This window comes from Macrobrachium nipponense, chromosome 30 (genome assembly GCF_015104395.2).
Source record: "Macrobrachium nipponense isolate FS-2020 chromosome 30, ASM1510439v2, whole genome shotgun sequence".
NCBI classification, from domain to species: domain Eukaryota; kingdom Metazoa; phylum Arthropoda; class Malacostraca; order Decapoda; family Palaemonidae; genus Macrobrachium; species Macrobrachium nipponense.
Window position 1 is genome coordinate 55,228,944 of NC_087218.1, and position 72,089 is coordinate 55,301,032.

The 72,089-nt window shown below is 38.9% G+C and overlaps 2 protein-coding genes across 5 annotated transcripts in view; both read right to left on the minus strand.

Annotated features, from left to right (window-relative positions):
- Positions 1-23,663: 23,663 nt before the first annotated feature.
- Positions 23,664-35,410, minus strand: LOC135202540 (mucin-2-like). The gene is made up of 5 exons (XM_064232012.1): positions 35,145-35,410; positions 27,241-27,982; positions 26,829-26,942; positions 24,899-26,286; positions 23,664-24,420 (listed from the first exon to the last, which is right to left on the minus strand). The coding sequence occupies exons 1-5, from the start codon at positions 35,157-35,159 to the stop codon at positions 24,211-24,213; spliced, it is 2,469 nt and encodes an 822-aa protein (XP_064088082.1). The 5' UTR covers positions 35,160-35,410; the 3' UTR covers positions 23,664-24,210.
- Positions 35,411-59,931: 24,521 nt separating this feature from the next.
- The window catches only part of LOC135202542 (protein enabled homolog), a 269,259-nt gene continuing 257,101 nt past the window's right edge, over positions 59,932-72,089 (minus strand). For all 4 annotated transcript variants that reach the window (XM_064232013.1, XM_064232014.1, XM_064232015.1 and 1 more), the window contains one exon: positions 59,932-71,349. In XM_064232013.1, the coding sequence (XP_064088083.1) occupies positions 69,920-71,341 (1,422 nt within the window). In that variant the 5' untranslated portion in view covers positions 71,342-71,349 and the 3' untranslated portion in view covers positions 59,932-69,919. The remainder of the gene's footprint in view (positions 71,350-72,089) is intronic.

Here is a 72,089-nt window from a genome sequence, read left to right on the forward strand (position 1 = left end):
AAATCCCGCGAATAGGTGAATTCACCGCAAATAATGGGTAGATATGGTCCAGATAAAAATCCGTGAATCCGGAGAACGCGAATACGGGGGGCCCACTGTATATATATATATATATATATATATATATATATATATATATATATATATATATATATATATATATATATATCATTTGACGTCCAAACCTGATATTAGTAACATTTTAAAGTATACGTAATTAAGGGACAAATATTACATCACCATATTATTAAGGATGCAATAGATTGAAAAATAACCATTTATTATAAAATATGTATCAGTATTTAGTCCATCCACCATCATTGGCGATGACATCTTGTAGTTTACTGGGGACGGAGGCTACATGATTGTAGACGATTTGTTGATTTTTTCTGAATATCTCCCATTCGGACATGGTGTGCTGGAGGACCTGCATTGATGATCGCTCTTGGCCTGGGATCCGAGAGTTGACGATGGTCCCCCAGCAATTTTCCAAGGGATTTATATCACAGCCCTTACTTGGCCATCCTGCAGGTCAATGTCTCGTTGCTCCTCAAAGCATCGCCTAACTATCCTGGCTGTGTGAATGGGACAGTTGTCCTGCAAAACAAACGTCACATATATAGTATAGTATTATTAATTATTTTTTACAAGAGGCGTCAAATTGTGAAGGGTGAGCTGGGTATAATCTTTAATTTAAGGTTCTGCCTGTTTCTCCCTGTTTAGATCTCTCCTGGTTTGAAAAGCTGAGAGATATTCCACCTTCGACCCCTCCCAAAGAGCTCGAAGCCGTAAGCCACGTGAAGTTGAAGTCTATCGTGGAGGAAGAAGGTGGAATTTCGCTTAGCTTTTCAAACAAGGGGGAAGTAGAGATTTGAACTGGGAGACGGAACCTTACGTTAAAGATTATGTCCAGCTCACCCTTCCGACAAATGACACCTCATATGATACTTGAATCGTTGGATTCAACACCGTGATAAAAAATCTTCTGGAGGGGAGGTATATTATATATTGCTACTGTCAAAATGCATATTTCCCCTCTTTGAAACATTGTGTATAAGATTGTGCAACATTTTTTCAGATTCCTAGATAGCTTAGAGATAGGATGTTTTAAAATGTGTGTTCAGATTTCGCATTACATATTGTAAAAGAATATATACATAACGCAGAATGTAGAAAGAGAGAAATTTTCTTTGTCCGTTTGAAACTACGATTGTTTCCCTATTATGTCAGCATTGTGAGATTAGAGGAACTCCGAGATCCGTTTGCTTTCCTAATCTGTCAACACATTTGATAGGCGAGCTCGAGTCTTCGCGTTGTTATCAGAACATGTCAGTCTTGATTATCGCTCGACTTCGTCTCGATCGGGTACGAACATTATTGTATACTGGTCTCATACGCGTATGTCTTTGCCGAGTGCCATGTGCAGATTACACATTTTGTATGTAAAATTGCGTAAGATTTCGAAACTTCTAGAAAGAATTGTGGCAAAAACGTTTTGTGTCTCCCCTGTCCAGCTTCCGTAAAGTGAGAAGTTATTTCATTCGGGCATAGATTCTCAAACCGTTCACAGCTCTCCTCTCTCTCTCTCTCTCTCTCTCTCTCTCTCTCTCTCTCTTTCTCTCTCTCTCTCTCTCTCATAGCACTTTTGATTTTTAAAGTAACATAACGATTGCGTACTCATTGAATGGTCACTGTATATAAAAGTAATTAATAGAATTAATTCATGAAAGGGTAAAAGGGAAAGGAATACAATTACATAAATAACTAATAGAGTTTATATATTAGACCATATAATTCATATATTATTTCATGTGTTTATTTGGAATTTTTCAGGGTAAACCTGAAAGTAATCAAAGAAATCTGCTTTGTAATGTTACCACCAGTTGGTTTTTTTTTTCTAGTTACAGTATGTTTAGGGAAATAAATAAGGTTAAAGTTTTATGCTTATATGATTTTAGGTTTATGAAAGCTGACATGAGGATGAGGCTGGTAAATCATACAAAAATTTTTTCCAGTTTACTCATTCAAGAAACAACAACAGAAAATATTCAGGAAAGGTGTTAATAATGGTCTGGTAATTTTTCAGGTACTCTAATCCTGGTGGTATGCCAGGTCAACAGCAGCCTAATCAAGGAGGTATCAGACCAGGAATGATGAGTCAGCCTAACCCCTTAGGTAACCCAGGACCCGGGCCTGGTCCAGGGTCAGCTCTGATGGGTCCTCCTGGTAACCAAATCAACCTGGTCAGCCTGTTCAACCAGGTCAGCCTGTAGGTCAGCCACAAAGTAAGGCTGTGCAAGCCTTGCAGCGGCTCCCTCAAACTTTGAAGAATCCCTCAGACCCCCACCAGCAGCAGTCAGAAGTGCTACAAACACTCAAAGCACATCCTCCGTTAATGGCAGCTTTCATCAGACATCGTCAGATTCAACAGCAAAGTCAGCAGGCACAGCAACAGCAGCAGCAACAACAGCAGCAGCAACAGCAACAACAGCAGCAGCAACAACAACAACAGCAGCAGCAGCAGCAGTAACAGCAGCAGCAGCAGCAACAGCAGGAGTAACAGCAGCAACAACAGCAGCAGTAACAGCAGCAGCAACAGCAGCAGCAGGCCCAACCTGGGCCTGGAGGTCAACCTGGGATGATAACTCAAGGTGGAGCAGGAATGCTGAGCAATGTACAGGGTTCTTTACAACCAAACTTGCAATCAGGTGGGATGCACCCAAATATTCAACCTGGGGGAATGCCAACACAAATGCAGGGTGCATTAGTAAGTTAGCAACCGCCATTAGGTGTCCCTCCGACTCAAGCAACTATGAACCAGCAGCAATGGTATCAACAGTAGATTTTGATACGGCAACAACAGCAGCAACAACAACTTCAACAAGGAAATTTCCAACCACCTCAGGCACCTATGTATGCGCAGAGACGGCCAGTAAATTTCCAGCAGCATAATTTCCAGGGTGGTGGTGGCCAATTTGGTCAAAGTTTCCCACAACAGCAGCAATGATAATGCAGCCTCAGCAGATAAAACCTGTTCCGCCATTAATGTCACCGCAGTCTGTTGCCCCTGGCATGATGCCTCCAGGCTCTGCAATGACCAACCCGTCCCCACAGCAATTAATACAGTCAGTCACTTCTCCTCCTCCCAGTAATTTACCACAGACTGTCCGATCACCACAGCCCAATCCTTCACCACATAACCATGGTCCAACCCCATCACCAAGAGCGGGACGAGTGCAATCGCCACATCACCCTGCACCTGTACATTCTCCGCACCATGGTAGCCAGCAGGGGCCAGGAATGGCTACTAGTGGTGGTCCAGGGGATTCAATGATGCTTTCCCAACTAAAGTCAAACTCATCCTTTTTGGCCAGTGGAGCGTTGGTCACTATAGGCCTGGAATTTCCGCGCAGTTGCCACAATTCTATAAATACACCACGACAGTGACGAAGAAATGTGTCTGGTATTTTTTATACTAACTAAATATATTATTATATATTGCTACTGTCAAAATGCATATATCCCCTCTTTGACTGTATAAAATGTTATATGTATAAAGTTGGCAACATTTTTTCAGATTCCTAGATAGCTTAGAGATAGGATGTTTAAAATTTGTGTTCAGATTTCTGCATTACATATTTAAAAAGAATATATAACATAGAATGTAGAAAGAGAGAGATTTTCTTTGTCCGTTCGAAGCTAGAGTTGTTTTTCGAAACTTGTCAACACGTTTGATTAGAGACCTCGAGTCTTCGCTGTGTTTTGGAAATTCCGTCATCACGTATGATAAGGGACTTTTGCTTTGATCGATCGAGCGAGTCGTGTCTTTGTTGAGCAGACTGATTTCATAAGTGTTCATCTTTGCCTGAAACTACGTGCAGATTTCACATTTTATCTGTCAAGTTGCTTCAGATTTCGAAGCTTCTAGAAAGAATTGTGTCCCAAAACGTTTTGTGCCAGATCCATTGCCCAGCTCTTGTGCGAAATGAAAGATTTCTTTCGGGCTTAAAACCTCAAACCGTTCACATCTCTCTCTCTCTCTCTCTCTCTCTCTCTCTCTCTCTCTCTCTCTTCCTTGACATCCTTGAGATTATATTAACGTAACGTAAATTGGACAACCAACCCATTTTCCTGCAGCCGTTTCAGAACCGCTCGGACATGGTGTAGGTGCTCCTCCGGCTCGTAACTTGTAGATTTCAGATTTGATATTTCTGAGTTCATTTAGTGTTATTTAGTGCTTTTTGTGGAATCTGAACAAACATTTTACAAGTGTGTGTAACGGTGCCTATTTCTGTGAATTGGTGAATTTTTGAAGAAAGAAGTTGGTATACCAAGGTAAAGTGAGTTATATTTTTATTAGTTGCAACTAATAACTGATGGTTACGAAGGTTTGGTAAAAACTAATAACTAATATCTAATGGTTATGAAGGTTTGGTAAAAACTAATAACTATTGGTTACTATGGTTTAGAGAACTAATAACTAATAGTTACAATGGTTTGAGAGAAACTATTTACGTTTTTACACATTGCAAATTTTTGTGTTTTGTGTTTATTCATTTGAAGTGATTTTTATGTTTTGTGCATTTATCCATTTTCTGTGTGATTCTGTGTGATTAGTACTTTTTGTGATTAGTACTTTTTGCAATTTTGGTATTTTCCACATTTTTCTGTTTTCATTTGCATTCACAATTTAATTAACTTAGTTATTTTAATTAATTAATCGATGCCCATTTAATTAAATTTAACACTTGTGAATTAATTTGCACTTAGAATTCTTTTCAAGTTTTATTGTTGTTTAACACTTGTGAATTAATTTCCAAATTTTAAATATTGCCTAACACTTTTGAATTTTAATTGAATTAATTTTCTTGAATTTTGTGATAAATTAATTTTGATTGAATTTTACTTAATTTGATTCAAGAATTAATTAAACTTTACTTTGTTTTCAAGTAACAGTAATTTTCCCTGACATTGTGAATTTCACTTATAAATTTTGAGTTTAATAATAAATTTTTGTATTTAGAATTTTTATAAGTTTTCATTTCTAACCAGTATATTTGCATATGATTACATTGATGTTAGGTAGAAACATAGAGTGGAAATTGATCTGTTTTCCTTCAATTAACTTGAAGTGACTTCTGAAATCAGGGAAAAACTTAGACTTTTAAAGTTATTGAAGGAGTGATGCCCTTTGATTAATTTAATTACTTACAAGATTACCTCACACCTGTTTTGATGAACTTAGTATGATTTTCTGCAATACTGGTAAGTTGTTAAGGGATCACTGTTGCCTTCAGAGTATTCAGTCGTTTAGTACCTGTGATGAGGGTTCAGGTGTCTGGCTTTTGTGAGGTAACAATTAATTGGCACTTCGTCGCAATATGGTAATTACTCTGTCTTATAATAAAACTTCATTTGTTTAAGAATGACTAAGTTTTTGATGGGAGAATTGATATTATTAATAATGTTTTCCTGAGATTTGACAACACTGCTGTACTGTTATTTTGCTCTGCGGCCACCTCTCTCAGTCTCCGGACACCGAAGGTCATTCTGTGTCACTGAGTCACTGACCCAACAAGGATACATCTCCCACTCCTCGCTGCCCCCGCCTGCATAGTCAAGCAAAGGAAATAATTTACAATGTAAATCGGTACTTTTTAAATGAAAAGGCCAGCGGTGCATCTTTGTTACCATTCACTCGATCCCTTGCTCGGACAGCCAAAGCCACCAAAGCAAGTGAAAGGACTGTTAGAAGGATTTGCAGCTAAGCAAAGCAAGAATGGTGGTTAGAAGCTGAACACAAAAACCTGTCTTCCATTCACCAACAAAAACTCAGCCTGCAACGTTACTAATTTTGATGACTTTGATAAGTGCATCCTAAGAAGAACTGTATTGGCATTTTACGAGAGAAGTGAAATCCCTACTCTCAACAAAGTCACGGAAGAGCTGAAGGAGAAAATATCTTACAAAGGTAGCATTGAATCACCTCGAAGAGTCCTGTTGCAGATTGGCTTCCGATTTTCTCAAGTTGATGGCCGTCAGTTCCTTATGGAACAAAATGATGTTGCTCTTGCTCGCACGAGATTTTTGAGAGAGATGCGGCAAGTCAGACAGTCCTTTGAAAACTTCGTTTTTCTTGACTTCGTTTTTCCTTGACGAAACCTAGGTCAATCAAAATTACACTGTTGGAAAGTTGGACTGACATGGCATCCAAACAAGCAACAGGAGTAAACCGCCTACGGGAAAAGGAAATCGCCTCATCATTCTTCCTGCAGGAACGAAAGAAGTCTTTGTCGAGAATGCTGCATTATTTTTCCAAACAAAAAATGATGGTGATTATCACAAGCAGATGAATGCTGCAGTTTTCTAGCAATGGTTTAAAACCCAGTTGTTACCCAACATCCCTCCGAAGTCTGTAATTGTGGTGGACAACGCATCATACCACTCGATGGTGCTTGAATAAACCAACAAAATCTTAGAGAAAGGAAGCAATAAAGGACTGACTTATTAAGAAGGGTGCACATTTATGTGATGACATGCTGAAAGTGGAGCTGTCTGAACTCACAAAAAAATGAATAATGGGAAGAAAACTTACGTGATTGACACGCTTGCTTCAGAAGCAGGACATAAAGTTGTACCCCCATACCACTGTCAATACAACCCGATAGAGCTTATATGGGCGCAAGTAAAAACTTACATATCGAAGAGAAATACATTCAAAATTGCTGAACTTATGCATTTAGTCAAAGATGCTTCAAACACTGTGACAGAGGAAAACTGGAAGCAGGCAATAAAACACGCTGAGGAACTTCAAGAACAAGATGCAAAGCAAGATATATCAGTTGAGTGATTTATAGTCAATCGTCATTAACATCGAGGACAGCTCAGACGGCGAATCTCCTGATTAAACAGCATGGAGAGGATTAGGCCTACTGGGGAGATCTCTATAAAAAAAAACGCGCCTTGACTTTTACCTCCATGTTGGTGTGGAAACAAAGTCAAAATAAGAAAGATCAGTCTGAGAGACAGAGAGAAAGAGAAAAAGAAAGGGGTGGGGTGGAAGTACCTGGGTAGATGTGGTAACGGTGGGGAAAATCCCCGGTATTCTCGACCAACGCCTCACTGGCCAAAAAGGATGAGTTTGACTATATAGGAGCAGGAAGTGGACATCAGACTCACCAAGGCTTGCCTCCTATGCAGCCTGCCAATAATCAACAAATGGGAGGCAGATGTAACTCCACAAGACAAATTATCAAAGTTTGTGGAGACTTTATAGTACCAGTGTGCTACTTAGCCCTTGTAGATAGTATCTTGTACATGATTTGTAATTAAGTCTCGGATTCTCATACAGACGACAAATGTGATTGTTATTTTTGCAGTGCTTTGTATCTGCAAAATGGAAAATTATAATGCTTCTTTGAAGCGATCAATGAAAATTACTGTAAACTTGAGCTAAAAACTCATGCCAATTCCTTAAAAGACAATGTACTTGCCCATTATGGGTCTTTAGGCTTATGAAGAAGAGTTAGAAAATGAATTACAAGAAAGATAGAAAATTTTATTACAGTAACTTTGTACAACTTTGCATTAGTAATTATTTTTGGGCATTTGCTGTCTTAATTTTGAAGAGTGCAAATAGGTCTTTTGCCAAGATATTAGCTAGATATGTTTTGTGCATTCTAGCTTGCTGAAATACTAAAGCAGGATGTACTGGGTTGGGGGGGCGTGGGGATTGTGCCTGTACATTTCTGCATCATTCAACAAAGAACTCAAGTGGAGAATACAAATATTGCAATACACCCCCTGAACACCTGAATTAGCCCTATCTCAATTAGCCCGAACAACTCTCAATTACCCATCCCACTAGTGGGAATTTTGTTTTTAACAGCCATCATTGCCAACGCTGCAGGTAAAAACTTCCTTGAGCAGGCAATAAAACATGCTGAGAAACTTCAAGAACAAGATGCAAAGCAAGATTGGCAACGCTGGTGCAAGTGTATGTCATTACTCTTATCTTCCTCAATTGCTTTTTGTTCGCGCTACGGGAAGGTTGTTGACCTTCCGCAGTGCAAGTTTGATCCTTGCCCGACTCTCTCGGATGGTTATTATTATTGACGAAGAATGCAAGAATTACGGGACTTGTTTCGTTTGGATTTGGATTGGTATTGATATACAGATATTATGGAAAAGACATCTCTTCCACCCTCCACCTCAGCGCCGGCAGCTTCGACTCCGTCTTTGATCGCTCCGACGTCGGCAGAGGCCACTGCACATTGCTCCTGCTCTTCCTGCAAGAGACGTATGAGTACTCTAAGACACGATAGACACTCCATATGCCAGGTATGTAGGAAAATTAAATGCGATGTGCAAACACGGTGTGACGAATGCTCAAACTGGACAGTTGAAGAGATGGAAGACTACATCCGACATCGCAAGTCGCTGGCCAGTAAAGGAAGCAAACGCAAAGTAGATTCAGCGTCACTTTTAGGATTCAAGCGCCTACAGAACAACCGAAAGAGTTAGCTAGTGCTGAGGTAGTAAAACAGATAGAAGACAGGATAGCAAATAGCATGACAAACTTAATTACGAGTCTTTTCCAACAATTTGCTGATAAAAGTACTAGTAGTGTTAGGATGTCTAATCTTGATTCTCTTTCAGCTCCCCTGCCTGTTCCAGAACCACCCCTAACGGTTGCTGAGGGTAATAAAGAACCACAAGCCTCCAAGTGGGTAGGTTCTGTCGGCCCCCTCGGTGCGGAGCAGGCAGTGAAGAACCCCCCCTACAACCCCCTGGTAGTTTTGATAATCTTAATTTGGAAAATTTTAGCCAGGATCAAGGAATAGGTGTGACTAAGACGATAGGGTCTGAGTTAGGTATTGAGGACAAGCTTGCGAGCGTGCAGAGTCGTTCTCCTGGATGGACATCGAGTTTGGGTTTGTTGGGATCCAGCCTTAAGGCAGACGTTTCGCCGTCTTCTCTTCTGTTTAGGTCCGGTTCAAGGACACAAGTAAAGTTTACGGTTCCGAAAGTGCGGGATCCTGTTCCTCAAACTGTCAACTATCTTCCCTCTGTCTCAGAAGATTCTACTTCATTTTCCCCCGTATCTGTCTTCCCTACCCCTTCTTCTAGTAATGCGTATCAAGGAGCACCCCTTTCGGGTGTTCTAAAAGGTTCATGTAGTAGTCTGATCAACTTGGCGGAGAAAAACACAGATCTTTTGGGTCTCTCTAAAGGCTATAGGCTTTTGGTTAAATGTTGCATTATCAATGGTATCATGAACATTAGAGATTATGTGACACAAGAATGTCCAGAATTTTTGGAGGACATGCTACAAGACTTTCAAGGAGGGTCAGACTCAGTATATTATATGTCCCTTAAGAGAGAGTCTCATGCCGCCTCCGGGTTGTCCACAGTTCCTTCTTCCGCTCCCACACCCTCTGCTTCGCCACTGTTAGTTTCCTCTATGACTCCTTCTCCTACCTTTCCTGCAGTTACGCACCTTCCACACATCTTCGTTCCTAAGCCTTCCTTCGTCTCGGGTAAATTTACCAGTTCCAACTATTTCGTTGTCTTCCTCTATCTCCCTTACTCCCGCAGTACAGTTGGCTTTGGTAAGAGGTCTCTCCGGTCAGGGAGGAACACAGACTTACGTAACGGGAGTTCTGGTTCCTAATCCATGGCTTATGCACGATTCCACTCTCCCGCAGCATATGGTAGCTCAGAAGGCAGCGGGGATATCTCAGGCGCTTCAGGTTACACAAAGTTCCGACATACGCGGTTCCGCCCCGCCTAGTCGGGATGCAGTACGTTTGACGATGTACAGCTGTCAGCTACGACGATCACTGCTGCGGACCCTCCCGGAGTAGCCTCTACCCCTTTCATTCTTCCCTCCTCTTCCTCGATCCAGTCACATTCGGTTCCGCTCGCTCTTCCTTCAGCAAGGCATAACAAAGTAGGTTCGGTCCCAGACAGGATTCTTTCGTACCGAAACAGGGGGTTTTCTCCCCATGACTTTACGGCCCCTCCACCTCCTTCCGGGGGTACTATTGCTCCGGAGGCGGTGAGGGGTACTCTGTTTAATGCGGGAAGGCAGCAACCAGGATTCAGTGGTAATCTGGCAGACCTTTCATCATTGGATGGACTGCACTCTGTTCCTCCTCCGCCTTCTTTGGCCCCAGACTGTTCGGCGTCTGCGGAAGAGGAATCTATTCCAGAACTTCAGGATATTCCGGTTGACTTGGGCTGTCCTCTGGCTAATAGCAACGATTATAGGCGTATGCAGGAGTATGTGACTGCGCTTTACCCGCAAGCGAGAGCTCCGGACGATCAACATGCATCGAACCAGTCATTATTTGAGGCATTCTATGCTACCAAACCAACTCCGGCACCTTTTTCGTGCCATTTGGTCTGGTTTGACCGCATCAAACAAGCGATGCAAGAGGCAGACGGCAGGTTAGCTGTGGCAGTAGCTGCCAATAGACAGGACATTTCGCTTCTCTCGCCGCGTAAGGCGATCTATGCAGTCCGGGGAACCCTTCGGCAGGGGCCAGGTTGCCGCTCAACGAATTGGTTGAGGCAATTCTGTGTAGGTCTCCAGCAGCGTCTAGACTTGTAGGAATCTCGCTAAGAGAAGCGGGAGTGTTAGAGGACATCTTGCGTAACCAGACGGAGGCCCTCTCTCACACACACTGGATATTATCAAGCCTGATGGGGTTTCTGAAAAATGATGGCTACGTTCCTTCAGATCCGGGACTGTTCGACACCTTGATAACGTCCATCTCGATGGGCTTAGCGCATCAGGCGAATGTGCTAGCTTCCTCTACGACGTTTGTAGGTAAGAAGAGGAGAAACTTCTATCTGAGTCACCTTCCCCCTCATTATCCGGACGTACACAAGAGGGTTTTACTTAGAGCTCCCATAGCTTTAGTAAATTCTCTATTTAAGGAGGAAGACGTATCCAATATGACTAACTTCGTGGCTTCCAATTCAGCAGTCGAATCGCAACAGGCCATGATTAGAGTAGCAGCGCAGGGCTCCCGGTCACCTAGAGGAGCACATAGGGCTTCCCTTTTGAGAAGAACGTCTTCTAGGTCTCCCCCTGGATCACCTAAGAGGGTGCACTTTGCGAACAGGGCGGGGTCAGGCTCTTCCTCATCTTTCGCTATACCTTTGTCGGCTCAGAATTTTACCAAATAGGAGACATGTCCCTTGTCTGCACAGGTAGGAGGCTGTCTAGCCCCTTTCTGCCAGGTATGGAAGTTGTGGGGAGTAGAGAATTGGGTGGTGGAAGTTCTGAGGGCGGGGTATCGGATCCCCTTTCAATCCCTTCCTCCTCTGTCACCCTCTCCTGTATACCTTCCAAGTTATTCCCAGAATTCCATCAGGGGAATAGCTCTAGCAAAGGAGATTCAGGAACTTTCGGAGAAGGGGGCACTAGAAACAGCCCCTCCATCTCCGTGGTTTTACAGCAGGATCTTCGTTGCATCAAAAGCTGGGGTCGAGTGGAGGCCGATAATAGATCTCTCGAACCTCAACAGTTGGGTAGTAACTGTGGGTTTTCACATGGAGACTGCGCAGTTGGTACTACGGTTAGTCAGAGGGGGGATCGGATGGTTTCGGTGGACCTAAAGGACGTGTATCTCCAGATTCCGATTCATCCGAAATCTCGGAGATACCTCAGGTTCGTATCTTCCGTTGGCACCTTCCAGTTCAAAGTTTTCCCTTCGGACTGACTACAGCGCCACAAGTATTTACGAGGATCATGTCTCCGGTGTCGGCAATTATGCATCGTCGGGGTTACAGAATGCTAAGATACCTAGACAACTGGCTGATTCTAGCTTCCTCCCTGGAGGAGATATTAAGGGCGAGGGACTTCCTTCTGAACGTATGCGAGACGTTAGGAATTCGGCTGAACTTTGCAAAGAGTTATCTAGTACCAACCCAATCTATGACTTATTTGGAGATGAGGATTCTCTCTCTTCCTTTGAAGTCTTTCCCATCACCGGAGAGAATACAGTCAATACTACAGCAAGTGAACCTGTTTTTGTCAGGGAGCAAACAGCGTCATCATGGAGAAGTCTCTTAGGGAGAATGTCGTCTCTATCCCTTCTGATCCCAGAGTCTCATCTCCGGATGCGTTCGCTACAGAGTCGTCTCAGGAATCTCTGGGACTTCTGCAACGAGAACGCAGTTATAAGCTGGAGCGATTCTTGCCGGTCAGATCTTCTGTGGTGGTCAGAAGAAAAGCACCTGACACTCGGAAGGTCCCTAGTCTCCCTCATTCCCAACGTCCATCTATATACAGATGCCTCGAATCAAGGTTGGGGAGCAACCTTGAAGGAAACTCAGGCGTCAGGCCTTTGGAGGGAACGGGAACGAGAGGAGTCAATAAATCTTCGGGAACTCAGTATCTGCAGAATTCCGGAGGAACAAGATCAACAGAACTAAATTTAGTAGCCCAAAGAATCCTGAGATGGTGTGAAAACCAAAGAGTGTCTCTCCTTCCCCAGTTTGTATCGGAAATCCTCAATGTACTGGCTGACTCATTAAGTCGCTCACGACAGGTACTGGGAGGAGAATGGACCTTGACGCAGGATGTCGTACGTCAGGTACTCCGAAAGTGGCCGGCGATGGTAGATCTATTTGCGACGAGACTAAACCATCATCTGCCGATATATTTCTCACCAGTAGTGGATCCGATGCCGATAGGAACTGATGCAATGCTATAAAGCTGGAACCGCATGCAGGCTTATGCCTTCCCACCTTTCGGCCTCATCCATTGAGTAATCAGGAAACTGAGGGAGAGCGTCAAGGTGAGTTTGACACTGATAGCTCCCTTCTGGACACAACGCCCATGGTTCCCGGAACTTCTGGAACTCATCACGGATATTCCCATGCTCCTTCCTATTTGGAAAGATCTGCTCAAACAACCACACTTCCACCACTACCATCAGAGCCCTCGCATGCTAAACCTAGCTGTATGGAGACTGTCGAGCGAGCAGCTAGAAAAACCGGACTATCTAAAATGGTGGCTAGGCAGCTTTCTTTCAACTTAAGGAAGTCAACGCCGAAACTGTACCAAGTCAGATGGACTGTATACAGGGGATGGTGTCAGAAAGAGGGTCATTCTATTTCTAGACCTTCAATTTCTAAAATAGCAGACTTCCTCTTATTCCTCAGGAAAGTCAAAAGACTTTCACACTCGGCTACCGCTCGATGCTCAGTAATACTTTTAGATTTCACCTCCCAGAGATCTCGACAAGCAGGTGTATTCATGATCTAATACGATCCTTTAAGATCGAAAGACCGGTATTACCGAATCTAGCACTGCCGTGGGATTTGTCGGTAGTGCTTCGTTTTCTAAGTTCCCCAGAGTTCGAACCAATCGAGAATCTGACGTTAAGACAGTTAACTCAGGAGGTCCTCTTCCTTACGGCAATAGCAACAGCAAAGAGGGTGAGTGAGCTACAAGCAGTATCCAGGTTCGTCTCGTACAAAGGAGACGATATTTTCTTGTCTTTTCTACCAGACTTCGTGGCGAAGACAGAGTCGGAGGCAAACACACTTCCAAGGTCGTTCAGGGTCTTGGCCTTGAGAGAGTTCGTCAATGGAGATCCGGAAGAGATGCGGTTATGCCCGGTGTGAGCTCGAAGAGTATTTTTATCCCGGGTAGAGAAACTTCGTCCTCGCCCGCGGACACTTTTCATATCTCCTCGGAATCCTTCGCGGCCGATCTCGAAGATTGCGATTAGCTTCTTCCTAAGGGAGGTAATCTCACAGGCTCATGCGGGTTTGCATTCGGTAAATGCAAATCCAGTACTACCGCAAGCACACAGTATTCAGGGGATGGCCACATCATCTTCCTTTCTCAGAAACTACTCGGTGTCTTCCATTCTAGAGGCGGCCTCTTGGAAATCCGTCTCAGTATTTACTTCTTTCTATTTAAAAGATGTTCAGTTTGCTTCATCGGAAGGCTACTCTTTAAGCCCATTCGTAGCGGCGAATTCTATTATCTAGGTTAAGCTGGTGAAGGTATAGGTTAGGCCGGTGAAGGTAGAATAAAATTAGGTTTAAGGTCTTTCTGATACTAAGATAGGGAACCACTTTGGTCTCCAGATGCCTGGACAAAAGCGTTACTAGAATAGGTTGAACGTAGTCAGGTACGATAGTAGTCAGTCTTCTTACGAGAGTCCGAGGGGGTGCTCTCGTAGGTTAGGCCATCGTGTCGGCGTGGAGATTACATCGTAATCTGGTCATAAGCGCTCGGCAAACCAGAGGATTACCGAGAGGGTCTTTGGTTCTGCACGCCGCTTCTTGCCCCTCCATACATGAGAGGCTATGAATAGCCACATGGGAGACTCATCATATTCTTACATATCCCAGTGCTTCGAAGGATCCATCTGGGAAGAAGTAGAAGACATGGATAGTACTGACCCGACAGACGATCGAAGTACTCTCCAATATGTCTCTGCACCGAAAGGAATAACAGATAAAGTGAGTCTAAGTTGCATAATGGTATTAGATAGATTAGTGAATGAGTTACCATCTATACGGTAGTAAGAGGCGGGCAAGAGGATTGATCCCTCCCCCTCTAAGTGTTGTTAATCGGGCTAATTCAGGTGTTCAGGTGGTGTATTGCAATATGAAGTTTTCATAATAAAACTAATATTGTAATACTCACCTGAATGACTCCCACCCTCCTTCCCCACATCAATCTGAACCAGATAAGCAATTGAGGAAGATAAGAGTAACGACACACACCTGCGCCAGCATTGCCAACCGTCAGTGATGGTAACTCAAGGAAGTTTTTACCTGCAGCGTTGGCAACGCTGGCTGTTAAAAACAAAATTCCCACTAGTGGGATGGGTAATTGAGAGTTGTTCGGGCTAATTGGGATTAGGGCTAATTCAGGTGTTCAGATGAGTATTACAATATTAGTTTTATTATGAAAACTTCATGTTAATAACTATTATGATTCCCCTCTGTCCCAACATCCCTCATGTGCAGAAGACCAGAGTGCGGGCACGACCTCTGCAGTAACCTGACAGGGCAGCAGGGGAAAGTATTCATGTGCAGCAGACCTGAGCGATAGCTGCTGCTACTATCACCCCGCAACAAACTCGTACACATTGCCTCTGTTATCCCAGTCAACCATTTACCTATTGAAGGGGAGACAAAGGGATTGACTGTATGGCCTAATGGTAGGTATATAGGCAGGGGGAGTGGCAGCCAGTTTTCCTCTCGTCTTGACGCGTCACCCACCTGTCCTCAAAACTAATTTATTTCTTTAAAGATTTGATAAGTTGGTTTTTCCATCGCTCAACGTGATGTATGTATGTAAATTGTTGATTGTATTGTCTACCAACACCTGCTCATTGGAAGTTCCCTGTTCTTGTCCTATGTAATTTTACTTTAAATGGGCATATAATAAATGGACATATAACATTTTTTAACTGTCAGGTCCCCCACTTTGTTATGTTGAATGTTGACCAATGAGGATGTGTTGAACAGAGGATTTGATTATTTTGTAATAAATATATGATGAAAATGGATTTTCATTTAGATCTCCTGTTTATACTTAAGTCCAAAGTAATAATAATTTCATCTATCTTGAACTAGAAATACATAGTAATTGTCATATATACCATTGTTGTAGGTGAGCTTGTTATCCTGCACATTGAAACCACATTATAAGCATTCTTTGCTGTGCATTTTAATTGAGAGCACCTTAATTGAATCACCAGATTGTAGTTTAATGCAGCATAATCAGTGAAGGTTCCATGCAACGTAAAAACACCATACAAACAAACATAATCAGTGAAATCCATGCTCTTTTTAAGCATTTCTATAAAATTTAGTAAAAGTAGTTAAGTGAAGTTTAAAAGCAGTTATATGTACATGAAAGTTGTGTGAAACAAAATTCTTAAGAGTGGTCAACTGAACACGTGCATTAACAAGTTTTTAACGAATTTGGCTTCATTAGGTACTCGTTAGCTGGAAGCAAATGTGAAATAAAATCTTTTTAGTTTTTAGTAGATTTTACACTTAACAAATGTAGTTTGAGTCTTTCCATTGGTAGAAGAGATATGGTGAAGGTTTTTAGAGAGAGATAAGATAGAGGGTTAACCTGTCAAGGAGGTAGTAGTAGTACTCCAATACAGAGGTAGTGCCTTGTGTCGTGGGCGTGCCACCTCGGCCGCGAGTTCGATTCTCTGCCATTCCACTGAGAGGTGCAAGATGTGTATTTCTGGTGATAGCCATTCACTCGCAACGTGGTTCTGAATAACCACTGGTTCCATGCAACTCAGAAACACCATACAAACTTTAGAGAGGCATAAGTCAGAAAGGAAACTAAGGGATCCCTTAATAGAAGGTATTACATGAAAGCAGTTAAACAGAGTTGCAAAGCTTTTATGAGCTATAAAGAATTTTCCTTAGACAAATTTATGAAGTATTGTGTAAGTGTTCATCACTAATTCATTGCTCTGATTAGCTTTCCTCTTTCAATTCCTTTTCACCTATAGTAGTAATGATAAATGTGATATACAAAACTTGTGTATCATAATTAACTTTATTCTATGTAAAACGGAGCCAGTTATTACCAATTTTAAGAAGTTCCATGCTTTAATGTCTAGCTCAGCATCCATTGTCACAGCACATGCAACAATCGTTTATCTGCACAGGTTCCTGATTGCTATTACTAGATGTTTATCAGGAGGTCTTACCCCAGCTCTAGAGCAATGTCCTCAGAGTTCAAGTGCGCTATGCTTTTCAACTTTATCAGGAAGCATGTTTTCTAGAAAAAACTGCTTTACAGCTCAGTTGTTAGGCATGTGTATTAACTTTGATCTTCCATTGCACCCACTACCCTCGGCAGCTATCCGGATCTACGGTCGTCATTGGCTCCTAAATTCTGCCTCCTAAATCCAGTTCAGGTTAATGGGTTCTGTTCAGCAAATTCTAAACAAATGTTTATACAAATTCATAATATGGATGGTGGTGGGCCTGGCATGACTGATGGAATCTGTCTTCTTTTAGCTCAAAGAAAGGGAAGCTAAGTTTGTTTTACATGGGTTAATGATTAATTATTATGAGTAATGGGTTTGTATAAAAAATTGTTCTTAAATTATTTACACCTTAAGGAGCACTTACCCATAATTAACCTTTGTCTTCTGTGTCATTAGCGTCATGGTTAGTAGTTGATAAGGACACACCTTTATTTCTCTGAGCAGAATGCTTCTTAGCAACTGTCAGTTGTTGCAGCACAGACGTTTTATTGTGCATTTTGACATGTATTGTTTTGCTCTGAGCTAATTGGGAATACTGCCTACACTCATTAACCTGTGGATTGTTAATAGGTGCTGAATAACCTTAATACTTTCCAGCACTCGGCCTTAAAGGCGCAAACCTCAGACTCTCTTAATCCCTGTCCACACGGTCGAACTTTGCCCAACAAACTTTGTTCGATGTGACGTCAGAAGGTGGAAAGTCTGAACCTTATCCGCAGTTTCTCCGCTTCTGACGTCACATTGAGCAGAGTTCGTCGAGCAAAGCTCGACCCTGTGGACGGGTCCTGAATCAATCATTTATTGATGGGTGGCTAATTAATGATCTAAATTTGGTTTATGCTTTAGCTTCTACAATATATTTGTTTCATAACAACCCACGTTAACCACATTCAGTATACGTATGCCTTTTTTGTGCCAAATGTTGTCAGATTCATAAATCATTTTTGTCAGTCTAACAGAAGGGAGTCTCTCCCATCTCGAGCCCAAACTATTGTTTACATTTAAAACCCTTACAAGTATTCCTTAGACAATTTTTGAAACTTGGTAACAACACTTGTTCTTCAGTTATTGTCGACTGATGACTTGTTGCGGAGTTTTCACCAACTACAAGTTGAGACTTTGTCACATCGAGGATATGAATAGAAAAGTAAAGCTTACTGGTGTGCAGGATATTGGCAAAGTTGAGGCCACTGTATGTCCTCTATATTGGTGGTTTAGTTCATTTTGTAGGGATAGGTCCTGTTGCTGATCATTTGGAAGTTTGGGAGGGAAGACGGAATAAGACCTGACAGAAGTGGGAGGACTACTGGAGTTGAAAGACGTTTGATATCCAAGAAGCATAAGTCTTATATCTGTCAGAACTGAATGGCTCAGTGTCTGTGGGGCTTTTGATGCATCACTGATAACACACACACACACACACACACACACAACACAACACACACACACACACACACACACACACACACACACACATTACTATATTATATATATATATATATATATATATATATAGATATAAGATAGATTATATATATATATATACATATATTATATATATATATATATATATATATATATATCATAATTATTAATGACAATCAAAAGCCACAGTAATGTTAAAATATATTATTGTACTGGGACTGAAGAGGGATACGGAGCAGTATCCGAAAGTCTCTCCTTGTATTTTTACCATTGTACAATAATATATTTTAACACTACTGTGGCTTTTGATTGTCATTATTATAGCCTCGTTATGGAGGTTCCTTAGTTAGTAATAATAATACTAATAATAGTGCCAGTTATTTTTCGGACAGGGCAGAAGACAAAGGAAATATTCAGTATCACAGGTCTACACGAACAAGCTTATACTACAACACATCTATATCTCGATAGGCACTCTGATCTTAGTAACCCTGAGACATTTACCTGTTGTGTCAAAGATTTAACATTAATTATCTATTTTATGCAGTTCCTTGTAACCAAGTATAAGTATGCAGTAATGAGTTTTTACAGTTTTATATCTCTTTCACCATATTTTAACTGTTAGTTTAAAATATAAGAAGCAGATTATGTAAGATACTCTAGACCTTTTAACAATATTACATTTTCCTCTATGGTCATATATTGAGCAGTTTAACACGTTTCTCCTCTCTCTCTCTCTCTCTCTCTCTCTCTCTCTTATACCAGAATTATTACACGATACACTCCAGTAACACGGTTTACCAATTTTTGGGAAAAAAAATTCTTTTTTTTGGTTACATTCGTTTTATAGTGCAATAGCGAGGATATCAAAAAGTAGGCAAAATAGTTAACATTAATCCCTTAAACATCAGTAGTAGCCTGCGGTCTCTCTCTCTCTCTCTCTCTCGCTCTCTCTCTCTCTCTCTCTCTCTCTCTCTCTCTCTCTCTCTCTCTCTCTCTCTCACCTCATTTTTCTTATTTTATGAAAATTTGTGTTTACCATTATTGGTGATTGATTGTAGTCAACTCTGAAAAAAGGCGATTCATAAGCTGGGCCACAACACATTTTGATAGAAGCTTCCATTTTACATTTCTGTCAACTGTATAGTGAAGTTAATATTGTCGTTTCCGGTAATTTTAATTAGTAAATGAAAATTAACGAGACCAAACGTGAGAAATGTTACTATAATCTAAAGTCTATTGAACAATCAATTGGAATTGCTGGCTGTAATTTTGGTATATTACATTACTACCAGTTTTTTTTATCTCATGTAACGATAGTAACATGCTCATATAAAGGCGTAAACTTCAAGAATTATACCTTGGGTTAGGAAGCTTTGTTGAACTTTTCCAAGGAAGCAAATCTATTGAGACGAGAAACATAATTGTATCCAAGAGCCACAAACCTCACATTATCTGGATGATTTTCCCCCATTCTGATTTTGTTAGTAAATGACAGAATGGCAACTATTGATTTTTCACTATTTGCCATCTCATTCATTCATTGTTTAGTTTTTGTTTTTATCCAAGAACACATGATCCATGTGAAAGTGGGCAGACAATTGATAGTAACAGTTTCTTCAATATGTGACGTTGATCGTGAAATTTGTCAGTACGCAATTTTTCAACGAGTAGTGTCCTTAAAAGTTATGAATTTTGGTTTAAGATATATAGTAAATATATAATAATGTTTTATAAATTAATATTATAAATTTATGTAGGATACTCCAAGTTAACGAGAATTACTTTTCCATATATAAATTTATTTGCACCAACCGCATCCACGAAAGGAAAGTGACGTAGTGGGAAAATTTCTATTTTCAGGTAACAACGAAATAAGAAAAGAAACCATATACTTGATGTGGAAAAAGAGAGAGAAAAAAAGGAAAGAGGTAAAAAAAAAAAAAAAAACCCAAGATTAAGAGGCGCCGTTGCAAAGGCATTGCCTCGACCCATAACTACTACTACTAGTACTGCAGTGTTGCCAAAGCGCGGAGAAACGACCAAAAGTGTGGAGAAGATTCGAGGGGGAGTCATTGGATGCAGAGCTGAGATCTCCTCATGTATGCGGCGCTGTAGGTCCGCATATATATTATATATATATATATATATATATCTATATATATATATATATATATATATATATATATATATGCTTTTAAAACTTTTTTCCATTAATAAAAATGATTGAAATTATATGTTTTTGAAAATGCTAATATTTTAAAAATGAACCATTTTCACTAGTCTCGAGTGTTCACGCGCCAATATCAGATACGATCATACGATTGTCAATTAAGAACCGATTTAGACAACACCAGATGACGTAACGCAAACGTGATGTCTTACAATTATTCATTCATTCTTTAGGTCCAGCAATCTTCAATTTGCCTTTATATATATAAGTTAGTAAAATTTGGTTAATTTGTGAATTAATCTTAGGGTGAAGACTGACTTACATTATTGTAAACTTAGCCATGTTTAATGAGTTTTATTTATTTATTTATTTTAATTTATTTTTTTGAGAAAACAACTGGAAATATGTACTAGACAATTGCATTATTTGAAGTGATTCAGCTGATTATAACCGAATAAGTTTCGATATCAGTATGCTAGGAAGTGATGTATTTTCTTTATATTAATGTAGCTTATTCATAAAAAAAAGGACCAATTATGATGTGCTCTTTTCCAATTTTTTGAAACTCATAGCCCTATATAGGGCATTCGTTTGGCTTAGGATTGCCACATGCATACCATAAATCATGCATAATATGCTGTCCATTCTCTTGGGGAAATATCTAATTTCAAAATATCCGGATGATAAAAGGTGGCATATCGTTTTTGTCAGTTACAATTCTTATGACATTGATTTTAAGCCTAGACCTATGTTATATATTAGGTTGTTTATTATCATTATTACTTCAGCAAACGTTTTGATTTAACATACAGCATATTACCTAAAGTGACAAATGTGGCTTAAAAAAGAAAAGAGAGAATAAACTACTTATGAATGTCGAAGGATTTATGGAGCTTGTCAACTTATTCTGTGAGGAACGCAAAGAAATGAATGAAAAGCGACCGTTTTTAGTAAAGAAATACATTTCAGTGCAATTTTTTTAACCTCTCACATTTGATGATTTTGCTGAAAACTTTATGAATAAATTTACTTGCCCGTGTTCACTTTGTAGCCTAATTTACGCATCAAATCGTATATAATAATCATAACTATAAAACATATATATATATATATATATATATATATATATATATATATATATATCGAATGTAATAAATCAGCTTAAAGACTGAACACTGTCCGCGTATCTCGTTCGATTCTAAATTTTACTATCATTAACGTTACGTAATGTTTCCAAAGATATGAAGCAACTGAATTTCGGAAAGGGGAAAATATAACTCCAAGAAGGTTTAATTAGTAAACCCAACTCATATACTGGTAAAGATAGGGTTAATATAATATAACCAGGGTGACTATTTCGTCTAGTTAGTGTAGCAAAATAACATTGCTTGGCAATTAACACTAAGCTTGATTTTTTTAACACTACACCCGGTGCGGAGCTAGTTTCTCGGTGATGTGCGGACTTCGCGGCAACCCTGGCCGATTGTCAGTTTGTAAGCTGTGTTTTTGATGTCCATGTGTGTTCTTTATTATAACTGAAGTAAGGTATATACCTAAATGTTTAATGACTAATGTCACTTTAGCCAATTATAAAGCTTGATAGTCCTGTAGTAGTGCATAAAAGTTTTGTTTTATGGCAAAATACCTTAACATTACCAGTGCTTGATTAAGTATGATCCTAGAGCTTGGGGGAATACCCTAGTACTACTACCTAGGCCAGACTCATCCTTCTGTTGGACGTATGCAATGGTAAATAAGTAATTAAGAGTTTTTCTGGTCAATATTACTCGTATTATCGCCATTACGAATGTAAAATAGGTTTTCTGATTGGGACGTGACCTAGGTTGGCAATAGTAGGCTACCTATTGCCATGAATCTGGTAGTGAGTGAGATGCCAGAATGCAGCCTCCATAGCTACAACCTAACTCACGTCGTCTGGCCCTACCAAACGGGCAGGAGTAAACCCGACCCCATAAACCTGCCAATGCTCCTGTTGTGGTCTCACTAATACTGCAGAATAATTGTGCACGTTGTCCTGGTATGCATGATGCCCTGGTGGGGATCGAGTCACTTCTGGCTTGGTCAGGGCATGGTGCCAAAGGATAAGTTAGGTTAGGGGATGGTTGGGCTAGGGTAAACGACCAAATGGCCACCATTTCACTCGAAATGACCACTTTTTTTCACTTGATATTTAATTGGTGAAACAACAATACAATTACCTCTTTAAGTATACCATTCAAAAGATTAAATTTCAATCTTTTGAATGGTATGCTTAAAGAGGTAATTGTATTGTTGTTTCAACAATTAAATATCCAGTGAAAAAAGTATAATTTCGAGTGAAATGGTAGCTTATGGTTCACATTAAAGTGTTCTAGCCTCCTTTGATATCCAGTGTAATTAATTTATAGTCTTAAGTTTGGTTTCTCATGCCTGTACTGGGTTTAATCTTTAAATACCAATGCTGAGGGATAGCCCCCCTTAAAATTTGGAATAGATTGCCAGGTGCAATTTTAGAACCTTTGACCTCCAAGTGCTTAAGTGAGGAGTAAATTCAGCCCTGCTTACTGCTGGCATCTATGAATTCAGGTGCATTGGTCCTATGGTCCTATTTTCTATTTACTCATATTTATTTATTTTATCATCTTTTTCTGTAAATTGATCTCTCTGCTGGCTGATTTGCCTTGGGAACCCTCTTGGGTTTTTAGTTTGCTGATTCATTCCATAAGGTTTTCAGTTTAGATAGTTAAAGAAAGAAAGAAAAAAACCATACTCATACATTTAGATATTATGGAGGGGCCCAAATGGGAAACCCAAGTTTCTTGATGTGTGAATAAGAAAATTAGCATAATACAGGGGTACATGCAGTCTTAATCTTATGTAAGGTTCTAGTGAGTCACCCCCATGAACACTCCTTTGTTAGAGTGGTAGGTATTTATCTCAAAGTAAAATATAACAAGGCCCCGTAGGAAGGTTAGTGCTGCCAGTTCACCTCATGCGGTGCACTGCAGGCATTACTTGAGGTTCTTTGCAGCATGCCTTGGGCCCGTAGCTGCAATCCCTTTTGTTTCTTTTACTGTACCTCTTTCCATATTCTCTTTCTTCCATCTTTCCACCCTCTCATAACAGTTGACCTCCTGTTACACCTTTCAAACCTTTTACAGTCAATTTCCATTTCAGTGCTGAATGCCCTCGTTGGCCCCAGTGCTTGGCCTTTGGCCAAAATTTATATTTCAGTTCCAAAAGATAATAAGGAATAATGTTAGGGTATTAAAGCAAAATTGCACTGAAAATATTTTTATTATTTTTGGCAACTTTTCATTCAGAAGCTTCTGGAAAGATAAATAGCACAACCAAACATACTTACCAAGTCAACCCAATTGGTCTGTTCACTTTTGCCTGCCAGCTACTTCATATGGATTTGCAAATTAAACTTATTAGTACTGGGTTTCCTAGATTATGAGGAAATTCTTTATAATACCAAATATTCTGCGATAGAATCTAGTAAAATTTAAGTTAACGCCAAATGGAAAGTAATGTCTGTTAACATGATTGTGAGGTATCTGCCGTACATTAGCATAGCTTTTATTGTACAGTGTACGAGCACCATTTGTATGTACGTAGCAGGTAATTTGGTTTACGTAAACCATAGTGAATACTTTAAACATACTAAGATTCTAAGCGAAACAGCATCAAGTTTAATCAAGCATTCCTTCAATATATTTACAAAGTCCATCATAAATTTACAAGGTCAGAAAAGTGAGTGAACCTTTAGTTGTCAAAAGGGAACATAGATCCAGATAATTGACTAACAAATGTTTGTTCAAATTAGCTGTAGGCTGGCGGTAGATAGTTCACATCGGCTTGGAATCCATTGTAATCATCAGCTAAATAGTTGACTACTCGGGTTTTTCCATCAGGCTGAAGTAAGTGGTAAGAGCCTCTGACGACACCATCAGCTCCTTTTTCCTCTTCTGCGCCCTGGAAATTGCCACTTGCTGGGTCCTTGACGTCATAGCCATAGGAATATGCTGGGCCCTGGAAGTAGATAGTTGGTTGAAGTTTAAGAAAGAAATGAAGAGAAAATATATTAATGAATGTTTGTAAACTTAGGTTCTCATAGCAAGGGGAAGTGGTTATGGCTTCCATAACTCCTAATTCAAAGACCAAGAGGGTACTAAGAACATTCCTTTTTTTATGAGCTGCCATGAAGAAAAGTAGTTCCCAGGTTTTGAGGTGTTTTGAGTTGAGAAAGTGAGCTAGGTTTTCCTGAAAAAATTATTCACTGTGAAGACTCATGAGACATGTTGGCAACTATAATGAAACAAAAGCAATTTGCAAATAACCTCGAGTTAAATCTGGCAGATGGCATTACTGTATTGCTATTGAATGAAAATATGTGATTTATCTGGAAGGGGAAGGACTGACATATCACTGAAGATTAACAGAACAGGCAAGCAAGTGAGATCTTATAGGAATATATCTTATAAACTCGAAGAATTTCCTGTCATCTTACCTCACCATAATTATATTTGGGTGGTTGCAGTGCAATTCCTGACCCTATACTTTCGTGTGGGAAGTTGTCTCGTTGATTTCCAAAGCTGAACGCTGGCCTTAGTGGCCTGTTGGACCCTGGGTTAATGGGCACAGGAGTGACCAGTGCTGGTCTGTTGTTTACATCAGACACAATGATAGTCGGGCCAAGAGTTGGTGATTCAGGACGGAATGAGTTTTGAGGGAAGACTGGACGTCCTCCAGGGGCTGGGGTTGAACTTGGGAAGAAGGGAGATGGGTTCAGAGTTGACTGCGGGAAAAATGGTGTAGGTGTAAATGGACTGCCATTTGAGTTAATGGATATCCCTGGACGAGAGGGAAATGATCCTGGTATTGGTCTTGGTGAAATGGGTGATGGCGTTGTTGGTCTAGGTGAGAAGAATGTTGGCGTTGTTGGTTGAGGAAAAAGAGGGGATGGTGTTGTTGGTCCAGGTGAGAATGATGTTGGTGTGATTGGTCGAGGTAAAGGTGTTGGGGTGGTTGGTCGTGGGAAAATGGGAGGTGATGGCGTTGTAGGTCTTAGAGGGAATTGTGAGGGTGTTGTTGATCCTAGAGGAAATCCTGAGGGTATTGTAGGTCCTAGAGGAAATCCTGGGGGTGAGGTTGCTCCTAGAGGAAATCCTAAGGGTGTTGTTGCTCCGAGGGGAAATCCTGAGGGTAGTCTTGGTCTTGAACTAGTGAATATTGGTGGTGAATCCTCAGGATTCAAGAAAATGGATGGTGGTCCTCTTGGTGGTGGTACATCTCTGTCAGGATTAAGGAAAAGTACCGAAGGCCTGTCAGGGAATAAGTTGTTTGAGCCTCTGTCACCAAGAGAATTGAAGAAAGGTGAAGGATCATCGAGGTCGTTTGGACTTGACGAAAAAGGAATGCGATCTTCTGGTATAAACAGGTTACCAGGTTGTGGGGTTAAGAAAATCGAAGGTCTTGATGCTGGGTTTGGAGTAACCGGGTTCAGAAACAACGGTGGAGGATTAGAGGGTCTTGGAGGGAATGGCTGAGGAGTTGTTGGTCTTGCAAAGGTATTGTCAGTATTTGGATTTAAAAATAAAGGTGGAGAGCTGGATGGGTTTGGTGCGAAGAGTCCAGGATTACCTCCTGGTCTTGAGTTGAAAAATAGAGGTGGTTGTGGTGTGGTACCCTGTGGAAATCCGGAAGAACCTGGAGCAAATGGCCGTTGCACTGTAGGATTGCCGAATGGCTGTCCAAAGTCAAAAGGTCCTCTTGGAGGGACTCCGAATAAGCCAGTGTTCTGAGGCACATTGTTTGGAGGGTTTACTACCAAACCTGTGTTCACTGGAATTTCGAATCCTTGGCCCTGGGAACCAACACTGAATGCACCTGGAAAGACTGGATAAAATTCATGGTTAAACTATCAAGTTTTTTCTTGCAGATAGAACAGATGAATTTAATACAATAGTATACATATTTGAAGATCAATTGGATAGCCAGTCAACACAGTTCAAGTTATCTGTATACCTCGATGGATTTCTGTACTTATCAGCAACATTATTGTGAATATATTTTGGCACTGCTACCATTACAGAAGTGACATTTTTGAATAAATCTCTTAAACTAAATGTGAAGTGTAATGTAAAAGTTAATTGTGGTTAGGAACTTTGTGGAAATGCTGTTAGCTGTAAGATATCTAGAAAATATTCAAGTCTAGGTTATAATGTAGGGTCTTAGTTGCTTAACAAATTTTGTTCTTATCTGGTAGTCAGAACCTCAAGGCATCTGGTAAGTTTGAAATGCTACTGAGTTGGTTGGTACCTGTACCTCATAACTAGTTTTGCTAGCAAATTATGTGGCTTTTGATGGTTCAGTGAAAAGTCTTATAATCAGCATTATTTTCATCTTTGCTGCCAAAGCACTAACAGTCAAAACCATACCTTCTCCAGTAGGTGATACGGGACGTGGCTGCAAACTGCTAGGGTTACCCCTTGATAGCTGACGATTATTGAAGCTCTCTTGAAAAGGAAGTTCAACGAAGGTGGGGTCGCCTCCTATGGCCGGTGTTAAATGACATTAACTGATTATGTGACTGGATAAGAATGCAGCTAAATATCTTCATAATGGTTGAGTGTCTATTACTTTTTAAGTTTCAGTGTTACAGTGCTGTAAGCTTTGTTTCTCTCCAGATTCAAGGTAGATCTTTTTCAATATAAACATCATTAGTAAATGTGCACCTAGTAATACATGCATACTTTAACAGTGTTTACACTCATTCATATTAAGAATCTGAGCAAGTGATTATTGTAATGCATACTATAGTTATTTTGATATTGAGTAATATTGCCTTACCAAAGAATGGGAAGTTATTGAGGCCAGTTTCCCCTGCGCCTGTCAAAATTGGCCTTGGATTTATTGGGAAAGCAGACCCTGGTAACCCAAAACCATTCCCAAATCCAAGTTGAGACTTTGATTCAGGGTTTGGCCCACCTTGCTTCTGTTTGTTGACAAGCGGCTGCAGTAAGGGTCGCTTAGAATCAGGTCCTGCCGGTGACTTGGTTTTGGATTCATCCTTGGTTTTTGTTGAAGATGTTTCTCTTGGTTTTGAACTGAGGTCTGGTTTAGGGCCTGAATCAGGTGAAAGTTGTTTGCCGTCTGACTGAACATCAGTAACAGGTTCTGAAGAAGTAGTTGGAGCGTGGTCAGTATTACGATGTCTTTCAGTTCCATTACCTCCAACGGTTTTTGGCTGTGGACCCGTTGGAGACTTGGGGCCTTTTGTAGTGCCAGCACTTGGTCTTGGTGATGAACTAGGGGTGGTGACCTCAGACTGATCTGTCCCTGGATCAGTGGAAGACTCTGCATCTGATGTTGCATCAGGGATAGTTGTGGTTGATTGGTCAGTAGTGGTGTGAGTCAGAATTTCTGCATCTGACTCAGTGGTAACAGATTTTGCATCAGGGCTAGTTTTTGGCAATGGACTAGGACTTGATGTTGACGCAGCCTTGGGGCTTGTGGCCCCCTTAGCTTCTGGGCTAGGTTCTGTCACAGGAGTACCTCTTACTGTCAGAGCTACCAGTAAGAGGCACAGTACCTGCATAAAAAATGATAATTATGATTTTCTAGAGCATAAATATATACACCTAAAACAATTCATTGGTCTTAAAATCCAAAGTTCTACTTGTAACAAAAGTACACAACAGACTTAACTGGTAACTGGGGAAATATATATAAATTGTCACACGGGGTTATAAATAATTTAACCTGCAGGGAATTATATATGGTTAGGAGACCTATCCTGATATGGGTTGGAGCACTGGTGATAGTGACATGTGCTATCTCTGTGATGGCTGATTGCATTAGTCCTTGTCAACAACCATGTTACAATCCTCCCCTCTCAACCCCCCTCTCCCCCGGAAAACATAAAGGCGTAGGCATCCTGGTCAGGGTAGGTGCCCCTGTTGTAAGTTATTAAGTCGTATGGCTATTTATTTATTTATTTCATCTCCATTGAAGAGCAGCCATAGCCTCAAGGTTTGAGTTTGTGTGTGTGTGGTGTGTGTGTGTGTGTGTGAGAGAGAGAGAGAGAGAGAGAGAGAGAGAGGTATTCACAAATACAGTTCCCGCCATTGATAATTGTGTCGTACGCCTCTAAAACTGAACTGACAACTATAGTAACAATGCAGTATAAAAAAAAAAGTATTTTAACCTTACTTGAGATTAAAGCAGCAACTCGCTGCATCGTATTTTTTATCGATCTCCAAGCGACATTTTCAAACTTTAAAAATGGAAACTAGGACACATAGGAGCGTAATGACTTCCTTTTGAAACTTCCCAGGGACGCGCCGTTATAAAGATTAGTCTAATCATAAAGATTACCCTCCCTTTTCCTTTCCTGCAAAAGAATATGAAGTCAGAGTCAGGCCACCCTACGTATGCGTATAATCGAGTCGAAAGTGGAAGTACGAGGTAGGGTTAGCATCGAAGTAGAAAATCATTATTTTCTTGGTTAAATTGACTGAAAAGACTAAAGAGGAATGTCCAGAGATGCGAGGAGAAGAGTCTATTCAAGGACGAACACAAAAATCACTGGAAGTAGAATTAGAATTGTCGCTATGGTACTGGATTCGATTCAGGGAAAAACAGAGGAGCATGGAAAATAGATTTGGGAGAGGCCCTCTGGTCTTGCCACATGAATCCTCCAAAGGGGGACGCTATATAGCTTCTCTGAAGGCGAAAGCCAGGGCCGTGAAAGTCCTCCCAAGGCCACAGAGTTTTGATACTGGCGAGGAGCCGAGGACAGTCCTAGAACTGATGTTTTACATTTCGTAGACCACACATGAATATTTTATGAGAAGACTAATGATCGGGTTTCTGACAAACGTGGCCTCTTCATGAACCAGACAGTACCAATTTTTCAGTTATTTTTACCCCCACGCTGTTATTGTTTTCATACAATATAGATAGTCCATGGTAGTTCTTGACTCTTCCAGGGAATATTTAGGTTATTTGATGTCATATCGTTGTTTAGAATAGCAGATATTATTATTATTATTATTATTATTTTTTTTTTTTTGCTTTATCACAGTCCTCCAATTCGACTGGGTGGTATTTATAGTGTGGGGTTCCGGGTTGCATCCTGCCTCCTTAGGAGTCCATCACTTTTCTTACTATGTGTGCCGTTTCTAGGATGACACTCTTCTGCATGAGTCCTGGAGCTACTTCAGCCTCTAGTTTTTCTAGATTCCTTTTCAGGGATCTTGGGATCGTGCCTAGTGCTCCTATGATTATGGGTACGATTTCCACTGGCATATCCCATATCCTTCTTATTTCTATTTTCAGATCTTGATACTTATCCATTTTTTCCCTCTCTTTCTCTTCAACTCTGGTGTCCCATGGTATTGCGACATCAATGAGTGATACTTTCTTCTTGACTTTGTCAATCAACGTCACGTCTGGTCTGTTTGCACGTATCACCCTATCCGTTCTGATACCATAGTCCCAGAGGATCTTTGCCTGATCGTTTTCTATCACTCCTTCAGGTTGGTGCTCGTACCACTTATTACTGCAAGGTAGCTGATGTTTCTTGCACAGGCTCCAGTGGAGGGCTTTTGCTACTGAATCATGCCTCTTTTTGTACTGGTTCTGTGCAAGTGCCGGGCATTCACTTGCTATGTGGTTTATGGTTTCATTTTTCGTATTGCACTTCCTACATATGGGAGAGATGTTATTTCCGTCTATCGTTCTTTGAACATACCTGGTTCTTAGGGCCTGATCTTGTGCCGCTGTTATCATTCCTTCAGTTTCCTTCTTTAGCTCTCCCCTCTGTAGCCATTGCCAATTGTCATCGCTGGCTAGTTCTTTAGTCTGTCTCATGTATTGTCCGTGCATTGGTTTGTTGTGCCAGTCCTCTGTTCTGTCTGTCTTTCTCCTGTCTCTGTATATTTCTGGGTCTTCGTCTACTTTTATCAGTCCTTCTTCCCATGCACTCTTTAGCCACTCGTCTTCACTGGTTTTCAGATATTGCCCCAGTGCTCTGTTCTCGATGTTTACGCAGTCCTCTATACTTAGTAGTCCTCTCCCTCCTTCCTTTCGTGTTATGTATAGTCTGTCCGTATTTGCTCTTGGGTGTAGTGCTTTGTGTATTGTCATATGTTTCCTGGTTTTCTGATCAATGCTGCGGAGTTCTGCCTTCGTCCATTCCACTATTCCTGCGCTGTATCTGATATTATTATTATTATTATTATTATTATTATTATTATTATTATTATTATTATTATTATTATTATTATTATTATTATTATTATTATTATTATTTGGTCTGGAGACATAGACCAACAACCAAGTACAAATGGTCATCAGATCATGTATTGCATTTCTTTGTAAAAAAAAAATTGCTACACATTTTTGATGAATACAAATCAGAGAGGCCACTCTCACAATCCCATCTAGGCACAGAAGGGGATAATCAACATCTGCTTCTACTGGGCAAGTTCCAAATCGTTGATTTAAGCACCTGTGTCTTAATCAGCTTCAGAAAATGACTTCTGAACCTTGCAACATCATTTGTGGAAGCTGGGTCACTTGGGGGTCAAATTTGTGTTACCGAGAGCAGTGGCCAGTACCTATGTTCCCAGATATTGGGTTGTGCCATAGCCTCTTGTGACGTGGCTTTCCTGTAGTAGGGACGAAATAGTTCCTCTCTCTGAGGGTAAACTCGGACAAGGTCCTATCTTAATTTGTTAGCTGTTATATACACGTGCTCTGTAGAAGTTTGCCCAATAAGCAAAGACCTTTTGATGTTTCGTAAGCTGGAGAATACGTAGGGGATACAGGCGAATGGTGTGTGATGTGTAAGGGGATCTACGCGCTGCCGATGAGCCTTTTCCTTGCTCTTCTATGAAGCATCGAAAATATAATGAGGATTTTCGTTAACGTTCAAACGCAGCTGATATGAAATTTTGTGTAAACTTTCGAATTGCGACCAATCAGCAGTCACTTTCAAAGGATAGCTCTCTCAGATGAGGATATTTATGATTATGATCTAAAGAATGTAATATTCTTTAGAATGTGCCGTTCTTTAGACTCTGTCTCGCGTAAGAAGAAGGGGAAAACCCGGAAACACTTCATACGCTTTCAAGTTCATCGTGAGGGTTACAAGTGTTTAAAGCACGCAATTTGCTCTCTCGTGTACAGCAGTAAACAACGCCCGTGGGGCGCCCCCTGTAGCCAAAAAAAGGTATCTGGTCACTAATCGTTCCTCACGGACAAAGAGATTACAAACACCGAACTAATAAGGCGAGAAACATTACCGCCAATTACGTCATTCAATACGTCTCCAGAGACGGGAACGAGTTTATTTCCGGCGCAAGGCTTTTGTTTCGGTAGCGCACCTGAAATGGAAAGTTCCTCGTATGAGTAATATCCCAGAGGGCGTGGACTGGTCCAAGGTCTCGGCAATCCTAAGCATTACCATATTTATATCACTGGTAATTCTTCGATCAAAGCGATTTGCTGCCGTGACCTTCACTACATTTATTCCAAAATTCAGTTGAAGTGTTTAGGGATGGATGTTGGAGACCTCACGAAAGCGATGGAGTGCCGATGGTGGCAGCCTTCACACCTGCAGACTTTCGTGTCTTCTGGAGCGTCGTAGGTATCAGGAACTGTGAAGGACTTGAGGTGGATAGGTTCTTAGATCCTTATTGCTTGAGCATCTGCTGGTATTGAATGAACACTGTCGATCAAACACTGTTTCTGAAGGCCATGTTTAGGGGAAGTGAGAAAGGAATTTGATTTCTGATTTCAAGGGAACGAGAGAGTGCGGGAAAGATATGTAGAGGTGAATGACTCAACGTTTGGAGGGGGACTTGACGTGCTGCTGGTGAGCCTTCTTTTGAAGGATATGAAGGGGCTAGTGTTCTGGAAATTAGTACGCGTTGGTTCTTCCCCTATTCAGCATTAAAAGCTGGAATGTGGCTGTGATCATTGTCCTTTCATTGGAGGTGCTCCTATTAGGACTAGGGTCTATGTATCTATCTATCTATTTATCTATCTATCTTATCTGTCTAAATCTTCAGGGCCACACTCTCAAGTGCAATCCAAAGAAATGTGCAAGAAGACGACAAAAGAATTGGACTAGGAAGCAAGCGGCATTGGACATAGTGTCACTTTTGTTGTTACCCCTCTAAGTGCGCACTTAATCTACCTACGACCCCGTTTCCTCTGGCCAAACAAACTCTCTCTCTCTCTCTCTCTCTCTCTCTTCCAGTTTAGGAGGGAAGTGTAAGGAACCAATAGAAGGAACCGGACTCCCCCAATCTTATGTTAACTGGCTCGCTATGGTGACAGCGTAATCATTGCCATTATCACCATCGTTAGCACTGTCATTATCGACGCCAGTCCGTTTTCAAGCTGATGGACGTTTTATTTCGACAAAGGGAACCCAGCCCTTTGTGTAAGGGCCGACTGCATTTGAATGAGGGATGTCGCATATCACTCCGAACTCTTTCGATCGTAAACCTTGACCCGTAGTCCCGTTTCGCTTTTCGTGTTATGGGACTAAAGAGGGAGAAGTCACTGCTCTGTCAGTGGGCAGCATGGTAGATGGTGACAGAAGATGTATTTACACTCATCTCTCTCTCTCTCTCTCTCTCTCTCTCTCTCTCTCTCTCTCTCTCTACCTTAACTCCTAGGATTGGAAACAGGAAGGGATGATAGTTTAGGTGGTTTTTATTTAGATTTCAGTAAAATCTCTGTTTGCCTCAACAATCTGAATTATGTGCCTGTTCATTAGAGAGAGAGAGAGAGAGAGAGAGAGAGAGAGAGAGAGAGAGGGACACTAAATCGAGTCGTCAGTGTTTCGTCAGAATGGAATATTTATCCATAAGTAAAATCGGGAACGCCCCGGTGAGGTAACCCTTACTCAGATTCTGAGTATTGCGGCACCTCTGGGCTCCCAATCGAGAATCCCCTGATTCAATCCCGGCGAGGAAGGAACGACCTGAATAAGTAATCAAGTTACCGGATTGTAGGCTATAACGTAGCCTTTGTACTCATCGTCCAGTGGATCATGGTACTACAGTAGCCGTTTGAAGGCGTTTATGTACTACTTCCGACACTGATGGTTAGCTATAAGGATTAGCAGGCTTTGCTGACTTATCATTAACAATCCTTTGAGAGCAGCAGTGTAGGTCTTCAGAATAGGCCATATTTGATCGATGTGGCTCTCGGGGCCAAACCTTTGCCGAATTCTGACAAAGCCCTCTGAAACTTCAAAGCACTGATGGTTTCGAAGAAGTAAAAGAAGCTTTCGGTTGTCTCAATGTCAGTTTGACGGAGAAATCAGCCTGCAACAAGGCGACAGAAACATTCAGTATGGGACAGAAAACTAGGAAAGAACGATTGTCGAATTCTGGGAATCACCTCAGAGTCGTCAACCCTTCCCCCTTGCTTTCCATTTTCTTTGTGGCCATCGGAGCACGAAGCCGAGATCCTGTCTCTTCGTATATCCGGAGGCTTATTCAAGCACCATGCACCCATTTATGAAATCTCGTCGAATCTTAGGATCTACTTTCCCCTTCTCATGGAGGACGCTTAGACCACGTCCATCATTTTGGCTTCAGTTTTTCATGAAAACGGCCCTTTTCTGTATTTCACTCCAAGAACTGAGTGATTGCTCTTCTCAGCAAGAGCCTGTGCTACCACAAGGCCAGATCATCTTGTCAGGACACTTAGATCACGCCCATTATTCAGTTTAAATGAAAAAGAAACTTTCCTTTTCAGTCATTTACTCGGAGAATTCACTGGCAGCTCTTCTGATCAAAAGCCTGTGTTGCCACAAGGCCAGCTTGCTCGTAACGACAGCAAAACACAACAGTATTATTATTATTATTATTATTATTATTATTATTATTATTATTATTTTATTATTATTATTATTATATTATTATTATTATTATTCAAAATATGAACCATATCCATATGAAACAATCCCACAAGGGCCATTGACTAAAAATTCAAGCTTTTAAAGAATATTATGGTGTTCATTTGAAAGAAGTTACAGAAGACAGCAGGAAATACTGAAAGCAGAGATCAGTTATTAGAAAATAAAGATAAATTAGATCTTGCTAGCGAAAATCTTTTATTTTATAATTCGAAAAACTGGAGGAGAAACTTGGCTTATGCGTCCTCCAATTAATGGGAATCTGATTTATCTTTGTTTTCTAATAACATCTCTTGTTTCTGTAATTTCTGTTACCTTCTTTTCCTTCTTTCAGAAAACACCGCATTCTTTGTAGGCTTGAATTTCTAGTCAATAGCCAGTGTAGGCCTGTTCGTTATGAATTGGGGCTTATATTCTGAATAATAATAATAATAATAATAATAATAATAATAATAATAATAAATCAAGTCAGCACAATATAAGTATGATTAGCCTATGCTGGTAGTGGTATTGTATAATATTATTTTGGAAATTAATTTTCCCCTTATCAAAGGCAAAATTTTGTTAAAGCATTGCTTTCGAATCGATGTAATCTTAGATATATATATATATATATATATATAATATATATATATATCTATATATATATATATATTATGTACATATATTTAATATGCTATGATTAACCCATCTTGGTTGCAACTCACCAGCTTACATTAACCACCAGCTACTTAAGTTTATCAAACTGAAATCACCTTAACAGTCCATGTAAAGAAAAAGTAAGGAAGAATTAAACGAATCGGATAAGCACCTTAAAAGTCCTCATTTGGATGCTGCTTCCTGCAACAAATCCTACTTCTTGCTAGGCGGATGGTCTAGATGAAGCTGGCCTTATGCCAGCTCGGGCTCTTGCCTGCCCTAAGCGTACCGAAGTCTTGAAGGGGGTATGAGAAGCCTGGCATAGACCTCAGGACTCTGTCTAACCGCGTCCAATCAACGAGAGAGTGTTTGTTCCCTTCCTGTCCGCGAGTCTCTCTCTCTCTCTTGCTACCAAGCGCCACACCCACAACACTAGACGGCGCGATCGCAATAACTTACGTCGCGTCCGAAGCCGTCGGTTTTATATTGCGACCGCAATTGGCCAAGGACAACGACGACGAGGAGGAGCGACGACAAGGCAGGGGGTGCGACACGGGAGAAAATCAGGGATGCTGACGTCTTCTGCGGTAGGAGAGGACAGATTTCCAGAGAGGACGGACCGTGTTTTGCAGAGAGGACAGACCGGATTTCCAGGGAGGACAGATCAAATTTCCAGAATGGACAGACGAGATTTCCAAAGAGAACTGACCAGATTTCCAGGGAGGACAGGACATATTTCCAAAGAGGACAGACCAGATTTCCAAAGGGGACATTCTAGAATTCCAAAGAGAACGACCAGATTTCCAGGGAGGACAGAACATATTTTCAAAGAGGACAGTCCCGATTTCCAAAGAGGACAGACCAGATTTCCAAAGAGGACTCACCAGATTTCCCATGGCGACAGTCAAGACTTCCAGAGAGAACAGACCAGATTTCAAGAGAGAACAGACCAGATTTCCAGAGGAAGCTGATGAACTGGTATACAACTGGATGAAATGATCACTCTAAGAGAATCTTTAGACAGATAAGCAGGTAATGTCCCAGTACTGTGAAGGTCAGATAAAATTAACAGCATCCGCTTAAAAGCCTGAAGAAAGGGAGTTGGGGAGGGAACAAGATTAACGACATTATTTGTAAATCGTGTGATAAGCTTTACAAAGGACTCTTTCGCGGGCGAGCGACCAAGCGGACAGGAATACCAGAGTAATTTTTCCTTTTTGTTGATTCTAAGAAATGGAGAAGTTTACAACGTGGAGATACTTTGTCTCTTTTTCATGAAGTTGACAGCGTGATTATACATGTTGAGATACATGTCCCATACAAGATTGAGTAGTCGTCAATGAAGTGGCATTATAGGGAAGTAATTAGCATTTCAAAATAGCGGATGTGAAATGTTGAAGGATGCTATCAGCCTGACAGCTGCATTCAAAAGGACAATAAGATAATAATAATAATAATAATAATTATAATAATGATAATAATAATAATAATAATAACATTAATTATTATTATTATTATTATTATTTTTTTTTTTTTTGCTCTATCACAGTCCTCCAATTCGACTGGGTGGGTATTTATAGTGTGGGGTTCCGGGTTGCATCCTGCCTCCTTAGGAGTCATCACTTTTCTTACTATGTGTGCCGTTTCTAGGATGACACTCTCGCATGAGGCCCGGAGTACTTCAGCCTCTAGTTTTTCTAGATTCCTTTTCAGGGATCTTGGGATCGTGCCTAGTGCTCCTATGATTATGGGTATGATTTCCACTGGCATATCCCATATCCTTCTTATTTCTATTTTCAGATCTTGATACCTTATCCATCCCTCTCTTTCTCTTCAACTCTGGTGTCCCATGGTATTGCGACATCAATGAGTGATACTTTCTTCTTGACTTTGTCAATCAACGTCACGTCTGGTCTGTTTGCACGTATCACCCTATCCGTTCTGATACCATAGTCCCAGAGGATCTTTGCCTGATCGTTTTCTATCACCCCCTCAGGTTGGTGCTCGTACCACTTATTACTGCAAGGTAGCTGATGTTTCTTGCACAGGCTCCAGTGGAGGGCTTTTGCCACTGAATCATGCCTCTTTTTGTACTGGTTCTGCTCTATCACAGTCCTCCAATTCGACTGGGTGGGTATTTATAGTGTGGGGTTCCGGGTTGCATCCTGCCTCCTTAGGAGTCCATCACTTTTCTTACTATGTGTGCCGTTTCTAGGATCACACTCTTCTGCATGAGGCCCGGAGCTACTTCAGCCTCTAGTTTTTCTAGATTCCTTTTCAGGGATCTTGGGATCGTGCCTAGTGCTCCTATGATTATGGGTATGATTTCCACTGGCATATCCCATATCCTTCTTATTTCTATTTTCAGATCTTGATACTTATCCATTTTTTCCCTCTCTTTCTCTTCAACTCTGGTGTCCCATGGTATTGCGACATCAATGAGTGATACTTTCTTCTTGACTTTGTCAATCAACGTCACGTCTGGTCTGTTTGCACGTATCACCCTATCCGTTCTGATACCATAGTCCCAGAGGATCTTTGCCTGATCGTTTTCTATCACCCCCTCAGGTTGGTGCTCGTACCACTTATTACTGCAAGGTAGCTGATGTTTCTTGCACAGGCTCCAGTGGAGGGCTTTTGCCACTGAATCATGCCTCTTTTTGTACTGGTTCTGTGCAAGTGCCGGGCATTCGCTTGCTATGTGGTTTATGGTTTCATTTTTCGTATTGCACTTCCTACATATGGGAGAGATGTTATTTCCATCTATCGTTCTTTGAACATATCTGGTTCTTAGGGCCTGATCTTGTGCCGCTGTTATCATTCCTTCAGTTTCCTTCTTTAGCTCTCCCCTCTGTAGCCATTGCCATGTGTCATCGCTGGCTAGTTCTTTAGTTTGTCTCATGTATTGTCCGTGCATTGGTTTGTTGTGCCAGTCCTCTGTTCTGTCTGTCTTTCTCCTGTCTCTGTATATTTCTGGGTCTTCGTCTACTTTTATTAGTCCTTCTTCCCATGCACTCTTTAGCCACTCATCTTCACTGGTTTTCAGATATTGCCCCAGTGCTCTGTTCTCGGTGTTGACGCAGTCCTCTATACTTAGTAGTCCTCTCCCTCCTTCCTTTCGTGTTATGTATAGTCTGTCCGTATTTGCTCTTGGGTGTAGTGCTTTGTGTATTGTCATATGTTTCCTGGTTTTCTGATCTATGCTGCGGAGTTCTGCCTTCGTCCATTCGACTATTCCTGCGCTGTATCTGATTACTGGCACTGCCAGTAATCAGATATGGCTTTGATCATATTTCCTCCATTGAGTTTTGACTTGAGTATCGCCTTGAGTCTCTGCATATATTCTTTCCTGATCGTGTCCTTCATCTCTTGGTGTTTTATATCCCCTCCTTCCATTATTCCCAGGTATTTGTATCCTGTCTCATCTATGTGTTTGATGTTGCTCCCATCTGGTAGCTTTATCCCTTCAGTTCTGGTTACTTTGCCTTTTTGTATGTTGACTAAGGCGCATTTTTCTATTCCAAACTCCATCCTGATGTCCCCAGATACAATCCTTACAGTCTGGATTAGGGTATCTATTTCCTTGATGCTCTTACCATACAGCTTGATGTCATCCATGAACATCAGATGGTTGATTCTGTTGCCTCTTTTCTTGAGTTGGTACCCGGCATCCATCTTCTGTAGTACTTTTGTCATGGGAATCATGGCTACTACGAAGAGTAGTGGGGACAGTGAGTCGCCCTGGAAGATCCCTCTCCTGATATTAACCTCTGCTAGTCTTATTCCAGAACTTGTAAGTATTGTATTCCAGTTGCGCATTGTATTTTTGAGGAAGCTGATGGTGTTTTCCTCTGCCCCATATATTTTCAGGCATTCTATTAGCCATGTGTGTGGTATCATGTCGAAGGCTTTCTTAAAGTCTATCCATGCCATGCTTAGGTTGGTTTTCCTTCTCCTATTTTTATTATTATTATTATTATTATTATTATTATTATTATTATTATTATTATTATTAAAAAATCCTCATAGTCGCACGAGTCTTCAAATGGAGAAACAAATCCACAGCTATGTAAATGTACATATATTTAAATTTAAAACTCTAAGGATAGCTTTCGGGAATATGTTCGGTTCCCCTTATCAATTTAAATATATGTACATTTACATAACTGTGGATTTGTTTCTTCATTATTATTATTATTATTATTATTATTATTATCATCATCATTATTATTATTATTATTATTATTATTATTATTATTATTATTCAGAATATAAGCCCCAATTCATAACGAACAGGCCTACACTGGCTATTGACTAGAAATTCAAGCCTACAAAGAATGCGGTGTTCATTTTTATAAGAACTTCCAGAAGGTAAACGGAAAATACAGAAAGAAGAGATCGCTTGTTTAAAAAAATTATAAAAATACAAGAAGAATAGCATTAGGGTAGTAATGCATTGGATCTTCATATGAACCTCTAAAGTTCAACTGCACGACATCCTGTGGGAGGCTGTTCCTCTTCCTCGCGAGGAACGAAGGACCTCAGGAACTGAGACGTTCCACAGCGAGGAACATTCATCGCAAATTGGCGCTGTCGTTCAGCGAATCTGGTACCTTTCGGCAGAAGGGGACCAGGGATCAGTAACTGTTGTGAAATAGAAAACGAAAGAAAAAGACAATTTGACGTAAATGTAAAACTTATGCTCAAACAAAAGTGAATATCCCTTGAAAAGGAAGTTTTTCCGTCCAGTGAAAATCCAGCGGAAATGTGGAAGACTGGAATTACCAGTCACCGGAATGCCGACAAAAAAAAAAAAAAAAAAAAAAAAAAGGAAATGACTCCTAGCAAAAGGGAATTATTTGAGCTCATCCTTTTTCTGTCTTTAATGGTGCGTTAAAAAAGTACTTGTTTTTTTTCTATTAACCCGACAAATTTCTTCCGGTGAATTTTGGGCGTACTTGCAGGCTTAAATGCAAAGTTCCTCATTGAGAGAGAGAGAGATGGTACTAAAGTCAAGATATACAATTGAAAAGGAGAAACAGATTTCGAATCCTGCAAGTTGAGAGAGAGGATTTTAAGCTATTTCATGATGATTGGCTAAGATGAGACGTCTCCAAAGGGAGGTTGTGAATTTAGAACCTCAAATGTTCAAGTTCACTTTGTATTTTAATGATTTGCTATTATTTTTATCTATTTATTTATCATTTTATCAGTTTACATTTTTATTTTGTTTTCTAACTGAGCTCCTCTTTGTGTATTTCTTGTTATGTTCTTTAGCTTCTTTCAAATAAACACCATAATATTCTTTGGAAGCTTGAATTTCAAGTCAGTGGCCCCTAGTGGTCTTGTTCTATATGAACAGGGGTTTATCAGTAATATAATAATAATAATAATAATAATAATAATAATAATAATAATAATAATAATAATAGGAACACTTGGCACGATCCCAAGATCCCTGAAAAGGAACCTGGAAAAACTAGATGCCGAAGTAGCTCCAGGACTCATGCAGAAGAGTGTGTTACTAGGAACAGCGCACGCAGTGAGAAAAGTGATGGACTCCTAAGGAGGCAGAATGCAACCCGGATCTCCACACTATAAAAACCACCCAGTCGAAAAGGATGACTGATAGACAAAAATAAATAAATAAATAAATAAAATAATAGATTTACTCATGTTACAGTAGGTATAGAAGTATATTAAATAAATGAATTTGAAGTGGGGATATTACATGACATCAATGGGAAAATTGTTGTAACTAACATTAAGCAGAGATAAATGAATAATTTAAACATGTCCCCAAAAAATGCTTCCAATAGTGTAAGTGTGGCTTTTTATAAGTCTGTCAAACACACGTCAAAAAGTATATTGTGAAAATCTGGGTCAATCCACTTTTTATATGTGTGGGAAACACATGGCAAAAAGTGTATTGAAAAAACGTGGGTCAGTTTAAATATGAAAAGTGTCTTGGGACTTTCTCAACAGAACCATTTTCTACGGATTGCTAGTATATAAGATTAATAGACCCATCCACTTTTTATAAGTGAGTGTCAATCACACTCGTCAAAAAAGTGTATTGCAAAAACGTGGGTCAGTTTCAGTATGAAAATTGACTTGTAACTTTCTCGTGCTCTGCATAAGAAAAAAAAAAAAAAAAAAAAGGACGCTACATTGCAATCATATTTGTGTGAAAATTCCCACAGGAAGAATAATGTAAGTCGACCTCTAAATGGCGCCATTAACATAAACAAACATGGTGTGTTATTTATTCAAAGAATGCTTCCGAAAGGTATTTCAACTTCCGGCCCTGTTTCTAAGGTCAATCGGTATTAATTCTGTGATTTTGAACAATTATGTTCCCTTCGGACACTGGGAAACCACCCCCGCTCCCCCTTTACACCGGTTAATGTAATTTTTCCTCATTTATGACAAGGTCGACGAAAGCTCTTGGTCAAGAACAAATGAGCGTTGGCGTAAACTGGACCAAACTCAATTATATAAATATTTTTAAAGGAATTTTTACCAATTTTTTGTTATAAGATGTCTGTCAGCTTTTAAGCAATTATACGTAATTATTTAGACCTATAGATACAAATTCTCGTTAAGGAAATATGTTCTTAAGATTAATTATAGGTCTATAGATTGAGACCAGTCTTGAGAAGCTATGCTTATCGGTAGCATTTCACTCTGCAGTTACTGAAATATACCTGTTTTTTTCACGTTAAGGAAATGAAGCGTTCTGAACATTATAGGCCTATACATTATAGACCTATAGACTTAGCCTTTTACTCAACAATGGCTTAACTTTTACTTTTACCTCCATTCCCTCTTCCCCTCTTCAGTTTCTCTATTCTACCTCTCCATCACTCTTACTTTCTTCGCTGCGTCTTTTTTTTTTTTTCTGTCCAACCTCTCCAATTCCATTTTTTATTTTTCCTGTTAAGCGCTGAATAGTGGAAAGTGTCCCAGTTCTTGGCTTGATCATGTATCTATGGCTTGACAACCCAAATTTCATAATCAATCAATCAGAAATGGGTCAATGTTTGGTAGAGTAAGGAACATAAAAGCGTAAAGAATTATAGGCCTAATCTATTACTGGCTGAAAGTGCCCTAGTGATTGGCTTGAGAGCTTTAGTTTCGTAAATTAACAAATCAGTATTTGGTAACTATGTTGTAGAATAAGGAACATAAAAGTATAAAGAATAATAAGCATACTCTATTACTGGCTGACATTGAGTGTTTTTATTTCCAAGCAGTTGGGATGGATGCGCTGACTCTGGTATAAGGATTTTGAGACACCACAGTAGGCCTCTGCTAAACTTGCTACAAAAAAATCTTACAGTATTCAGGCTGTTTTAAGTTCCATGGCGATGGACATATTAATTCTTGATCAACCGAAGATAATTACAGTTCTCTAGTCTACCGTAGGCCCATAATCCGGTTGAGTGGATTTTACAAGACATGTTGATATGTATTGCCTGGTAGGTTGAGTTTTCATATATACGATTTATTCAGTGGTGTGGACGGATGCGTAGGAATTGAATAGCCTTTCACGCTTGTAATATAATAATAATAATAATATACAGATCAGCAACGGTCGAATCTGCTGCCAGTTTGAGGTATCATTCCCTGTTGTGGTTTAATAACCCGAGCGAGAAGCGTAACTCACTTACCCTTGATGATATGGCATTGATATTGGCGCCTGGTAAACAATTTCAGTTTCAAGAACCTCTCTCTCTTTCTCTGATAACTCAGGTATAAGTCTGATACATGTGTAATTCAGAGGAAAGAACTGAACTATCTCTCTCTCTCTCTCTCTCTCTCTCTCTCTCTCTCTCTCTCTCTCTCTCTCTCTCTCTCTCTCTCAGGTTGATATCTCGTTTATAACTATATTACATAGCCTACAACTAGGAGGAAGGGCAGACCTGCTCATAATCCATTCATGCAATTTGCTCATGATCTGGCAAGATTTAACCTAGTTCAAATCTCTCTCTCTCTCTCTCTCTCTCTCTCTCTCTCAAAAAGAGTGATGGTCTGTCCCGTCTCTGCGCACGAGGTCACTCGTGCGTACTCGGACAACCTTGAAGGGAAGGCCACAGGTGTTGACCGCTAATACGTATATTTCCATTTGCGATTTGCCTGAAGGGGACCTGGGGGAGGGAGAGGCGTTATACAATACACGCCCTTCGTGAGAGTGACGGTTTTCGCGCAAAAATAACTTCGTAATTGGCCGCCCACCTTCCGTCTTGCGCTAGTTTGTTTGACGAGCGAGTTTGTTGTTTAAGTTGCTAAAATACACAAACGTTACTTGTGGAATGCGCGCGTTCTCACGAGCGTTCTCATGCGCGCGTTCTCACGAGCGTTCTCATGCGCGCGTGCTTGCGTGCGTGCTTCACGGGAACGAAAGAGCCAGCTATAAGAGGGATGGGGATGTGGGTTACTGTTGTCAAATTCCTCTCGTGGGACTCTGGGTCAGTTAGAACTTTCGTTGGTTTTTTAAGGATTCTGTTTTACAATCTGCCCTGTTGGATGGTTATATTAATGTTTCTCTCCCCCTCTCTTTTTTTAAAGACTGGTTCTCCTCTCATTTATCCAGGGAACTGGTTCTGTTCTGTCCCATGATCTTGAATAGAGATTTCACTTTCTTTCCCAGGGAACTGGCTCTGTTCTGTCCTTCGATCTTGAATTGGAATAAGTTACGAATAAAATGACGAGGCTCTTGATTTGAAGTAAATCGCGAATGTCTTCCATAGATTGTTATAGCTCTGGATGTCCGCAAGTTAAGAGACAGCAAGTGCTGGCATAAGGCCAGCTAAATCTATCACAACAGCTACCTGAAGGACACACAATACTATCCTAGATTCAGGCCCAAACTACCTAAGGACTTAGGGGTAGGAAATTATCAAGAGAACGATACTGGAGTCCTAAAGTAATCACTGGTAATTATCGTCCAGTCCAGTTCCACAAACTCGCCATTTAAGTAGCTAAGGACTGCAACCCCTTTCATTCATTTTACTGTACCTCCGTTCATATTCTCTTTCTTCCATCTGACTTTCCACCCTCTCCCAACAGTTGTTTCGCAATGCAACTGCCTCCGTAGGGGGGGATGGTGCCGTCAGTGCACCTTGTACGGTGCACTGTAGTCATCAATTAATTGCAGCATGCCTACGGTACCTAGCTGCAACTCCTTTCGTTTCTTTTACTGTACCTCCGTTCATGTTCTCAATTTCCATTTCAGCGCTGAATGACCTCAGGTCTCAACGCTTGGCCTTTGTCGTAAATTCTATTGTATTAAGGACTTAAAAGGCCCCATACACCGAATGATTGTCTGCTTCGTTCGCAAAAACATTGTGTACGGGTTGTCTGAATGAAAAAGTGGGCGGAGTTTGTTGTCTGAACGATCTCAGCGGGAATCTGTCACCACCAGGTTCCTGGCTTGCGACTTCTGTCTGTCATATACAGATCGTTCAATGTAGTATGGGTTTGTCTGCCGATATAAAGCTATCACTCACGTCTCTTCTAGAGATGATGCCATGTCTTCACACGACAAAATCTTTGTTCAGACTGTAATCGGTGCGTAGAACGTTCATACTGTCTGATCAGTGCGTGTGTTTGTCGATAACGATAATCGTTCAGTGCATGGAGCCCTTTAGGGACAGAAGGCTGTCAAGAGAATGGCAATGGAATCCTGTCCATATCAGTAAAGAAATCCCTCTTCATTATTTTTCAGCCCAGCTCCGCCAAGTCGCCATTTACAAAGACCCACACGCGGAAGCGATCTGGGAGTTCAGACACATTTGAAGCGGCCGAGTATAAAGTGTGCTTCAGATTGCGCATGTCATAGTTTTTTTTTTTTTTTTTTTTTTTTTTTTTTACGGAGCGAATAGAAGCAAGCCAAGCGTCCGTGACAATGCGCAAGGTCAGTGCGACTTACTGTGATAATTCGTTCTTGACAGCTCTTGTGGGAAATAAGAGAAATATGCAGCTAAAAATTACGACTAAGTGGTCGCTTGCTTATTTATATACTCGTTCGTCCAGCCCTGCTTTTTTCTCCCTTGGAGCAAATAAAGATGATTTTGCGATGCGTAAGGCTTGTGATTTTGCTTCTTGAGTAATTCATGAAGAGAGAGAGAGAGAGAATTTATACGCGTCCGTCCAAACTCGATGTTTCTCGCGTAGAACAAATAAAGATTTCTTGGTGATTGATTTTGTATCAGAATAATTCACAGAGATCCCAATTAGTGTTACACGCTTCAAAATTTTTAAGAGTTTGCCAAATAAGAATCATTACAAGTTCTCCTCTCTCTCTCTCTCTCTCTCCCTCTCTCTCTCTTTCTGCATTGTTGTCTCTGTAAACCATCGTGAGTTTAGAATTGCATGGCTTATGAAGAAAATTCTCATCCTCCTCTCGAAAAAATAGTGCAGGTACACATCAGTCGCCCTCTGCGCCGCTGACCCACGAATTTCTGCATCTGATCTACTCTATCTCTCAATCTTACTTTCTCTCTCTCTCTCTCTCTCTCTCTCTCTGGTGTTATTTCAGAACACACATCTAACTTCTAAGTGCTGGCAGTATTTAAGTTATTGATGGATTGTGTTCATACGTATATATATTTATATATATGTTTGTATGTTTGTAAACTCTGTAAATGATTTAAAATTGATATAATGAATCCCTTTTTGCCAGAAGTAACGAAAGCTTATTAATGCTAATTCAAACTGTCATTTTTTATTTATAGTTATCGAAATATAAAACAAAATCCATTCTCATTGCAAATATAATGTCGCCTTGTCTTTAAAAAGCAAAATGTTACCCCATGATTTTTGTGCACGTTTCATTTTCATTTTATCATTTTCCTTGTGAAATTCGTAAAGTCGTTAATATTTTACTCTGTATCCTGTAATTTACGCTAGAAAATATTAAGTGTAATTCTCAGAACAAGACTAATATCCAGCATGACTTGTTGACCACCTTAAATGTTAAGCGGCTTAGCCCCTTATGGCGCTTATGGCCGCAAGAGCTGCTTAAAATATCCCTTACAAGGAGCTAATGAGCAGGATAACAATAATCTGGACAACCTTGTGAAAACTCATATGCAATCAAGAAAAGATTAAGCGCAGAACAATGGATTTTTTAGTGAAAGTACCGGTATCATGACAGCATGTCAGCGTCCATAACTACGCATCTTCTTGAGGAGGAAGGCGACTCTGAGCGGGAGCTCTGTCGGCGCGCTGTCGAAAAAGGTAGTACATTTTGTCTTTGTTTGGTCCCCTATCGCCTCCCGTTCGATAATTTAAGCGTCTCTCTCTCACAATTAACTATTTTCGCACCATTTTGGGCAATGTTATCCTCCCTGGATCGCTTTCGCAAGGTACAAAAGAATAGCAACTGAATTGGAATGATTCACTGATGAATAATAGGTCGTATCCTGCGTTTGTTCTCTGCGAGTTTAATGTGATTCTGAGGAGGCAGTTATATCCTGATAATTATTTATGCCGTTTACGAGGTTATGAGTGAGATGGTCTAATCCTGTCCACCAGTTTATGGACCCAGACCGTGGGAAAGGAGCTTTTATTTATATGTATTCAGTTTACGACCCATCTCAGTCAGACAGCTACTTGGTACTACATAAATCGCCATTTAGGTCATCAGGAGTACAGTAGGATAAAGGAACGTGTCCAGAGTTTTAGGCTAGCTTACAAACTACTTTTATTATTATTATTATTATTATTATTATTATTATTATTATTATTATTATTATTATTATTATTATTATTATTAAGCATGTTTATATGGAACAAGCCCACTGGAACCATTGAATTGAAATTCAAGCTTCCATAGAATATAGTGTTCATTCTCCTTATATTTTGATAATTTACTTACATTTTTATCTATCTATTTATTCATTTTTTCTGGTTTTATAAATGGTCGCTTCTTTCTGTATTTACCATTACCTCCTGTCATTTCTTTCTAAGTAATACAATAATATTCTTTGGAAGCTTGAATTAAAAGTCTGTGATCTCTGTGGGCTTGTTTTATATGGATACGGGTTTATCTTCTGAATATAAGAATAACAACGATAATTAAGAGAAGGAAACAGGAAATACAAGAAGAGCTTAGTTGTTAGGAAAGAGCAAATAAATTAAATTAATAAACAGGAAAATATGTAAGTAAATTATTAAAATACGAGGAGAATTGTTTCAGGGTAGTACCTAATGCATTGCATCTTCGCTTGGACTTTTGAAGTTCCCCTCCCCAGGGAGACTGTTCCACGTTCCAACGGTGTGAGAAATATAGAACCTCTGGAACTGAGAAGTTCTACATGAGGCGCATTGACTGCATCTGGGAGCAATTATTCAACAAATCTGGTTGCTCTCGGCAGGAAGAGAGGATTAGGAATCAATGGTGAATGTGAAAGAACTCTGTTAAAATAAAACTTACGAAAAACTGACAAACGATAGACCATCCGTTAGTGGTCCATGTCGTAACTGCTAATTAAGTCACCAGAGTTCCTGTCATGGAATCTATTATAGCGAACGGTAGGCCTATATGCTTATTTCAACGGGCGTTGACTGAAACCTCAATTTTTTCGGTAATAATTAAAACACACGCCTTCTTTGGAAGGACAGTAATCATGTGCTCAGATCAAACTGGTTCTGTGATAATTGAAGTGTAGTAACCACATCGCACTACTGAACATGGTTCTCCTATGTTAGTTAATTGTGCTACCAACCAGTGGTAATATAGTACCATAAACATACATACATACATACACACACACACACACACACACACACACACACACACACACACACATATATATATATATATATATAATATATATATATATATATATATAGCCATGCCATTTTAATAGATATTTGGCCATTTATCCGTTATTTGTTAAAATTTGGTGTTTTTTTTTTCTTTTTTGCTTCTTACTAGTTATTGGCTATTTTCACTTTGCAATTTTGGGGCTATTTTTGACCTTTTTAGGTAATTCGGTCTATTTGGCTAGCATTTGCATTTTAGCAAAACTTCGAAGCTAAAGACAGTAATTAATAAATTTTCTATAGTATCTTCAAAAACACGACGCTAGACTTACATGAAAGACTGGACTTTTGATCCTTTGGTTAATGAAAGATAAAAAGAAAAAGGGGAAATATCTTCCCCGACCTTGAAAAGTTCAATTACAAGCTACGATCTCGACTTACCCAAGTCCGGATGCGTTGTGGGTGTGGTGTCACCCACCAAACGGAGGGTGGTATTCTGCTTACAACGATCCCAAGAGGGACTCTTAAGAGTCTTACTGATCCGTGACAGGGGAATGTTCGTTGTCGAGTGGTCTTAGATTACGAGAGAGAGAGGAGACAGATAGAGAGAGACAGAGACAGAGAGAGATTGCTAATGGAGGTTGGGAAGGATTTTAGACTGAGAGAGAGAGAGAGAATTTCAGTAGTATTAAAGAATAGTACATCACGGAGCCTCCTTCATTTCCGGTAATTCCCCGAGAGAAAAAAAAAATATTCCACTTTCCTCCTTGTGGTGAATCTAAAGGGAAATTGCACAACAATTACTTTGTGCAGTCATGGACGAGGCCTTCGGAAAATAAAAATCAACGCTTATATATTTATCTATCTGTTTATTTATCTTATATTGGCCTTCAAGGTGATTTTGTATGTAACAGCTTCTCTTCACAACTCATTATTTTTTTGTATTTGTCAGAAAATTCCATAATTCCGGTATTTTTCTTGGGTTTTGTAAAGTTGAAATAAAATTAAATAAACATCCTTTTGGTCTAATAAAAAACTCTGCGTAATTTTGATAGGGTTCTGTTTTATTTAAGACTAAAATAAAATCGACTAACAATTTTTTTATTAAAGATTTCTCTACAGAAATAATATTTTGTAACTTATATTATATATTATACATATATATATATATATTATATATATATATATATATATATATCTATATATGTACATATATATCATATATATATCTATATATATATAGATAATTATAATATATATATATATATAATATATATATACAATAATGTACAATTAATATATGTATAATATATATATATATATATATATATTCCTTACAGGAATAATATCAAACAGTTATTTAACTTTTTGGTTGACTGAAAAATTGTCCTTTCAGAAATAATTTCAAATAACTTTTTCTTATTGTTGATTGAAAATTTTCATACAGAAATGATATCAGGCAAATCTTTTTTTCCTTCTTTTTTTGGTTGATTAGAAATTTCACTACAGAAATAATACCAGATGTCTTTTATTTTTTGGTTTATTTAAAAATTTGCACAATTCTGATAATTTCCAGCAGTTCACAAAACAGACAAAATCGTTTTTTTTTTTTATGGTTAAACTACAGAGGTATTTTGCGTACCCTTCATACTTATGTAATTACTGTAAATCTCTTCCGAGCGATCATATTTGTTTGTCTCTGTGAAGGACAGAGAATTATTGCTCCGGTTTTGGTCGTGGCTGAGAAGACAACATAAATAGCTAACAATTACTCTTAATATCACTATTATGGCTTTTGTTATGATGACTCTTCGTAGTATACTCTTTCTGTAACCATTAAACAAGATATGAGGCTGCAAGACCATCAGTCAATCCTACCCTTCAACTTTGCCCTCTCTTGAACCATCTCTATTTATGAAAGCAAGGTGTGAAAACCCAGGGTTTGATCCCCAAGAGAGCACGAACGCTTTAGGGAAGTTTCATTCTCTCCCACTGCACTGCTATTGCCTCAAGCACATGAAATGTTAGTGCTTGGTAGTAAGTAAGATATGGTAAATCTCGAAATAATTTTGAGATTAAGTGTTAGACCTACACCATACACCACGGATGTTTGTTGAGCTCATGGCTAGTCACCACCTGATACCATATAAGTCTCTTAAAGTACTGACCAGACCGGGTCCTATGCTGCTTTACTATGGAAAGTGTTACTGTTGCTGTCAATGTAATATGCTCTTTCTGAAACCACCGGATAACTTGGTAATAATATTTTGTTAAGAGGGAATAACATGTTGCTTAGGAAAAATACCTGGTTGAAAAACATTCTGGTCTTGGTCTGAACACTTTCTCTATTCATAGATATCCATTTGCAGTCTAGATGGACGTTTGTACATTAGGATGTGAGGTGTACAAGGTAAGAGCTGAGAGTGATCAAAATGTAAGTGAGGCTATGTCAAGTATCTAGATGGACAATGGACAGGTTTGGTATAAAATAGGGTCTAAAACAAGTAACTCTTATGCCTTTGTGGCCACTAAATATATATATGACTTAGGTGCAGAATTGTAGATGAAAACATTGTGAAGCTAGCCCTCCTTAATGAAAATGACGAGAGCACTATTTAAATGGTGAGAAATGTAGAGATACGATTTTGGTCAAACAGATAGCACAGGTAAAAATTTTGATACAGAAATGGTGTTTCAAGATGGTTTTCTCATGTGGAGAGAGTGGTGTACAGTGGGTTGGTGAAACATGGGTTTACTTTAGAGATGCTGGGAGGAGATGAACACCTACAGTTTGCTGGATAGATGGAATGAATGGGATACTAAAATACAAGGGCCTTCATGCCTAAGATGATATGAGTTCATGCAAGAAGTGTTGCATAGTGAATGTGTGTGCTGGGGATATATATATATATATATATATATATATATATATAGATATATATATATATATATATATATATATATTGTGATGAAGTGCCAAGTATCTGGTTACTACACTTACCAATCATTAATTGTTACCTCACAACAGCCAGACACCTGAACCTTCATCACAAGTAAAATTCGACTGAATACTCTAAAGGCAACAATGATCCCTTAAACAACTTACCAGTATTGCAGAAAATCAGACTAAGTTCATTAAAACAGGTGTGAGGTAATCTCATATGCAATTAAATTAATTAAAGGGCATCACTCCATCAACAACTTTAAAAGTCTAAGTATTTCCCTGATTTCAGAAGTCTAAGTACTTCCCTGGTTCTAACTCACTTCAAGTAAATTGAAGGAATACAGCTCAATTACCACTATATGTTTCTACCTAAGCCTTATGTAATCATACGGGTGAAAAAGAAAACACTTATGAAAACTTTAAATAGAAAAATTTATTATCAAACTCAAAATTTATTAGTGAAAATCACAATATCAGGGAAAATTACTGTTACTTGAAAACAAAGCAAAGTTTAACTAATTCTTTAATTAAATTAAGTAAAATTAAATTAAAATTAATTTATCACAAAATTCAAGAAAATTTATTTATTTAATCGAAATTCAAAAGTGTTAGGCAATAATTAAAATTTGGAAATTAATTCTCAAGTGCTAAACAACACTAAAACTTGAAAAGAATTCTAAGTAAATGCAAATTAATTCACAAGTGTTAAATTCAATTAAATGTGCAACGATTAATTATTGAAAACAATTATGTTAATTAAATTGTGAATGCAAATGAAAACACAGAAAAAGGTATACAATACCAAAATTGTAAAAAAGCACTAATCACACTGAATATAAATTAAAAACACACACTTCAAAAAGAAAATAGATAAAGCCACAAAAATCACTTCAATAAAAAAAATGGATAAATGCACAAAAAAATAACTTCAATACGAAAAATGGATAAATGCACAAAAAATCACTTCAAATGAAACAAACACAAAACACAAAAATTTGCAATGTGTAAAATTTCAAGTTTAACCAAACCATTGTAACTATTAGTTGCAACTAATAAACTTAAAATAACATGTTACCTTGGTACCAATTTTCTTTCTGCTGCAGCTTGTTTCACAATTTCACCACACAATTCACAATATTTCACCAAAGAAAAGGTGCCGTTACACACTTGTACAATGTTTGTTCAGATTCCACAAAAAAGTACTAAACTCCAAGAAAGACAAAGTCTAAAATTTATGAGTGACTATTCAGTAAGTATTAAATCTTTACATTACTTAAATATCAAGTATGGCGAGAGAGAGAGAGAGAGAGAGAGAGAGAGAGAGAGAGAGAGAGAGAGAGAGAGATGTCTGAATGCCAGGGATTCAGAATCTGTAATGAATCTTTTCCTTTTGCACGGAAGTTGGACAGTGGATTTCGCACAAAACGTTTTGGGCATGTGAAAGATGGTGCAATCCTTCTAGAAGCTTCTAATATGACGTAACTTTACAGAAAAATTGTGAAATCTGCACATGGTTGTCGACAAAGAAGTACATGTCTGAAACCAGTGATGTACATTGTTTGCTCAACAAAGACACATACTCGATCGAAACAGAAGTCCCTTATCAGATGTGATGACAGGTTTCCACAACAACACGGAGATCTCGAGTTCCTCTAATCTGAGGTGTTGACATATTACGGAAACAATTCTATCTTTGAAAGGACAAAGTTAATCTCTCACTTTCCATATTCTATGTTATATACTTTTAAATGATGTTATGCAAAATCTGAACATACATTTTTAGACATCCTATAACTCTAAGCTAAATAAGGAATCTGAAAATTTTGCAAAACTTTTTTTAACATTTTATACAGTCAAAGAGAACATATAGTCGTTATAAAAGTAGCAGCATATAATATACCTCCTTCGAGAAGATTGGTTATCACGGTGTTGAATCCAATGATTCGCAACGGGATTAATAATCAGCAACTACATTGTTTTTGCCACTAATGTGCTGCACTCTTAAATTATACTGTTGCAAACACAAAGACCACCTGGTCAGTCTTTGATTATGATTTTTCATTCACTGAATAAATGATAGAGGATTGTGATCAGACAACACTAAAATTTCTTCATTCCTAGGTCTGCTCACATACACTTCAAACTTTTTCAATGTGGTGATTAAGGCTAAAGTTACCTTTTTGATTGTCGAGTATACTTTCTGATGTTTTTTAAGTTTTGAAGACCTGAAGCACATAGGATGGTAGATATTATTTTCATCTTCTTGAAGTAGAACAGCTCCAATGCCACAGTTAAAAGCATCAACTTGTTTCACAAATTTCTTGTTGAAGTCTGGAGCTTGAAGTACTGGTCTTGAGGTTAAAATGGCTTTTACCTTCTCAAAGGGTTCTTGACACTCTGGAGTCCAAACAAACATAGCTTTGGGACTAGTTAAGTCTGTCAAGGGAGCTACTACGGCTGAGAAATTTGGGCAGAAACGATGATAGAATCCAGCCATGCCTAAAAATCTCTTTAGCTGTTTCCTGGTAGTAGGTGGGGTAGCCTTACGGATACCTTCTACATTAGCATTTACTGGAGCAAGAAGGCCTTTCCCAACTTCAAACCCAAGACACTGCACAGTTGCCTTTCCAAACTCACTCTTCTCTAGGTTGACTGTTAATCCTGCTTCTTGAAGTTTCTTGAAAACTTTCCTCAGAATCTTCAGATGTTCTTCCCATGTTGTAGAGTAAATCACTATGTCATCCAGGTATACATCTACTCCTTCTAACGATCCTAGCAGTTGATCCATCACTCGTTGGAATGTTGCAGGTGCATTCATCAGACAAAATGGCAGAACAGTATACTGATTCAGTCCAAAAGGAGTAATAAAAGCTGACAGCAACTTAGCATTCTCATCTAAGGGAATTTGATAATATCCTTTCAACAAGTCTATCTTGGAAACAAACTTGGCTTGCCCAATATTATCAAGTAACTGATCTATAAGAGGCAAAGGATAATGGTCAGCCACACTGATGGAATTCAGTTTCCTATAATCAGTACACATCCTAAATGAACCATCAGGTTTCTTCACTAACACACATGGAGAACTTAAGTGACTTGAACCAGGTTCTGCTAATCCATGTTGCAACAAATACTCAACTTCTTTCGTCAAAACATCTCGATGATAAGGTGATAAGCAATAGGCTCTTTGTTTGAATGGTTTTCCATCTTCTTGAATCTTGATCTCATGCTTGGTCAGATCAGTACACTTAGGTACATCTGCAAAAATTTCTGGGAAACTTCTAATTAGTTGACTTAAGTCTCCACCTTGTTCAACACTAAGATGTTTCAATTTATCCTCCAAATTTTCCCAGATTTAAGAATTATTCATCTTGCTTTCAGCCCCCAATTCATAGCCAGCATCATCTTGTGTAGATGAAGTTGTTTGTGTTATTGACACAGTTTCAGTTTTAGTTTCTGAGAAAAACGGTTTCAAGAGGTTCATGTGTATCTTCCTTTGTCATTTTCTTCTTTCTGGTGTTTCAATCACATAAGTTCTATCACTCAGCTTTTGAATTATCTTGTAAGGACCTTGAAATTTATTAGTGAGGGGAAATCTCTTGACAGGTAAGAACACTAACACTTGTTGACCAACACTAAAACTTCTTAGCTTAGTCTTAACATCGTATCTCCTTTTCACTTTCTCTTGACTCGCTTTCAAATTTTCTAATCTCTTTCAACCTTTTCCTCAAGTTCTTCACATATTCACCTTTGCTTTCCTCTTGATTTTCTTCCCAATTTTCTGCAAGAATCTTCAGCGGTCCTCTCGCTTCTCTACCAAAAATCATTTCATTATGTAAACATTCCATACTTTCTTGATAAGCACTCCTAACTTCAAACAACATTAATGGTAAACCAACATCTCATTCTCTTCCTGACTCAGAACAATACTTTGTCAGCATACTTTTCAATGTCTGGTGGAACCTTTCTAAGGTACCTTGAGTTTCTGGAGGATAGGCAGTGGATAACTGTTGTTTCACTCCTAACAAATTCATCACATCCTTGAATAACTTTGAAGTAAAATTTGTTCCTCTGTCACTTTGTACTATTTCTGGTATTCCAAACTTTGAGAAAAACTCCACAAGTTTTTCAGCAACTATCTTGGCAGATATGTTCCTAACAGGGATTGCCTCTGGATATCTTGTCACAGGACACATTAATGTTAACAAATACTCATTTCCTTTCTTTGTCTTCGGCAGCGGTCCAACCACATCTATAATCACTTTGCTAAAGGGTTCTCCTCTAACTTCTATCGGCTGTAGGGGGGCTTTCTCGATGGTTTCATTCGGTTTTCCAGCTATCTGGCAGGTATGGCACTCACGACAGAACCTGCTAACATCTTTGTGAAGTCCAGGCCAGAAAAAATATTTCATGATCTTCTCCACAGTCTTTCTGATTCCCATATGTCCAGACTCATGAGCTACTGCTACCACTTGCTTTCTCAATGGATATGGAATCAAAATTTGATGATATTCGCCCCATACAGCATCTCCTGGTATATCTGTAGGTCTATACTTCCTCATCAGCAAACCTTCCTTCAGATGATAACAGGTTGGAGTTTGTTGCATCTCTTCTCGATCAATAACTCTGAAGAACAAATCATCTAAAGAGGCATCCTTCTTCTGCAAGTCCATTAGCTTCTCTCTTGTCACTTGACCAACTTCAAGGGTTGAATTCTCAATATCTGCTAACTCAGCCACTGTAGTTTCACTACTGTCTTCAGGAACACTGACTACTTGGAGTCTCTTCAGGAACAACAGGTTCTTCTTCTTCGTCGTTGTTGTCTTCTTCATGGGAAATCTCTTCTTGGTCAGCACTAGGGGAAACATCACTTCCCTGGAACAATTCTTCTAAGCACAACAATCCTTCACTTGATCCTTCTTGGGTGTCTAAATCCTCACTTTCTTCACTTGCAGTCGTAGTCCTCTTCATACTTCTGGTAGTTACACAACTAGGAAACAGGTGAGGGTTGTTCTTCTCCAACTCTACCGTAGGACTAATCCTCAACGGTTTGTCTGTCACTACAGGACAAGGAATAAATGGCACACCACCAACTTCATTCCCCAACAGAACATATACACCTTCCGCAGCCAGTGAGTCCTTTACAGCATGATTACATTAGGCTTAGGTAGAAACATAGAGTGGTAATTGAACTGTTTTCCTTCAATTTACTTGAAGTGAGTTAGAACCAGGGAAGTACTTAGACTTCTGAAATCAGGGAAATACTTAGACTTTTAAAGTTGTTGATGGAGTGATGCCCTTTAATTAATTTAATTGCATATAAGATTACCTCACACCTGTTTTGATGAACTTAGTCTGATTTTCTGCAATACTGGTAAGTTGTTTAAGGGATCATTGTTGCCTTTGGAGTATTCAGTCGAATTTTACTTGTGATGAAGGTTCAGGTGTCTGGCTGTTGTGAGGTAACAATTAATGATTGGTAAGTGTAGTAACCAGATAGTACTTGGCACTTCGTCACAAGTATTAATGGTGCCCAGACCCGGGAAAACAGATTTCATTATCACTCTATACCCTATCGGCTCCTTCAAGGCGGTTTGGGCGTGTCCCCCACGTTGCCAAATGTACTTCTCTCGAGTTTTTAAAGGCCTACCCTTCCAATTTACCTCTTTTAATCTGTGGGTTTGTCAAGGAGGTTTAACCTCCTTGACGTTTGTTAATGTCTCCTGGGAGAAGTATACTTCTGGGTGTTCCCTATTGCCTCGACCTTCCTTCGAAAATATTTCCATTCTTCCAGGTCTCCCTTTTTCATATAGGCCTAATTAAATATCTTTTTGGACGTTCCTGGATTTGAAAGGATCCATGGGTTCGCACCCTGGTCCAGGCAAGTCTATTATCGAGAAAAAATTCCCCTTCGGTTAAGCATATATGAAAATATATTAATTCCGAGGTAGAGCGAATTAGATATTAAAGGACATTGTAGCTCGATATAATGTATGTATGTATATATGAGAGAGAGAGAGAGAGAGCGAGCTATTGACATTTAAAAAGGATTGTGTATGTAGAGTAGACAGATAAGAGAACGCAGCAAATGAACATAGTAGGTTACACAAATAAGATTATCGGCAGTTATTTAATTTATCTATTCATAATATGGTCCTCCGTTTCTTTCCAGTAAGTATTCATAACATTTTCCATGTTGTTTGTAAGGCGACAGACTCCTTAATGAGTCAGTGACAGTGAGTGTTTTGACGAGCTTCCCTTGTGGAGGCGCGGGCTCTTTGACATCTTTATGCCCTGAGGTCAGCTTAACACCTGAGAGAAGAGCTGGCAGCGCTGGAAATTTTTTTTGCCACGTTTAAGAATAAACTTCTTGTTTTATTGTTGTAAAATGCTAGAAAATTACGAGGGCTTTTAATAATTGCCAAAATTAATCAACAACCAATTATGTTTGTGTTGTATAACTTATGCTGCCTTCATATACCATAAAACGTTGAGATGGAATATTTGATGTGGCAGCGCCAGCAACGGAGGAAACCCCACCCAAATCGCCAAGAAAGAGCCGATAGGGTATAGTATATATTGGTGGCGTTAGGGATATATGTTGTTAGGAGAGTGACCATATAGTTTTTGTTTTACATTTATTGTATTGAATTGTAAGTTGATAACTTAAAGAAATGGCTCAGTTCAAGGTTCAGGAATTTTTAGCAGCCCCTTCCATCCAAGTGTTATCTGAAACCACTTAGACTAAAGCACAGTGGAGCGCTTTAGCAGTGGCATGTGGTGGTTATATGTCTACTAGTATGGTAAAGGCACAAATAAGATGTATTGCTATGGAATCATTGATAGACTTTGGTAGAATAACTGATGATGATGAGTTAGAATTGGCTCAAGAATTGCTGAATGTAGCACGTGCTGATCTTAAGATAAGCAAGCAGAAAAGAAAAAGAAAAGTGATACAGAGTTAGAGCTTAGATGCATTGAAGCAGAAGAGAATTTGGTTAAGCCAGTTGGTTAAGTAGTGAAAGGTGACCAGGTGAAACAAACTGCAAAGAGCAGTGTGGGAAAGAATCAGATTCCAGAGAAGACTGAAACTAAACAAGCTGAATGTTTAGCAACCAGTGGAAATGTAACCTCAAGCAGTGAGTGGCTTAGCAGTGTGGAGGCTTTTAAGCCATTATCTATGAAGGTATGCTGTCAACTCAAGGAGGAAGTGTGCAGGTACCAGTCAAGATATTACGTGATACAGGGAGTAACCATAGTGTGGTGGTATGTGGTGTTCACCCTCAGTTGGAGAAGAGTCTCACAGGAGATTCAGTTATTTTGAAGGGTAAAGGAGGAGAGGAAGTAACTCCCATATTCCGCTTACACCTGGCATGTGAATTAGTCAATTTTTGCATTCTTAAAAACTTTGTTGAAAATTTAAATTTTAAGACAAGCTCTTTTTTCCCTCTACCTGATGCTGCCCCCTCTTCTGCTCTCCTCCCTCAGACAGATTACAGCACGGGGGACGTGACGTCCAGCATTGTTGTAGCCGCGCCGCCAGGGGAACACCATGCAGCATTATCACAGCCCACAAGACGTTCCAGCAGAATAGCAAACAGGAATTTGAACAACAACGGAATTACCTAGTTGGGCTGTTGTGTTCGTCATTGTGGAATTGTCCTGTTCAGAAGTTTACTTTGATGGATTTTTAAATTCATAATGTTCACTTGACTGAAGATGAACCTAGTACAAGTTCGAAAGCTCTTATTTTCTATTAAATACTTTCTACTTCACATGCGATATTATTGTGGACCTGCAATCATATTGTTCTTTATTATGTGGTCTAACTTTTGTGTTATTAAAAGCCTTGTCTTACATTTTTGTGTCTTGCTAGGTTCTGTAAAGCTTTTTTTTTAAGGTTGTTGTGTCCCTCCTGTCCTGAGGATTTTTGTGTCATTTATAGTAGGTATTAAAATCAGTCTACTGCATGTTCTCTTAAGTTGCTAATACCTTTCTTACCGTACATTGCATAAAATGGTCATAATTTAAGATATTAAAATGTCTATGCAACATGGTCCCCCTAAGTTAATTATACCTTTCTTTCTGTGCATTGTGTAAAATGGTCATAACTTTTGGGGAAGTACATATATTGTTGTTGGACAGTTTCATTGTTGTAATGCACGGTAACAATTACCAACTTCAGTAACTTTTTAGAATTATACAATTAGTAATCACTTTTAAGTGTTGCAGGTTATTTTTGGTATGTAACAATGTAAAATTGTGTTAATATTGTAAAATCTGATGTTATTTTCAGTTCCATTTTAAATGTATTTTTTATTATTATTTTGTTATAATTGTTTCTTTTGCAATTTGGTATTTCTAATTTTCTACTATCAATTTTTTTTTCTTTACCAAGATAGAACCTTCAATAACATCCCTGAGGTCAGGCATAAAGTATTACTACCCTCTACATCTTTTATCTCAGTTTGCATGTATAAACTGAAATCCATTGACAGTTTATTTAAGTTCTTAGTGATATTATAAAGTACTTATGGAGGATATTTTACATGATGTATTATTATATTAATTAATGTATTAGGGAGCTTTGTAAAATTAAGGTACATTTTTGTAGTGTTAACTGTCTCAATAGATTTGTACACAATTTAAATTCCTCACTCCACATAACTAAGAATATTTTTGCCATAAAGAAACTTTCAGTCCCAATAGGTTTGCACACAATTTAAATTCCTCACTCCACATATCTTTCAATATTTTTCTCATAAAGAAACTTTGTCTCAATAGATATGCATGCAATATAAATTCTTCTCTACATAACTCAGAATATTTTTGCCATAAAGTAATTTTGTCTCAATAAATTTGTGCACAATAATTTAAATTCCTCACTCCGCATAACTCAGAATATAAGTTTGTTTTGGCCATAAAGAAATTCAGTGGTAAACACTAGTAATTTAAAGCAATTTTCATTCCTGTGCACAATGCCTCTTAGGTCTTCAGGTATACGTATTTTGGTTGAGTTAACTTTGTGTAAACAGATTTACATGCATTGGTTTAAATTCCTCATTCCACAGAACTCAGAATGTACATTTGGATTAAATTCTTCACTCCATAGAACTTAAAATTAGAATATACTTTTGTTTTTACCATAAAGATGGTTTAAATTCCTCATTCCATAGAACTCAGAATATACATACTTTGGTTTTTTCTATAAAAAAATAGTGGAAATAAACAATAAACAGAATTAATTTTCATTATTTATTGAAGACATCATACATAATATAAATTCACTGTAAAAGTCAATATAAACACATTAATACAAATACTTAAATACTGATCGGTTGTTAAAATCTATTTACTACAACAATTAAAAAGCCTCAAATGTCAACAGAATGAATTGTGAAACTAGAAACTATTTACAACACAGTATTATTAGACAAGTACATTTGACAAAATGAGCTGATTCATGCTTACTCTTGGCCGCAGTGTTCAATTATAACTAACTCTGAATATTATCAGCATTCAATTCAGGGTTTCCTAGTGCAGTTAGTGTGATGGAAAGTACAGCAGTAGAGTTACAGTTATTGATGCAGCCTTAGGAGAAGTCCATACATGCATGTGATATCTTTTACATGCATTTGATATAAAGATACAGTAGAGAAAAAGAGTGGCACTACTCTGTGTATATGTGAGTGTAGAGTACAATTAATGTGATCAGAAGTGTCTGTGCAGTCTTATTAAAAAGTATACATGCATGTGATACAGATAAACAGTAAAGCAAAACAATTAGCAAATGTATGAGTATTTTATTTTGGTGATAAACTTTATCTGAACGTGTTTGTGTAACCTTATCTCATTGTTGATTATTTGTGTATCACTAACAGCTTTTCCAAGATTTCACTATTTGTAATGGTACTACCATTTTGACTTAAGCAACAGAAGTTATTCAAAATTGCAATGCCTTTAATACATAAAATACCTGTGCCTTAAGATACATAATTTATAATTTGCTTCATATAGAACACACTATGTATACTTGCAAAATTGCTCAAGTAAAGGACATTAGTACTTTTATTTCAGTGTTGGAAGATCAGATAGGTATCCCACTTGTTGGGTGTGATAGGATTACGTATTGTGTTTTTTTTCAGCACTTGCACAGTTGTGGACTCATTCTCAAGTGAACAAATGAAAAAGAAACTTGCTAAATCCCTCAATGACTATTCTTGAGGAACTTTGGACAATTTCCAGTGGGTTGCGAGTCTCCAAGTAATTAAATGTACATATCAATATGACTATATGAGTGCTGTTAACTTTGAGAAAATTTCTGGCAAGTGTAGTGCAGTTAGGTCAAAGAAACATAAGAGATTGGTTCTTTATTAAGAAGCTGAGCAATGAAGGGCCAAATGCCAATATTATTGCTAGGACACTCACGTTTAATAGTCAAGTGAGTACCTACTTATTGTTATCCACAAGGTGAGGAGGCTGTTTATATAGATTGCAACTAGAGGATAACCAAGATGTCAGTGCCCCAGCCAGTGACTTTACACCCAATTCATATGGGCTACGGATGTGAAGGGAGTAGTGAGCCAGCAGGTTTCCCAGATTGCAATAACCATGGTTCATTAGTCTCAAGTATCTTTGGCTGTGAAGAGGTTTGTGTAGAAATGTTACCCAGAAGCTCCTATTAACTAGATTGTTTGTACAGGTAAAGGCAAGCCAGCATATCCTACAAATGTTTACAACAAAGGCTTAACATTTGGTTCATACACCTGAACTGTCAAGTTGTGGGACCAGATTAGAAAGGAACTTTTCTTGCAAGCCTCATGTGTGATGTTACTGTAGAGAAAAACTGATGAAGTTGCTAAGTTGTTCTTCAGTGCCCTAGAGTAATTAAGTTTGTGATAATGATTATGTTATCACAGCCATTCAAAATGTTATCTGATGAGGAAGCTGCCACATTGTACTTCACTGCTCAGCAAGAAATAGATTTGTGATAATGGTTACTGCACCTAATCAGACTTGAAGAAAATTGATAGGATGAACCCCCTCTAGAAGATATTTAATATTCCCCAGTATCCTTAAGAACTGGATTTGTGACAATGGGTACAGCACCAAATTAGTCTAGAATAAGGACCAATGTAGTATATGCTCCAGATGATGCTGGGCACAGGAAAGTTAGAATACATGAACTTTCACCTTGGCATTGCTTTTCAAGATATGAAGCCATGTCCCTTCTGACATGTTCAATAAATCCTGGGCTTGTTAAAGACCACAACTCCATACAGTTAATATTTGGAAGGCTAACTGTAAGCTTTCAAGTGATGACAATCATCCATCATAGCTACAGGTATATTCTTCCACCCCTTTGGCCACCTGAAACCAATTCCTATCCATTTGAGATTATAGAGAACTTGTGACAATATTGAGGCAGTGCTTATACCGTGTTATCACACTCAATGTAGCCAAGGACAAAGGCATAATTTCTAAACTAGTAAGTCCATGCCTATCAATAAAGTACGTATGAAGAAGAAACTGGTCAGTATCTTACTTAATTATACCAAAACAGTGGAAAAGGTCTATAGGAATTTTAATCTTTTCTGTGGAACACAATCTGCAGGAAGAAATGGGGCTCTCAGTTCTTTGGCAAAGCCAGGCATCCATAATGTTAACATCAGCTGGTTGCCCAAGATCTGTTCCCAGGTGATGAAAAGGATATTATGTACTGAGCCACTCGTCAAAACTGTATTATATTAATTAAGCAGAAGCTCCCAAAGTAGTTTAGCATTCTGTGTTTTCAGGCATTCTAGTACTTGACTTCAAAGGCAGAACCAACACTTCAGGCAGACCTATATTCAAGACCAAGGCTGAAGCCTAGTAAGTGGATTCGATGGCATTCATTGAATTGCCACATGATGTAAAGCAGCATTGATTCTAGGCAACCCACAGAGTTGAAACAAAAGTACCAACTAGGCATACCTACATTCAAGACTAAGGCTGTAGCCTAGCAAGTGGATATTGCCACATGATGTAAACCAGCATTGATCCTAACCAGCATCGATCATAACCAACCCACAGAGTTGAAACATCAGTACCAACTAAAACCAACCCACAGAGTTGAAACATCAGTACAAACTAAAACCAACCCACAGAGTTGAAACATCAGTAACAACTAAAAAGTTCAGTGATGAGGAAACATATTCATGTTTGTCTTAAATGGTTAAGAAAAGGCAAAGATTATCTGCAAGTCACATATGGTTAAGAAAAGGCAAAGATTATCCGCAAGTCACATAATACTAATAAAAGAATAGTAGCGGGAGCACTCATCAGACAGTTGGATATTTTCCAATGACACAAGGCCTTCACCTCCGAAGATATTATTCACCAGTTAATATGCCTGACAGCTAATCTAAATACAATTGGCCAGCAAACAACTTAATTAACTATACAATAAGAAGAAGACTCCTTCAAGAAATGATGATGCTCAAGGAAAACCCCCAGACTGACAGTTTCCATTTTAATTGCCACTTTTAAAAATTTGGTATTTGTACTTTTATGTCTGTAAACTTTGTGATTTTTTCTCAGTACAGCTGAAGAGGACCTTAGTGAATGTCAAAAGCTCCTGTTTTTTATGTACTCACCTTAAATTTTTCTTGTATAAAGTGGCTTTTTCTTAACCAGCCAACTAGAGTACATACTTGTGCATACTAGTTAAAATACAGTCCATTAGTACTGTAATTAGATGAGTTTTCCATACTTCCAGTCAGAACAAAAGTATGATTGTTGCTGGCTAACACAGCCAATTCTCCAACTGGAACAATAATTGAGGGGTCCAGACTGCACCATTCCACTCCCAGCTGATGTAAATTCACCTGCTTTGGTTCCAAACATAAACTATGATTAACTCCTGGTATACATCCTATTCAGAAAATTCCTGACCCCTATAATATGTTGCTTGTTAACAGAATATGTTGCTTGTTAACAGCAACCATCTGAAGCCAATAGGAAAGTCCAGGTACCCTTACCCATCTCAAAGATATACCAAGGACACCACATATGTGGTGAAAGTGGTCTAAAAAAAAGTTTTACTGACAACATGTGCACTGTTTGTGAATGGGGAGAAATATGCCAGAAAAATAACCTCACATTCTATATAATGCACTTATTTGTGATGATCGTATAATGTAGAAGGAAATTAAATCAGCAAACTCAAACATCTCGCATCTGGTTCCAAGGATGGTGCCTTAAAATGATACTAAAGAATGTCAAGTCATTACTTGAAGCTCGAGCACAGCTGGCAGAGTCTTGACTGATCTCTGTAAACTTGCATCAGTTGGTACAAGTTCCCTTCAAACAGAAAGTTGAAGGAATTTAAGAAGTTTGACTGGTGAGTTAGGAGTCTTAAGATCTCACTTGGCACCAGCAGAAGTTTGACTGGTTTCCATAAATGTGTACCACACCAACAATATCCAAGAAAAGGGACAATTGATATATGTAAGTTTCCTTGAGAAGAAAAAGCTGAGGGAATGAATGGGTTTGACTTGTGTAAGGTTGCTGCCACTCGTGTCAAGTTGGGAGGCTAAGATCTCACTCATCACTGGCCAAAAATGGCCAAGATGGCAATTGATACAAATTTCCTTCAAAAAAAAAATTGAAGGAAAGTCAATGTAATGACTATGACTCATGAAGAGTCACGTCAGGTTGGGTGGTTAACATATCCCTCATTCCCAGCCACTGCTTAGTTAGTTTTAGCAACTAATGTACACTGTATCTGGTTCACAGTTCTTCCATCCTTCAAGAAGCATGTTGGTGCAAGCATAACAACAAAGGTTCGTATATTGTAAGAACACAAAAAAGCATACAACATTAAATTCATATAAAGTACAATTATTGAATTCTGTTTTCATTCTTTGGTGATAATAAACATTCCTGAGTTACAACCTAAGTTATTTGAAATTTCAGTATTATGAAGTCTCAGGCTCCTATATCAGTATTACGGTGTTCTTTGAGCATCTTATACTTTCAGCATTGGGAAAGTGGTCAACAAAATTTTTGTAATTATAAAGAAAAAACAAAAGCTACAAAAATGGTAAAAAAATCTGAAATTATCAAAAAGGATCTGAAATGTAACAGTAACGTAACCAAGTTTAAACAAAGTAGACTACTGTTATGAATAGCTACTTTTAAGAGATATCACAACCCTAAAATACACTATGATAATAGAACATTACAAATATACAAGTTGTTACTGAACACAAAAATGAAAGGTTTTGAAGTTAATTCTGTAATACAGTAGAAAATGAAGCACCAATGTGTAAATTATCATGAAATAATCAACGTACAGAGTACAGTATTCAAAATATTTCTTTAACTGGCAGTGTTTAAAATGAAAAGTTTCTAAGGTATATTGTCACTCAGCTCACATTATTAAATATGGTTAGTATTGACAAACTAATCCTAAATATATGTTAAGCAACTTGAACTTGAGTACTTGAACATGAAAGGATATACCCTCTACATTCATGAACTACAAAACTTGACAGTGCAACACAAGTGGTGCACATCAGACATTTTTAACTTCTTAAATTCTGTGAGAAATTTATACTTCCTTGAGAACTTTATACTTCCTTTGATTTGACAGATTCACTGATCAGTTAATGAAGTTGTCACTACAAAATATATGAGACATGCTACCTTTCACAGACTTTTACATATAAATGTTTTGGAACTCAACTGAAGGTTGCAGTTACCATTGCATGGAACTAAAATGACTATGTTATGAATTTAACTTCTCAGTTAACTACCAATTTTTTTCTTTCCTTGACAGTTTCAACGTCTAGAGTGGAAGGACATACCTGTAATTGTTATCCTTATGTGTATGGATATTGTAAGGAGTTCTTTGGAAATTGTACACAAAATTAATAAAGAAGTATAATGTTGCAGAGTTCACTACATGACCATTTTACTTCACTACATGACCATTTTACTTCCTTTGGTTAATATTTTCAACTTGATTAATCATTGCAAGATAGTTGTACTCTGAATTATGAGTCTCTTGAGATTTAAAAAAATCACTGCATACAGTACTTCCATTATTTCTTGATGCAATGTTGATAACTTACATTCCAGTGCTTTCAGGTATCATAGTTCAAAAATCATTTTAATACAAAGCAGTATTTCTATAAACTAAACTGGTCTCCTAGTATGAACTCACTTTAAAGAGTAAATAATTTTCTCAAAAATGTGTACAATACCATTACATTTTAGGAATACATGACACTTCATCTTTTCAACACACTACACATTTCTTCTACAATAGTAGGCATGAACAGCTGCTTTTGTTTAGTTTTCTTTCATGAGATACAGGTGTAACAATAGAAGACAATTTTATTTTTACAAAAATCACGACTGAACAATATATAGTTTATAGTAGTATATATATATATTCATCTATATGCACCTCTTGAAGCAGGGAAACAATTTCTGAGCACCTCGCATCAAATACCTCTACGTAGAAATCTACCTTTCTAGCTGCCAGACCTTCACCAAACCAGTACAGTACAATAGAGCATCGCAGTGTCGTAAAAATATGACCAGAGGAGAGCATCATCCTTCAATGTTCCAGTTTCCCTTGCTACTGTCTCTCTCTACTACCACAATTAAAAGACAAGATGGAAATCATAATGGCTTGGTTAGTTAAGTTTACGTTGGCAAAAGTGCCTTCTCACTTCGATGTCCAAGGTTATTTAAACAATCAGTGATATCATAGACAAACATTCATGAATTACCTCAAGTTACTGGGTCTTTGTATGAACTCTGGAACAACAAATAAAGCTATTTTGTACCAAATGAAAGGTTTTAAGTTTTGGCTACAATATAACTAGAAAGCAGTCCAGATGCCACTCAGGCAATCAAAGTCTGAAATAATGCATCCAGTGTTAGGAGAGGTACAAAAACTAGGCACCCTCTAATTTCTCTACAGTAGTACTCAAAACTTCCTGTCCATGATTGACATAATACAGTACTTCTAAATCCAGTGTGTGTGCCTAAAAAGCATAATTGTACTTTTAAAATTTTGCTACTCAAGACACCTACAAATGCACAATTATTTAACTCTGAAGCAGCTGTCTGCAGGGACATTTATCTTAACTATGTTAAATCTGCCAAGAAATGATTGCAAACTTGTATATTATATAGCTCACCTGAAAATACTGTAACTCGCAAAAGAATCAGTCAACAAAGGATGGATACAGACAGAACACCTATCTGCAACTGCTAAGTAATTCAGTGCTGCTGTTTAAACGAAGGGGTGAGAGAACAGGGGAAAAACATGACGATGCTAACGAGCAGTACTGCAACCTACTATTACTACTACTTTTGAGACTTGGATTAAGTGCAGGGCTATGTTCATGTATCTAGCTGTAACCTCTTATGGTAAAACTAAGGAGGACCTAATGCCTAAAAACATTTGATATCTTTTATTTAGTTTAGAACCCCTTTTATTTTTTTCACCATGGCATTTTCTGGATACATAAGCCATCCATGCTATTGGTTTGACATCTATGGTACTGTGTTAAACTTATTCATAGAGCCTACATGAAACACAGACAAAGGGTACCATAATATATACCTTTTGGATGAAGGAAAGTCATGTTTGCCATTGATACCAATATCAAACTACAGATAAGGGTATAATGCACTTGAATTCCTTATAACTTAAGTGTCTCAAAAACCAAATACGCTTCAACTCTGGTACCCGTTGACATTTTTGGTAAGAATGTAACAAAGTTTAGGGGACCGAGGCTACTCTGACTAGCTGGTTATCAGTGGGGCACCGGGTATGAATACGGAAGCTACCGACAGTCTGTCCTGGCTAATCCTAACTTAAAAAGGTCAACAACGCACAAACTCCACTATAATTGAAGTGAGTCGTCAATAGACTCTTGTAACACTTTATACTTCAGTTGCACATATCAAAATTCCTCATAAGTACTAAATACTTTAACGAGAGATTCAAGACCTTTCACAATCCTGTATTCATCCAGAATTATAAAAATACTATAAATGTATGAATTCAACAGCCTAAGTGTTAATCACCGTACAGGGTACATAAATGTACTTCCAAAGGCAAAGGGCAGTGATTGTTCGCACTTCCATTAGTTTGTTGTTTGAATCATATTATCAAGTCTTACAACATTATTAGTCCAACCTCTCCATCAAAAATATTTCCAGATTTAAGTCTTAGGATTCACATGACTTTAAATAACACAGGAAAGACTTAACTAGTCTTACTAATAGTTTGTTGGGGAGAGACATTTCTCTTACATTTTCACTCGAGTTACAAAAAACTTAAAAATTCCTTCATAGACATGAAGACTAGTTTGAGTCTGGAAATGAGCAATTATTGTTTAGGCAAAAAATTTATATAAAAAAACACATTTATGATACTCGGTGTCCAATGTAGAAATGTTAAATTTTGAAGTGATGTTCATATGATATTGGTTCTCTTAACATTGACAATAAATTAAATACAGTATTAGCAAACTCAGTTTCCATGAAAAACTACAAAAAATAGTAAAATTGATAAAATCACAGTAAATACAATAAGGAATGTAATGCAGAATTTTTTTGTTTTGAACAAGCAAATATTTTTGAGAACCTGTCAAATATTAATCCACATTTAGGCTCCAAAGCTTAGCTTTTACTAAAAGTGTTCAATTTTATGACAATTTGACTACCAATCTGCTGGTTAAATGAGCAGTGTGGCAATTAGGAAGATAACCTACTAGTCTCATAAATCAAAAAATGTCTCCTCTTGATACTACCATGGGTAAGCCTCAAGTCTCATTTGTCAAATGTTCTCTTCTTGGTACTGCCAGTATATCAGTAATGGCAGTTTAACCAGACCACTGGTGTAAAAATCTGATCTCTAAAAGGGCTTGCCTATAGGTTTCTTAAATCAAAATTAGATACGTACAGAGAATACTGAAGTTTTGCTAAACAACAAATTATTTGTTTCCAATACCTTCATCCATTAGCAGTTGATTAATATTGGACGTTTCATCTACAAAAGGGAAGCGGCACACAAAGGGTGTCACAATACTGACACTCAAGATATGCCCTGTTCTCATGTGGGATAATACCACTTTCTCTACTGATGGCCATCACAACAGCACCCCTACACCTGTCCATCTCAGATGAGTCTGAGCCAAGAATATTGTACAGTAATATAAATTTCAACAACATGAGACCTTGTTCCTCCTACTGCCATTCAGCTCATCTCACCAGAGATCAGCACTCTGTGAACCTGTCTAGCCAGGTATTAAGGTTCTGTTATTCGAATTTGTATGAACATCTATCAATAAATTCGATTCTGTCCTCCAAAAAGTTGAGGCTAAACATATTCACAATCATGTATAAAAAGATACAAAGACAAAACTACCAAATATATCTGGACTGTACATTTCCATTCAACTTTTCTATCACTAAAGACTTCAATTCCCACATCGTCTTGAAGCACATTTTCACTTCTGTTCTGTGAGCTCATTTCATGAATTTCATAATTACTTAACTCAATTCACCTTTGAATGGATTTATAACCAGAAAATTATACGTAATACATCACAGTGTAGAAAGAACTGCACAAAACAGTCAAATTGCAAATCCATACTTGAGTGACAGCTAATCAGGACAATACTAAACTCAATTATTAGGATGTTGAAACATACTGATGGCCTGATCTAAATCCGATTATTACAGAATCTATGCAACATTGGAATGCTGTGCTATCTACTTGCCATTAAATGACATTACTAAGTAAATAAATAGTTTGTGATACCACTGTTAAATAGCTGTTGTGAACAACATAACTAACTTACTTGGAATGATTAATATTTCATTAGTGAACACCACTCCAACAACAGTATATTTGATTTTGTAATATGAATCTCTTACAACTAAAAATGAAGCATCCATGTTACCAGATATCCGCTGATCCCTTCAATTATACTGTGGTGACTTATGACCTATAGGATCAGAGAGGGCTGACTGAACAGTAAAATGATGAGGTGTTGCACAGATTATCACAGTAAAACAGCCAAGTAAAGACTGTGGAGATGAGGAAAAACAGCAATACACTGCGAACAAATGACAGTATTCACATCACTCTTTTTCCACCCACAATTAAAGATGGCTGCAGACTAGTAAGTACTATATAGGGCATGCCAATATTATGGCTAAGTCTTGGTGGAAGCAACTCGTGAAACATACGTGCCCTGTGCCTTTTGGCAGTTAAACAGCCACTTAATCACACGTGCATTTTTTTCGACAATAGAGGGCTCTCCAGTTCCCCTTAGGGGCAAAGGTGGCCCAGGTCCTGGCCCCGATATTCTTCGCCCATCATCAGAGTCTGAGCTACCACGTCGGCCCCCAAGTGGCCCAGATTCTTCAGAAGATACTTCTTCAAAATATACTGGAGGTGAATGAGGAGACGCTGGTGGAGATTTGACCTGACGATACGTGACAGAGTCTAAGCCCATTGACTCAAAGAAAGCTTCCAAGTCCAAAGGGGCTAAGGATGGACGAAAATCTTCATCCCATCGTCCTCGTTCATGAGTCACGTCAGACCTTGATCTTAGAATGGGCCTCCTCCTACCTTCCTCACTATTACTAACTCCACTTCCAGCTGCCCCATAAGCAGACACATCACTGTCTGAAGAACGGCGACCATCATTTGGCATGAGTGTTCCAGCAGAAGCAGAAGCACGCGACAGATGCCGAGTACAGTGCTCCTGAGGTGGCGGTGGTCTTGCTGGTGGCCTATCAGGGGAACGTTCCGGTGGTGGAGGGGGGTCACGAAACATGCGTGGTGGTCGAGGAGGAGGATCTGGGGGTACAGATACTGAAGGTATTGCACCTGGACACGAAGGGCGACGACGTCCACTAGTACCTCCTTCAGAATCCGTTTCCACTGCAGGTGACGATGCTCGATTCAAGTCAGGCAGTGACTTATGTGCAGTGACAGTTGCAGGCTCAGCACGAAAAGTACCCGAAGGAGAAGACTTAATATTCCTTCGTGGGGTTGGTGGGGGGATTTTGGCATTTGATTCACTGGGTGACGTTAGATGGGATGCTAAATTCTCCCTCGAATCTGTATTAAGAAGGCGGCGTAATTTCATTTGAACATCATCCCCTTTGTCACCCGGACCATGAGAGAGAGACCTCCTCAAATCACCACTACGACAGTTCTGCCCATCCGGCCCTCGGCCTCTGATGCGTGGTGTCACACGGGGTGAGCGAGCAGGCAATGGTGGAGGCTGTGCACCCAAGGAAGAGGGGCCTGAAGGGGGCATTGGACGTGATGGCGATATTCCGGAATTGATAACATTACTCTGATCTCCTAGGGCATGACGCCTTTCTGGAGCTGGTGATGGCCGTGATACGTGGAGTGTATGTGATGGAGCACTAAGAAATATATTCGGGTTTGAAGATATCTGCAGACGTTCAGGTCTCGCGGGCGACTGACGCGTGCCCAGGACATGGTCGCTTTTGACATAACGGGATTTACTTTCCTGTAGCAGCTGGACTGCTGTCTTGTTGCTCCCACCTGCACCCCACCATCCAGGTCCCACCACCATGCCTCCCCAGCCCATCGACATTACGTGATCTGGAAAAATGAGTGCAGTCATTAGCACAGTTTTCATTACAATACATAAATTTATTTCAAAGATACATAAAACAATTTACAATATTTACAATGATATTAATTTTCCATTACAAAATTTAATTGCATTTCAAGGAAACAAAAAATTTTTTACATTTTAAATAATTTTATAGTGTCTCACAAATACTAATCACTTAATTTTAATTATGCCTTCAAAGAGCTTAACAGTGGTTGCCTAACTGGTCAAATAGAGTTTAGCTAAGGAAAGAGACCTAACTGTTGATGAGAACTGTGTAGAGTACTAACACTCCAAACATGGTAATAAGGAGTAACAAATTTCTCAATGCCTAATTTACATTACTCAGATAACAGTCCTACAACTTAGTGGGTAAAACATACAATGATGTCAGTAAGATTAATTAACATCTACATCAGTCCTATACTGCAACCACTAAACTAGACTACAATGTCAATATTATATTAAGTTTCAGAATATTTGTCAAAAACTATGGTCTAAAGTCTTCAACTTACCCTTTTTCCCATGACATCCAGCACACTCCAACAGGTTTTCGTTCTGCTACTTCCATATCTACAACTTTTTTGACAGCCATTCATCCATTCTCATAACATGTTCAGACCATTTTGATTTTTGTGATCCTATCTTATTTCCCAGCTACTGGTTATCTCTTCTGTCTCCCACTCTTACTTAACATTATTTGAGCCCACTTTTTCGAGATCTCCAT

Excerpts from the sequence above, each read along its gene's own strand:
- LOC135202540 (XM_064232012.1), bottom strand. Across the intron at positions 26,287-26,828 it reads CGTATCACCTACTGGAGAAG|TCTTTCCAGGTGCATTCAGT; the intron begins GTATGGTTTTGA and ends AATTTTATCCAG. Across the intron at positions 24,421-24,898 it reads CCAAATATAATTATGGTGAG|GGCCCAGCATATTCCTATGG; the intron begins GTAAGATGACAG and ends ATCTACTTCCAG.